The sequence below is a fragment of the Carcharhinus amblyrhynchos genome, chromosome 3, assembly GCF_965287045.1.
Source record: "Carcharhinus amblyrhynchos chromosome 3, sCarAmb.v2.hapA, whole genome shotgun sequence".
Taxonomy (NCBI): Eukaryota; Metazoa; Chordata; class Chondrichthyes; order Carcharhiniformes; family Carcharhinidae; genus Carcharhinus; species Carcharhinus amblyrhynchos.
The window spans coordinates 137,376,138-137,448,226 of record NC_137326.1 but is presented as its reverse complement, the minus strand read 5'-3'; the positions used below and the strand labels follow the sequence as shown (position 1 = coordinate 137,448,226).

General features: G+C 46.3%; 2 protein-coding genes across 2 annotated transcripts; both read right to left on the bottom strand.

Moving 5' to 3' along the window:
* Nucleotides 1-19,317: 19,317 nt before the first annotated feature.
* Nucleotides 19,318-31,133, bottom strand: LOC145341171 (solute carrier family 2, facilitated glucose transporter member 2-like). Its single transcript, XM_080186091.1, has 2 exons — nt 30,851-31,133; nt 19,318-22,763 (listed from the first exon to the last, which is right to left on the bottom strand). The coding sequence occupies exons 1-2, from the start codon at nt 31,037-31,039 to the stop codon at nt 22,563-22,565; spliced, it is 390 nt and encodes a 129-aa protein (XP_080042217.1). The 5' UTR covers nt 31,040-31,133; the 3' UTR covers nt 19,318-22,562.
* Nucleotides 31,134-31,987: 854 nt separating this feature from the next.
* LOC145341170 (solute carrier family 2, facilitated glucose transporter member 2-like) lies at nt 31,988-71,367 on the bottom strand. Its single transcript, XM_080186090.1, has 9 exons — nt 71,266-71,367; nt 64,768-64,863; nt 58,944-59,137; nt 56,526-56,650; nt 55,562-55,677; nt 52,798-52,960; nt 37,727-37,914; nt 35,188-35,292; nt 31,988-32,197 (listed from the first exon to the last, which is right to left on the bottom strand). The coding sequence occupies exons 1-9, from the start codon at nt 71,299-71,301 to the stop codon at nt 32,006-32,008; spliced, it is 1,215 nt and encodes a 404-aa protein (XP_080042216.1). The 5' UTR covers nt 71,302-71,367; the 3' UTR covers nt 31,988-32,005.
* Between the last annotated feature and the right edge of the window lie 722 nt (nt 71,368-72,089).

Below are 72,089 nucleotides of genomic sequence, written 5' to 3'. Positions count from 1 at the left end.
CTTGCAATTTCCTCCTTAATGACGGATTCTAACATTTTACCTACCACAGACGTTAAACTAACCGGCCTATAATTCCCTGCCTTTTGCCTGGCACCCTTCTTAAACAACGGCGTAACATTAGCCGTTTTCCAATCCTCCGGCACTTCCCCAGAATCCAGCGACGTCTGGAAAATAACCACCAAGGCATCCACTATCACCTCCGCCATGTCTTTCAGAACCCTCGGATGCATTCCATCCGGTCCTGGGGACTTGTCCACAATCAGCCCCTCCAGTCTGTCGAGCAGAAGCTTAACTGGCCAACTATATAAATTATATGGCTACAAAAACAGGGCAGAGCTGGGAATATTGTGGTGAGCAACTCATCTTGAATTCCCTGAAGTCTTTCCACCACCTCCAGGAACAAACAAACAAAATACTGACAACGTTGATTAAGACAGGCTTATGGGTCAAGGCACCTAGAGAACTGGGTTCCATCCATATTCTTCTAAATAGTTCCAACCAGTACACCTAGTCAGGAATTCAGTAACAAATTGTCCAGATGAATGATGAACACTGAATAAATCGAAGTTCAGATTTTCAAATAATGTTAAGACCATAAGACATAGGAGCAGAATTAGGTCATTCAGCCCATCGAGTCTGCTCTGTCATTCAATCATGGCTGATATATTTCTCATTCCCATTCTCCTCCTTTTTCCCCATAACCCCTGATCCCCTTATTAGTCAGGAACCTATCTATCTCTGTCTTAAAGACACTCAATGACCCGGCCTCCACAGCCTTCTGTGGCAAAGAGTTCCACAGATTCCCCACTCTCTGACTGAAGAAATTTGTCCTCATCTCTGTTTGAAATGATTGTCCCTTTAGCCTGAGGCTGTGCCCTCTGGTTCTAGTTTTTCCTGCTAATGGAAACATTCTCTCCACATCCACTGTACCCAGGCCTCGCAGTATCCTGTAAGTTTCAATAAATTCTCCCCTCGTCCTTCTAAACTCCAATGAGTACGGACCCAGAGTCCTCAACCATTCCTCATACGACAGCTCTTCATTCCAGGGATCATTCTTGTGAACCTCCTCTGGACCTTTCCCGAGGCCAGGACATCCTTCCTTGAATATGGGGCCCAAAACTGCTCACAATACTCCAAATGGGGTCTTACCAGAGAGTTATAGAGCGTCAGAAGTACATCCCTGCTCTTGTATTCTAACCGTCTCAACTTAAATGCTAACATTGCATTTGCCTTCCTAACTGCTAACTGAACCTGCACATTAACCTTAAGAGAATCTTGAACAAGGACTCCCAAGTCCCCTTGTGCTTTTGATTTCCTAAGCATTTCCCCATTTAGACAATACTCTATACCTCCATTCCTTCTTCCAAATTGCATAAACTCACACTTCTCCACATTATATTCGATCTGCCACTTCTTTGCCTACTCTTCTAGCCTGTCCAAATCCTTCTGCAGGCCCTCGCTTCTTCAATACTACCTCTCCCTCTACGTATCTTTGTATCATCTGCAAACTTAGCAACAGTGCCTTCAGTTCCTTCTTCCAAATCGTTACTGTATATCGTGAAAAGTTGTGATCCCAGCACCGGCCCCTGAGGCACACCGCTGGTCACTGGCTACAATCCTGAAAAAGACCCCTTTATCCTCATTCTTTGCCTTCTGCCAGTCAGCCAATCCTCTATCCGTGCCAGGATCTTATCCTTAACATCATGGGTCTTATTTAACAGTTTCCCATGCAGCAGCTTGTCAATTCCAAGTACTCTGTGATCTCGTCTTTAATAATAGAGTCGAAAATCTTGCCAGTGACCAAAGTCAGCCTATCTGGCGTATAATTTCCCATCTGCTGCCTCCCTCCCTTCTTAAACAGTATCCCAATTGCTGAAACTGCATATAGAATTTATAGAATGATTATGGCACAGAGATGAGTACGCCATTTGATCCATCAGTCCATCTGAGTTCTATGTGTGACTGGCTCAGTTAACCATATTCACTCCATATTTCCCCATTTCCTGTAAATCCTTTCTCTTTTAATAATTATCCGATTCCCTTTTATAAACTATGATTAAATCTGCCTCCGGCATGCACTAATGTGCTGAATTTTGGACCCTATCCATTCGCTTCATAAAAAAGTTTATCCTTAGACTGACTTTAGATCTTTTGCCAATAATCTTAAATCGGTGCCCTCAGATTCTCACCCTCCCAATGAGAACAGGTTCCCCCTATCTACACTGTCCAGAGCCCCTCATGATTTTGAACCTAAACCTCCTCTCAACCTTTTTTTTCTTAGAAGAACAGTTTCAGCTTCACCAAGTCATCCGCATAACTAAGCCATCTCTGGAATTATAGTTGTGATTCTATTCTGCATTCTCTCCAATGCCCTTCACGTCCTTCCTAAGATGTGGTGCCCAGAATTGAACACTTTTTTATGTTTATTTGTTCAGTGGGATGTAGACATGGGATGGTGTGGCATGGTGGCACAGTGATTAGCACTGCTGCCTCTTGGCACCAAGGACCGGGTTCAATTCCCGGCTTGGGTCACTGTCTATGCAGAGTTTGCACGTTCTCCCTGTGTCTCTGCGGAATCTGCTCATTCTCCCCATGTCTGCATGGGTTTCGTCCGGGTGCTTCTGTTTCTTCCCACAGTCTGAAAGACATGCTGGTTAGATGCATTGACCTGAACAGGTGACAGAGTGTTGTGACTAGGGAAATTTCACAATAACTCCATTGTAATGTTAATATAAGCCTTAGTTGCGACTGATAAATATACTAGATGTTGCTGGCTGGGCCAGCATGTGTTGCCTATCTGTAATGGCCCTTGAACTAAGTGGCTTGCTGGGCCGTTTCAGAGGGCAGTTAAGAGTCAATCACATAACTGTGGGTCTACAGTCACGTGTAGGCCAGACCGGGTGAGGACGGCAGATTTCCTTCCCTAAAGGATATCAGTGAACCAGATGGGTTTTTACAACAATCCGTAATGGCTTCATGGTCACCATTAGACTTTGAATTTCAGATTATTATTCAATTCAAATTTCAACAACTGCTACGGTGGGACTCGAGCCAAGGTCCCCAGAGTGTTACCGTGGTCTCTGGATTACCAGTCCAGTGACAATACCACTAAGCCATTGCGACCCTTTGAATATTCCAGTTGAGGCTGAAAAAGTTCATCATAATTTATTTGCTTTTGTACTCTATGCCTCAACGTATAAATGATGGGAAGAGTTCTGGACTTGTTGGACTTTAACCTGGTGTGGTGAGACTTCTTACTGTGTCAACGTATAAATCCCAGGGTTTGATATAATGATCACTCAGCCAGTTCTGTATCCATATTGTCACTTGCCTTATATTCCTTTGGCTTCAACTTTGCTGAACCACAATAAATGGAAATATGGGAAGTTGAACATTTAATTGTTACAAATAAGATTGGAATGGAGAATTTTGGAATGAGCAAACATAAGAACATAAGAAATAGGAGCTGGAGTAGGCCATCTAGCCCTTCGAGCCTGCCCCGCCATTCAATAAGATCATGGCTGATCTGAAGTGGATCAGTTCCACTTTCCCGCTTTCTCCCCATAACCCTTAATTCCCTTGTCTATCAGAAACCTATCTACCCATGACTTAAATATATTTAGCGAGGTAGCCTCCACCACTTCAACGGGCAGAGAATTCCAAAGATTCACCACCCTTTGAGTGAAGAAGTTCCTCCTCAGCTCTGATCTAAACTGACCCCTCCCCCCTCCCTTATCTTGAGGCTGTGTCCTCTAGTCCTGCTACCCCTTCTAAGCGGGAAGAATCTCTCTACCTCTACCCTTTTCCAACCTTTTCCAACCTATGTCTAGAAAATATATCAAATTCAAAGTTATTTCATCTGTCAAAGCACTATCCAGAAGATTGCAATTTGAGAACAGCTCCTTAAAAGACACTATTTTGCTTTTTGTTCTGGATGAGTCATGACTTTGATATTGAAGGTTTTGGAAACAAGTTGACATATTAGGATTGGCTCCTACTCTCTTTGCTGAGTTTTGCCATCAAAGGCCTTGAACTAGTTATTGGCTGCCAATCTCCAATTACTGAGAGCTACGTGACCAGGAGAAGAAATTTTCTGACAAGACTTAACCACCTCATCTTCAATTTCTAACCCATCCAGATTTGCTTGCGAGGTGATGTTGATAATTATGTTGCTTTAAAGGAAAGCTCTAACATCTCCACCTGAAAGGGTTAAAGCACTGAAATCATTGAGTACAACACAGTTCCCTGGGAGGCTGTTGTGAAGATATCTCTGAGCAGGCGGCATGGTGGCACAGTTAGCACTGCTGCCTCACCAGGGACCCACGTTTGATTCCTGTCTTGGGTCACTGTCTGCATGGAGTCTGCACATTCTCCCCATGTTTGCATAGGTTTCCTTCGGGTGCTCCGGTTTCCTCCCACAGTCTGAAAGACATGCTGGTTAGGTGCCTTGGTCATGCTGAATTCTCTGTCAATGTACTGGAACGGGCGCAGGAGTGTGGTGCCTGGGGGAATTTCACAGTAACTCCATTGTAGTGTTAATGTAAGCCTACTTGTGACTAATAAATAAACTTTACAGATGAGCAGCACAAACAAGGGACAAGAGGGTGAGAACTAATATCCACAAGGTGGTCGTGCTAACAGCAGGTTGGTTGTTTGGAAGGTGTAACCATGTAGGCGTATCTCATTAGTAATTAATCATTAGACAAGCAGAGAGAGGCAGTAACTATATTCACCTGACGTAAATGAAGTAATTGTTGTGATTGGATATCAATGACTTCAGAACAAACATGGGTTTTCTCCGGGTGCTCCAGTTTCCTCCCACACCCCAAAAACGTGCTTTTAGGCTGATTGGTGTTAACAAGTTGTCCCTAAATTAGACCTCCCTCAATCTGGCACACATATATAATTCTGTAAATTTGCACACCTTTATTGTGGAATCCTAGAGGTGTAGGCAAAAGTAATGGGTAGAAGAGGGATTGGAATGAGGCGTTCACTGAATGTTAAAATGGCGGCACGGGCTGGTTGGGCCAAAGGGCCTGTTTTCTGTGCTGTGAAGAAAAAAAATCTATACTTGTGATTGGTATATGTGAAATAAAAGTAGAATAAAGCCACCATAGTCTCAGATGACCATCACCTGCTCACCCCTATATGTGAATTACTTGTAAGATAAGCAAAGATATAATTGTCCATACTATGTATCAGAAAGTCTTATGGAAGGCAGGCTTCCTCGCTATAGTGTGAATAAAGGGCAATTTAAAACTCCAAAAGCTTCATCTATCCTGTCGAGGGTGTGAGGTACGAGTTCGCTGGATGGCAGCAATATTCCGTATCACAACTCTTTCCCTTCAAGTTACCCCTTCCCTCTAAAGATATTGATTTCATTACTCCAACCAAGTGTTCAGGCATCGTGTGTCATCCCAAACAATCAGCATCAAACGTTGGGGTAATTTTGACTGAAATGTTTGAAAAATAATCTACTGGATTGGATTGGGCACCAGTTTATTACCCATTCCCTTCAACGGGGAGTAAAATCAGGTGGGCTACAAAGCTAATGTTACACCCAATGCTGTCAATTATTGAATGGAGTGTGATGTTAAAATTGCCCCGATGAGGTGGGTAGTTCCCAAGCTGTTCCAAATGCTGCGCAATAGTTTTCCAGCAGCACACCCTGAAGAAGACCTAGATGATTCTTTTCCTCATTCTGAACCGGGGATACTGAGGATAATTGGAGACAGAGTTCAGCTACCTCATGGCCTTAGACCTTGCTTCTCAGAAGGTGATGATGAGCTTTCTTGTGATTGAATGCAACTGAGCAGCTTGCTGAACGACTGCAAAAAGCAGTTAAAAGTGTAGATTTAGTACTGGAGTCACACACAGGCCCCGACTGGATAAGGATTTCCTTCCCTAAAGGAACATCAATAAACCATTGATCCACTGCAGATCAGCCATGACCTTATTGAATGGCGGGACAGGCTGGAAGGGCTAGATGGCCTACTCCTGCTCCTATTTCTTATGTTCTTATGTTTATAATGCAATATCTTTCAATGAACTTGAATTCTCAAATATCATGGATTTGGTCGATTATTAGTCCAGGCCTCCTTGGATTGTACTCTGGCCGACTGAGTTAAAAGTAGGTACAAAGGGTTCAAGTTTCATTACAAAGACTTGAGCATAAAATCTGAGCCCCCTTCAGAGGATACTGAGAAACTGCTGCATTGTCAGCAGTGCCACCTTTTAAATGAGATGTTGAACCAAGTTTCTATCTCTCCTTTCAGGTGAATGTAAAAGATCCCATAGCCACTAGTTGAGGATCTGTCCCAGCGTCCTGGCCAATCTTTACCTATCAACCTTAATGGGCCGAATGGCCTAATTGTAGGGGTTCTATGATTGGCAGATCCAAAGTACTGATTCAAAATCTCTGATATCTCTCCTGCCTCCACAAAAATTCCATTTTTTATTCCTAATCGGCTCTAAACTTTTTCCACCCTTTCCTTTTTATTTAAATGTTGATGGGAGACCTACAGAAGATCAATTCAATTAATTAATTTTTAAAAATCAGGAATATAAAACCAGTCTCAGTAACAGTGACCATGACAACTGGGTCACTAATCCCCTTTAGGGGATGAAATCTGCCGTCCTTACCTGGTCTGGCCTATCTGGGACTCAGTTGACTCTTAACTGTCCTCTGAAATGTTCAGTTCAAGAACAATTATGGATGTGCAGTAAATGTGTCAGCAATGCCACATCCCATTAAAGAAAATCAAAGGGTGTCTACTGAGTCTTAAAGACCTAATCATGGAGGTGTTTCGGTCATCTTCTACATTACAGGGGGTAGATAATCAAAGTGCAGGATGTGTAGCAAGGTCTAAGGCAATATTAGCTTCTTGACAAGTTTGGCATTGAACGTAAGAACATAAGAAATAGGAGCAGGAGTAGGCCAACTAGCCCTTCGAGCCTGCCCCGCCATTCAATAAGATCATGGCTGATCTGTCGTGGCTCAGTTCCACATTCCCGCCCTCTCCCCATAACCCTTAATCCCCTCTCTCATCAAAAACCCATCAACCCGCGTCTTAAAAATATTTAGCGAGGCAGCCTCCACCACTTCAACGGGCAGAGAATTCCAGAGGTTCACCACCCTTTGAGTGAAGAAGTTCCTCCTCAACTCCGTTCTAAACCGCCCCCCCTTTATCTTGAGGCTGTGCCCCCTAGTCCTACTATCCTTTCTGAGCGGGAAGAGTCTCTCCACCTCTATCCTATCCATCCCATTCATCATCTTATACGTCTCAATGAGATCTCCCCTCATTCTTCTAAACTCTAACGAGTACAAGCCTAGTTTATTCAGCCTCTCCTCATAGCTCAACCCCCTCAACCCCCTCAATTGGCCTCTAACTGTGTCTGGTAAGTTCATTTCAGTAGGTTAACAGTATTTTGGCTGGATCTTTAACCTCAGCTTGGTGTGGATCAGGTGGTGAACTGTCCAGAAGTCAGTTCCTCGCATTGCATGAGTCAAATTGTCACCAACTGTTTTCTTCTGTCTGGCAAGTACATAGTCAAGGAAATGCCACTCTTTCTATTGTTTTTGTTGCCAGGATAATCACTGGCTTTGCCAGTGCTCTAATAATAGAAAATAGAATTGCTTTTTATGACATGTTGCAAGATTATTGCTTTTCATCCAGAGTTTAACTCCAAAACAGCATTGTAAAATTGGAATTTGACTGGGAGCATCGTTCCATCATCAGATCAGAATGGCTCGGGCAGAGATGTACAGCAGAGGGAGCTGTAACTTGGGCATCGAACTGAAGATGAACCAGTAAGTGGAGAGAAATTATAATTAGCATTTTGATTCTAATTCTTCTGCTGAGCTAAAGCGAGGGAGAATGTGATGGATTTCATACTGTATAAGAGAGGGTGGAGAGGCTGATATAGAGTAGAAGCTCAGTGATTGGTGGGAGCTCAGCAGAGATTGTTAGAAAGACGTGCACGGGATGGAGGAAGCATCAATGGTCGGAGAAGGTGCTGGTAATTATATAAAGATTAGAAATCAGAGTGTGTAAGTGGGGCGGCACGGTAGCACAATGGTTAGCACTGCTGCCTCACAGCGCCAGGGACCCGGGTTCAATTCCCAACTTGGGTCACTGTCTGTGTGGAATTTACATGTTCTCCGCGTGGGTGCTGTAGTTTCCTCCCACACTGCGAAAATGTGCAGGTTAGGTGGATTAACCATGCTAAACTGCCCCTTAGTGTCAGGGGACTTAATCAGGGTAAATGCGTGGGGTTATAAGGATAGGACCTAGGTGGGATGTGTTCAGCACAGACTCGATGGGCTGAATGGCCTCCTTCTGCACTGTAGGATTCTATGAATAAAAGGTCAGTGAAATTGAAAACAAAAGAACAAGTGACAAATGGCTCAGTGGGGGAGGGTTGGGGGCTCTTTGCCTCGGGGTAAAAAATATTTTGGATATAAAATGAAAAGTTTAAAGGCGAAACAGGAAGGTCTTAATGTTGTTGAACTCAATGTTGAGTCCTGAGGGCTGTAAGGTGCCTTATTGAAAAATTAGAAGTTGTTCCTCCAGTTTGCATTGAGTTTCATTGGATCATTGCAGCTGCCCCAGGACTGACGTGTGGACAGGACAGCAACGTGCTGAGTTAAAATGGCAGCAGCAGCAGGAAGGTTGGAGACATGCCTGTGGACCAAGCGAAGGTGTTTGGTACAACAATCGTCCAGTCCACATTTAGTCTCCCCAGTGTAGAAGAGACCGCATTGGGAGCAGCAAATACAGCAGACCAAATTGAAGGAGGTGCTGGTGAAATGCTGCTGTGTTTGAGCGGCGAGGAGGGGAAGGGGCAGGTGCTGCACCTTCTGCGATTGCAAGGGAAGGGGTTGTGGGGAGGGCCATGGGGAGGGGATGAGGAGTTGGGTGTGATGGAGGAGTGGATACTGAGGGAGCAGTCCCTGTGGAAAGCTGCAAACCTGCTGAGTTTTTCCGGCATTTTCAGTTTTTATTTCAGATTCTAGCTTCCGCAGTGTTTCAGTTTTATTTCAGTGAGCAGAATCTGTTATTAATAAGATTTAAATAGGTTAACACTCAGCAGGGAGGAATATGTTGCCAACATAGTGCACTACCAGAGGGAATTCAGTCCCCAGAAACCTTTGACTGCAGCGAAACACTCAACTGTCAGGTTTGATTATGCGCTTGTGTGTTGACTGGGACATGGAACACACAGCCTTTTACCTCCTAAATACATAGAAAGTAGACACAGGACTAGGCCATTCGGCCCTTTTGAGCCTGCTCCACCATTTGATCATGGCTGACCACCGAATTCAATATCCCGATCTCCCCTTCCCCCACCGTGCCCCCCCCACAATATCCCTTTAGCCCCAAGAACTATACCTAATTCCTTCTTGAAATCACACAACGTTTTGTCCTCAACTACATTCTGTGGGAGTGAATTCCACACATTCACCACCCTCTGGGTGAAGAAATTTCTCCTCTCCTCAATTCTAAAAGATTTACCCCTTATCCTCAAACTCTGACCCCTAATTCTGGACTCCGCCACCATTGGGAGCGTGCTTTCTGAATCTACCCTGTCTAATCCCATTAGAATTTTATAAGTTTCTATCGTGCACGGGGGCCTTAATAATCCTGGCTGCTTTGCCGAGGCAGGGGGAAGTGTAGGCAGAGTCAGTGGATGGGAGGCTGGATGATGTTATCACAGAGAGTGGTGATGCGCCTCAGTCGCCGCAGAGGGCACCGATCGAGAATGGTCTGAAGTGTGTCAGCAAGCGCAAAGATTTATATCGGGGCCTCAACAATTTGCCACAATTGCCAATGACTTGCTGAACACAAGAGGGAGCCGTGTATCTAAACTTGCCAATGACACAAAGGGCCCGATTTTACCATTTGGATTCTAAAGGCTGAGTCTGGGCACAATTCAGCCCCCAGACACGCTCAGCCTGAACACAAATTGTGAATCTCAATCACGCTGTGGGCAGGGCTTCTCGTGCCCGTAATGCTGCTGCTCCGATCGGAGATTTGAACTCCTCATGGGCGGTGAGCAAAAAAACGTTTCCCCGTCATATCGTTCCCGGGCCCCAAAAAGCAGATAAAGCATCTCGGGAGAGATGGTCTCCACAAATGTCACCCCACCCCCACAACATAACTGTTCCCCTTATCTACCCACCCCCTCCGCCACCCAGACCAACCGCGAGCCTGTGTCCCTTTCCCCCCCACTGATTGCATGCAGAGTGGCAGTGGACCCCCCTTCCCCCCCCCCACCGATCGCCTGCAGAATGGCAGCGGACCCCCCTCCACCCCCCCCCCCCCCCACCGATCGCCCACAGAGTGGCAGCGGACCCCCCTTCCCCCCCACCACCGATCGCCTGCAGAATGGCAGCGGACCCCCCTTCCCCCCCCCCCCCCCCACCGATCGCCTGCAGAGTGGCAGCTGACCCCCCCCCCCCCCCCCCACCCCAGGTTTGGGGAATTTGGAGGTGAGTTACTCACCATAGAATTCCCAACCTTTGACCTTCTCTTGTCACCATGGTATTTATATTGTTAGGAAAACAGTTGTAGGTTTAAGGGATTCATGCTTCTATTGGCAAAATTAGAAATAAAGTGAGTTTAATTGAATATTTCTGTGCCCAGAAGGGTAAAACATATAGTTAAGATTCATGCTGCATAACAGTGTTTGCATGCGTGGGTATTGATTTCAATTCCTACTGTGATTCTATTAGGCTTAGAGAGGACTACAACATGAAGAGTAACTAAACCAGCAGTGGTTGCTTAGCAACTGGGGCCTTGGAAGACAAATAAACTTTTAAGTTTTAGTTAGCTTATTTTATTGCAGTTAAAGATAGTGAAAGAGAAGGCAGCTCTTACAGCTGAAATAGTTGGTTTTTAGAAGGCTAATGGTTAAGAAAACAGATGCCAGAAACCTGAAGTCAATCTAGTTAAGAGAACAAGAGAAATGAAGAGAACTTTTCTAGAAGTCTAGAGTTAATGGAACAGAGGAAACTGGGAACAAGAGCAGATTATTTTTCAATAAAGTCACAAAGAGATGAAAGTACATTGGATTATGAGAGACCACAAAGATATCTGTGGTAATACTAAGATTTGTGAGAAACAATTGCAGTTTGGGAGACATTGTTTGATTTAGAAACCAGTGTCTGGACCTCAGAGTTTGTGTAAAAGCCTTTCAGACAAAAGAAATCTGAAGGGAGAGGTGTAAAACCTGAGAACAAAAACTTGATGGAAGCAGCAAGGGAAAGCATAATTTAAAAGAGGGTTTGGGAGTGTGACTTTTGAAAGCAGAACTTGAAATCACTTGTGTGGAAGTGGAATAACAATCCAAGTTGAATAGATGGAGTTAATATCCAGATCAGCGATGAGGTCATTGAGTGGTTGAACAAAGAGTTGCTGAATGACTTCCTGCTGTTTCATGTTTTTGAATATCTTAAAGTATTGAAGATGGGTCATTGTCTGTATGAAGTTTGCACTTTCTGTACCACCCGCCCCTCCCCCCACACCCCGTGTCTGAGTGGGTTTCCTCCAGGTGCTCCCATTTCCTCGCACAGTCCAAAGATGTGCAGCTTAGGGGGATTAACCATGTGAAATCGCTCCTTAATATCCAAAGATAAAGCTTGTTTTAAAGTTTATTTATTAATGTCACAAGTTGGCTTACATTAACGCTGCAATGAAGTGACTGTGAAAATTCCCTAGTCACCACACTCCGGCGCCTGTTCAGGTACATTCAAGGAGAATTTAGCACAGCCAATGAACCTAACCAGCACGTCTTTCGGAATGTGGGAGGAAACCGGAGCACCCGGAGGAAACCCACGCAGACACGGGGAGAACGTGCAGACTCCAGGCAGACAGTGACCCAAGCTGGAAATCGAACCCAGGTACCTGGCGCTGTGAGGCAGCAGTGCTAACTACTATGTCTCCCTGTGTGTAAATTAAGGAGATTAGCAGGTTGTGTAGATTAGGGGGATTAGCAGGTTGAATACATGAAGTTACGGGGATAGGGTCTGGGTGGGGATGAGTTGGTGCAGATTTGATGGGCTGAAAGACCTCCTTCTGCCCTGTAGGATTCAATGATTCTACGATTATGAAAGACCATCAGGGCAATATGTGGAAACCAGAAAGAAATTCCAAGTTAACCATTGAAAAAAATCTAAAAACAGTGACGTATTGTTTTATTTAATAGTTTATTCACATTTACTTTCCTTCACTGACTGAAACCAGAGACAATGAACACCTTTAGTCCACGTTTAAAGGGGATTGGTTTTGAGCTGAGTGACGTCTTTATGTGCTGGAAACAGCTGGGAAGTCCCACCATTGACCGATCCTCTCCTTCTCAGTGTTGATCTTTATATATACATATATAACTTTCCTTAATATATTCGATATTATCCGTTACAGGAAGTCATGGAGCACGGGGAGAAGGGAAACTAGATGGACACTTACAAACTTCTCCTGTATCCTGTGATGGAGAGAAGATGTTGGACTAGAGGGTGATGTGGGAATCCTTTGTGAAATTGCGCCATCGGTTCCCAAAGTTGATAAAATCAGCGCCAGCTGCCCACTCCAGCTCCTGTAGCTCTTGCCTCTCAGGTTCCAGATGGGAAACAGCCTTTTTGTTTCGAGACTGTGTTCAGTTAATGCAAAGGACTAAGGTTATGTTTGCTGATTAGTGGTGAAAGGAAAAGCAATGTATCATTAGGCCAAAGTAGAATGGGCCATTGGTTCTGGGGCGAGCAGGCAATATAGTGGAAGAGGAACACTCAGTCTATTAATGAGCATCATTAGCCATTTGCAGATGTTGTTGTGGAGCTTTTTTTTTGCTGATGAAATGTTTGCAGCTTCATTTGAGGCAGTTACACATTAACAATGCAGAGTCCTTAACCTTTTGCTTTATCCTCACTGTGGAATCTCACCAGTGGCATGAAGCAATAAGATGATTAGTTTGTTGCACGCCAGTCCAATACTGACACTGAGTTCACAAGTGCCAGAGTTAATAAATCCTCAGAGTGACCAGGGAAATGTTCAGGGAAGACAAATGAATGGAAGCAAATACAGTAGCCCAGTGGTTAGCACTGCTGCCTCAACACAATAGGGATGCAGATTCGATTCCCAGCTTGTTGGGTGACTGCCTGTGTGGAGTTTGTACGTTCTCCCTATGTCTCCAGGTTTCCTCCAGGTGCTCCGATTTCCCCGCTACAGTCTGAAAGACATGCTGGTTAGGTACATTGACCCAAAGAAGCACCGGACTGTGGCGACTAGGGGAATTTCACAGTAACTTCATTGCAGTGTTAATGTAAGCCTTGTGACTAATAAATAAATTTTACTTTTCTCAGCCAGATTTCCACGCAAGTCGGAAACATGCCCATCAGGATTTTCCATCATTTTGAAAAATCTACGTTAAAATCTCCTCCTGCAACTTACTCACGTTTGGAAACCTTCAGAATTGACGAACATTGCAGTGTTTGAGTGGTGGAGTTGCTTTAAACAGTGACCTCAGTTTTGGTCAGTATTTAACCCTCAACCGATCTCATTAAAATCCAGATGATCTATCTCCTTGCTGTTTGTGAGATCTTGCTGTGGAGAAGCTTTCTCACATTGCAGCATTGAGTGTGCTTGTTGCAGGCCAGTCCAATACTCACACTAATCTCCACGAGCATTTCCAGAGAAACAACAGAGAGATGGATAACTGTGCAATCCGGGATACCTGAGATAACTTTCCGTCCCAACAAATATTACCATGGGCTGTTGTTTAATATCCAACTGAACAGCCAATGATACCTCAGCTCGCTCAGTCCTCCACAAGCACAGACAGATATGCATTCAAACACACACAGGCACATATGTACAAACACACAGACATACATGTGTGTGCACACACAAACCATGTGCAGACACAAAGACACACATATGCACACAGACATACATGCACACACACAGAAACACATGTCCATACAGACATACATGTGCAGACACACAGGTGCACACACACAATCATGCATGCACACACATGCAGACACACATGCACACACAGACCCATTTGCACACACATACACGCATATGCACACATAGACATGCATGCAGACACACATACACACATGAGCACACACAGGCATGTGTGCACACATACACAAACACACATGCACACAGAAACAGATACGCATGTGCACACACAGACATACATGCACACACAGACATGCATGCACACATAGATACACATGCACACATATACAGACATGTATGTGCACACACATGCACACGCAGTCATGCATGCACGCACACAGACATGCATGTGTACACACGGACACACATGTGCACACATACAGCCACTCAGCCCTTAGGGCTTGATGAGTTGTGATCATTTTTTGATGCCACTATTTAAAGCTTGCAGCCTTAAGGGTCCCACAGCCCAAGAGCTTCTGCTTTGGGGCCAATCGGTCTTCGGATTGCTAAATGCCATTGCACAAGTTTCTCAAAGCTTTTTTGTTGAGATTTCTGTTCAAACCCATTTGCATTGTGCAGAACATGAAATCTGGCATGAAGCAGCGCAACAGGAGAGTGTACCAGAACATGTCTCATTTCAAAAAAACGGTTCCCATCAAATGTATTCCTTGACAAATTTAAGAGTAGTAACCTGGTGCAGTTTAATTAATATAAATGCAAAATACTGCAGATACTGGAAATTTGAAATAAAAACAGACAATGCTGGAAAATCTCAGCAGGTCTGTCAGCATCTGTGGAGAGAGAATAGAGCCAACGTTCCAGTCTGGATAACTTTTCTTCAGAGCTGAAGAAAGGGTTAGGGTTAGTCTCCTCTCTTCTACATCATGAGACTAAATAATACATATTTCAGCACAGTTGGGGGAAGTCAGTGTGATTACTGGAACGTGATTGGGAGGTGAACCATTTGTTTTTATTTACTTTTTTTTTGCAAGCCAGAAATGACCGATTCTAACATCTCAACCTGAGAAGAGTAGACCCAAAAGAGAAAACGCTGGAAAATCTCAGCAGGTCTGGCAGCATCTGCAAGGAGAGAAAAGGGCTGATGTTTCGAGTGTCGAGCTTTGACAAAGGGTGGTCTGGGCTCGAAACGTCAGCGGTTTTCTCTCCTTACAGATGCTGCCAGACCTGCTGAGATTTTCCAGCACCTCCGTTTTTGGTTTCAGGTTCCAGCATCCGCAGTGATTTGCTTTTATTAAGAGTTGACCTCGCACAGATCAGGCAGCATTCCTTCTCTCTGTGCCAATGGCTTTGAATGAATTCAGCCTAGGTATACATGCTAAGCTATGCCAAGTCACCAAGGTCATGGGGTAAATATCGACTGCACCTGCTTTGCCCTCTCTTTTTCCAACAAGGGGCATACACACAATGGGCCGTACGAGGGCTGCTCTTGGATGTTTCGAGAGTAGTCTAGTGCTTCACGTCGTTAGTGTGCACTTAAACCGGACCAGATGCTGGGCAACACGACAGCTCAGCGACTATCACTGTTTGCTGTGCAGATACATGGATTTGGGCCGGTGTCTGTGGGAGTTTGCGCATTCTCCCCGTGCTTGCGTGGGTTTTCTCCGGGTGCTCCGGTTTCCTCCCACACCCCAAAGATGTGCTCTTAGGCTGATTGGTGTAACAAATTGCCCCTAAATTAATCTCCCCTCAGTCTGGTTTCCAATGTGGAGTGCCGTAAGCATAGCCAAGGGTCATGGGTGGAGAGGGAACTCACAATGTTGAAATGGCGGCGTGGGCTCGTTGGGCCGAAGGGCCTGTTTCCCATGATGTGTTGTTCTTTGTTCTTTACCAGGAACGACCCTCGGCAAGTCCACTTAATCAACATGGAAGAAAAATGAGCCAAATCATCAGATTCTTGGCAGCGATGAGTCAATTATTCACCTGTCTCACTAACCTTTATGGATATAATAATTGATTGTGGTTTATTTGCCCTCAAATGATTGAACACCTTTGGCTCTTAATAGAAGCAATTATTAGGCAGGTTAGTTAAAAAGTGATAGGAGGCTGAAAGTTCAGCTCTATATAGTCTAAAACATTCTCCCCGTTGAAGACAAAGTCCACGACTAATAAAGGGTCAGTTGAACATTTCCACATTTTCGACCTGACCAATGTTTGTGGATGATAGATAACTCCGAGAAATAGTTTCCAAATTAGATAGAGATGTCCCTTTGAGGATAAAATCGAAGCCAATGAGAATCAGCGAGTAAACTCTTCACTAGTTAAAGTCACTGGGTTGGATTCTCCAACCCCATCAGCAGCTGGTCCTGCCGCGGTGAACGGAGGCTTGGCTAAGCGCCCAATTCCCTGTTATTGAATGGCCGGATAATTCCGGCCACTGGGTGGAATTTACTAGGTCTGCTGGAGCGGAGCAGCTGGCTGATGGTTATAGGGAATTACATGGGATTCCACGCGTCTGATTCCCAGTGATGGAAAAACTGTCCCGTGCTGCGTGAACGGGGATTGCCTGATAAGGAGAAGTAACCTGCTGTCGTGCGATGGCAATTAAGCTTGTTAATGAAGCATTTAAATACCATTATCCCACCAGGATCCCATGGTGGCTCAGGGATTAAATAAGACTTGCCCGTGTCACCCGGGCAAACTCTGTCAGACTATGTAGAAAATGTGGGAATGGTTAATTGACTCTGCACCAGTGACGGACTTTGCCTCAATGAGCAGAATTTTTTGAGATTATGTTGATTTGAACTTTGAGATTTCTATCATTTTTTAACTAGTCCGGCTAATAATTGCTTCTTTTAGAGCCAGGGCATTTGAAGACAAATAAAAGACAATCAATTATTATGTCCAAAAGATTAATGAGACCACAAAGAATCTGATGATTTGGCTCATTTTTCTTCCACGTTGATTAAGAGGCAGTATCAGAGAATTGAAGCCCCTTTGGGATTGGTAAACATTGGGCATGGTCGGTGCACAGGCTCAGTGCCTGATCAAGGTAGGGAGGGGGGAGAGGAGTGGTGGGCATTGTAAACAACTCTGTATCCATGCATCCAGCGCCCTTACACCTCTATCAATGGCGGTCTCTACCTTGTATTCCCCAACAACTCACCCATCCAGGGGTCCAGCAGTCACCCTTGGTGAAGGCCTTAGTCTGTTATCAGCAGTGGCCTTCTCCAGCATTGGTGTTGCCGAACACTGATTAGCTGTTAGCTCTCAGGGGATGGGATTTCCTCCCTGCTAGGGAATTAATCCCATGCCATCCAGGTATGTGCCTGGACACCAGGTAATTACGCCAGATATCCTGTTAAAAGATGACGTGGGGTCCCCACTGCTTCACCAACTGGTAGGTGGGACCCCTGTCACCACAACTAAGTTACTCTTGTTTAGATTATATGAAGATGCTTGTGGTGGTTGGAGGTCAAGCATCTCAGCTCCAGGACATCGCTGAAGGTGTCCTTCAGGGTAGTGTCCTAGACCCAACCATTTTCAGCTGCTTCACCAGTGACCTTCCCTCCATCATAAGGGGATGTTCACTGATGATTGCACAATGCTCAGCACCATTCACAATTCCTCGGACGTTGAAGCAGCCCACACCCACTCACAGTAAGATCTGGACAATATTCAAGATTGGGCTGCGAAGTAGCGAGTAACATTCACACCACGTAAGTGCCAGGCAACGACAGGCAAGGCAGAATCTAACCATCTTTCCATGATAGGCAATGTCCTTCCCATTGCCTCTCCCATGTCTCTTTCTTAAATGTCACAATATGAAAAAGGTCTTGAAGGACATCCCAGTGATTGGCTGTTTAACATATTGTGATCCTGAAGCAGACCCCAGATTTGTGATACGATCCACTTAGAGACCAGTAACCTTTTGTTTAAAGAAGATAGAGTTTAAGATCCTACTGAGCTCTTCCCGCTCAGAAAGGACAGTAGGACTAGAGGGCACAGCCTCAAGATAAAGGGGGCGGTTTAGAACGGAGTTGAGGAGGAACTTCTTCACTCAAAGGGTGGTGAATCTCTGGAATTCTCTGCCCATTGAAGTGGTGGAGGCTGCCTCGCTAAATATATTTAAGACGCGGGTTGATAGGTTTTTGATAAGAGAGGGGATTAAGGGTTATGGGGGGAGGGCGGGAATGTGGAACTGAGCCACGACAGATCAGCCATGATCTTATTGAATGGCGGGGCAGGCTCGAAGGGCCAGATGGCCTACTCCTGCTCCTATTTCTTATGTTCTTATGTTCTTATGAGGTCCCAGGTACTTACTAAGCGAATAAAGCCACTAGATTCCACGGGTTTTGAACAAACAAAATAGATTTTACAACACAACGTCCGAAAAGCAAAATACTTCACAATATCTATCCTATACTCAAAGCAATCAGAACTAACATGAGGAAAATATTAATTAACAGACAAACCCCGTGGTCAAACACATCACACTGCATAATGAATAGCAGATGCCACCGAAGCAGATCGCATGTATTTATCAGCTACCCACCCAGACATCATTATCCACTGTGAGATGCACAATCTCATTAAAACGCTGTCTGCCTCAACAGCTGCTTATTTTCAAGGGTTTGACTATGAGCCGAGGTTCCCCTGAATTCCCAAGTCTGCACTCCAGCATTGACTAAAGAGCACAATTCCAGCTTTTCAACTGTGTCAAGCACATCACTGCTTCAAAGTGTTTCCTTTGCTCCCAATGGTCCGTAATTGCTGATTTTTCAATTCATCTACACTGCTCTCACAACCTATAGCCTATCAACACACATCCTCATAGCTAACAGCATTACTTTAGCCGTATGGAGCTTCTTCTCTTATGCCTGACTCACTCTCTTACTAAAACTGACTGATCCTTGAACTGCAATAAAAATGTAAAGTCCTGGAGAAGTTCAGCAGGTCTGGCAGCACCTAATAGAGTCATAGAATCCCTACTGTACAGAAAGGCATCATCTGGCCCATTGAGTCACTGAATTTCTCCTGCCCTCTGATTTATCCCTGACCTTCTATTCTGCTCTATCTGCCCTTCTCTCCTTTCCCAACAGAACAAAACCCATCACATTTCTACCTCTCTCCAGTGCCTAAGAAGAATCAGACTGATCTCGAAACGTTAACTCTGAATGTCTCTCCACGACCTGCTGAGCATTTCCAGCAATTTCTGTTTTTATTTCATACTCTTTGTATTCTGCTTTTAATTTAGACCCTTGAACATTGAACTATCTCACTGGTGAAAAGACTCCAAGAAGGTCCCAGTATCAAATATAACAAGTATTGGAATATCAGGTATGTTACAACCTCTACAGATGCTAGCTTACAAAACACACAGGGACAAAATTGATTTCATGATAATATTAACAATTTAGTTTTTTTTAATTATTCATTGGTCTTTAAAAAATACTTGACAGTTTTACAGGATTTCAACCCTTCCTTGTATAATACATATCTCTGCTTAGCAGATGACATTGATGGAGAGGCAGGCATCAGCAATATGTTCCTCCGTGGATTGGCTTCTATGAATTGTTCACACGCAATAACATTTAATTCCACAATGCTGCCTCCTCATCACAGGGGTCCAGGAACCCAGAGCTAACTCTTCATCTTGCCATGCCCTACCCAACCCAATTCCATGCCACGCTTCCTACAGGGTGGTACAGTGGCACAGTGGTTAGCACTGCTGCTTCAACAGCTCCAGGGTCCTGGGTTCGATTCCCAGTTCGGGTCACTGTCTGTGTAGAGTTTGCACATTCCCCTCGTGTCTGTGTGGGTTTCCTCCAGGTGCTCCGGTTTCCTCCCACAGTCCAAAGATGTGCGGGTTAGGTTGATTGGCCATGTTAAGAAATTGCCCCTTAGTGTCCAGGGATGCTTAGGTTAGAAGGATTAGTGGGTATAATATGTAGGGATATGGGGGTAGGGCCTGGGTGGGATTGTGTTCAGTCCAGACTCGATGGGCCGAAGGGCCTCTTTCTGCACTGTAGGGATTCAATGATCTAGGTGTAGCCTTTGGGACTAATTAACCCTAAACATCCCAAAATGGCAAAAAATTGGATGGGAGCAATGACGAGCAATGGATTCTGGACTGGCGATTGACACAAGTCCAGAGGACAGTATCAGCCTATGCCTCTTTTGATTGCTTCCAAGAACCCCAGGATGTCCTTTGAGTGAAAATTCTGTCAAAATCCCAATCTGCAGTGTTTTCAGCTGTCAGTCAAAAAAAAGTATTCAAATAAATTAACAAATAGCGGCGGTTTATTTAATTCAGAAATATCACAGTAGTGTTCTCCACCTATGATCTCCTCCTGCCACTTGCACCGTTCCATTAACTCCAGTTCAGACCATGAAAGCAGCAGCGGAATGATCTCAGCTGAGAGGCAGGTGGAAGCAGTTCACATTGCTTTAAACGACCTACGCTTGGCAGTCAACAGTGAAGCAAAGATGCTCACACGGATCCAGCAATATCGCTGGCATGGGCTTCCCACTTTCCCAATATTTACTTGAATTTGGCACCAAGCCCAGGGGGTCGCCAGGCAGCCAGCAAAAGTGATGTTATCAACCAATGGCAAGGAACCAATTACATTGAAATATTCTCACAGACAGCAAATCAGGAAGTTAAATTCACCAGTATCCTTCTATGTAAAATATATTAGAATATTATATTAAAATATATTAAAATATTATATTAGAATATCATATTAAAATATATTAAAATATTATATTAAGAGCTATGGAATTCTTACCATAAATGTGACACTAGTGTTCTAGGTTGTTCAGCAGTAGTTGTGACTTTTAGCCTTGCTAAAAAGTTATTAGCAAGGTGAAATTTCTTTGTAGGTTAATAACATCAAGATTACAGATTTTAAAAGTGCAGTTTTCATTAATTCAGTGATTTCTAAAGATAACCATCCACAGGAGTGCATCACACAGAGGCACAGACAATCACTGAGAGCAATTTTTTACATCTTCACCTTTGTGCCTGTGCAAATGGCGGGTGTCAGTTTCACGGGGTAATGATGGCACCATTAAAACATACAAAATCCATGCTAATGTTAACTACAGATACAATTTTACAGCAATACTGTTGGGTAGATAACATTGGCTTTGAAATGATTTGGTAATGATGCACAGACAGGAATGAAATTCAGTTTGGGCCAGGAGGGGGATCCCAATTTGGGTGGCAGTGGGTGCCTGTTATACACCATGCCAGCGTTAGCCATTGTACTGAAATTACTGTAGGACTATCAGGCAGCCTGCTGGTTGCAGTCCCCTTCCCCACGTTCCACACCCAAAGACCTTATTGGTGTAAATGGAATGATTCCTTCTTCCTAACAGTATCATTGACCCAGTCAATGTAAAGGGGTTAATCTTTCCTTTAGTCCAATGGGCTAATTAACGTAATTCACACAAGTATTCATCCGTTAATTCCACACAGAGTAATCTCTCAACTGTGGCTCAAAATCACCATGAATATCATCTCCGCTTTTCATTGGTGATTTGATGACTGATTGGATTAGTCTCAACTTTGCCGTGTCCAGTGCTTTTAAGTGAAAGTGTTCAAGGAAAACGGAGAAAAAGGAATTGACCATGATCCTGCCAGACAATTGGCAGTGGTGTGCTTAATCTTCTTTAATTCTTCCAGACGCCAGAGCAACCATGGATGGGTGGCAAGATCGCCTCAACCTTCTCTCCCTGGGCCAGGTTAGGATGGAATGGAAAGGTAACCCAGACCACATTGGGACCCTGCCCACATTGAGATCCTCTCCACACTGAGATTTAGCCGATACCAGGATCCAGTCCACACTAGGATCCAGTTTACACTGGGATCCAGCCCATACTAGGATCCAGTTTACACTGGGATCCAGTCCACACTAGGATCCAGTTTACATGGGGATCCAGCCCACACTAGGATCCAGTTTACACTGAGATCCAGCCCACACTAGGATCCGGTTTACTCTGGGATCCAGTCCACACTGGGATCCAGTTTACACTGGGATCCAGCCCACACTAGAATCGAGTTTACACTGAGATCCAGCCCACACTAGGATCCGGTTTACACTGGGATCCAGTCCACACTGGGATCTAGTTTACACTGGGATCCAGCCCACACTAGGATCCAGTTTACACTGGGATCCAGCCCACACTAGGATCCAGTTTACACTGGGATCCAGTCCACACTGGGATCTAGTTTACACTGGGATCCAGTCCACACTGGGATCTAGTTTACACTGGGATCCAGTCCACGCTAGGATCCGGTTTACACTGGGATCCAGTCCACACTAGGATCCGGTTTACACTGGGATCCAGTCCACACTGGGATCCAGTTTACAGTGGGATCCAGTCCACACTGGGAAATCTGTTTCGCAGTGTGCTTTCACTTAGCTGTTCTTTGAACAATATCAGCATGCATTGCGGATCATTTCGTATCCCCGTAACAGTGACGAGAGAAAGAAAGCAATTTTCCAACAATGCGCGTCTCTCTATAGGCACCTCGTTACACATAGTTCCTGTTCCAGTCTTAGCTTGAATACTTTCATCTCAACTTGCACAGCAGCAAGGCTCAGCATCCCGTCTTTCCTCTCATCCACCCAGTTAGGCCTCTGAGTTACCCAAATATTCAAGTTCAGTAGCAGACGCTTTCGGGGGCCGTGATGAGGATTTCTTGCGTCGGAATCCTTGCACAATCTGTTCAAACGTCTTGCCTTTTGTCTCGGGCACCTTGAAGTACGTGAACAAGGTGAAACTAAAGAGAAGCCCAGCAAAAATGACAAACACGTAAGGGCCACACAATTCCTGTGGAGAGAATGTTCAAAGAAAGTCTTAAAAAGAGGGGGCAGTCAATCACATCAAGTCAAACACAATTCCAATTTAGTATTTCTGTGACAGACTAACAGAAATTCCCAACACAAAACAGGCCATTCATCTTATGTTTATGCTAGCTCTTTGCTGGAGTAATTACTACTAATCCCATTGTCCCACTCACTCTGCAAAGCGCTATATCAATCCTAAACTAATCCCAGTGCCCCGCATTCTTCCCATAGCCCTGTATCAATCCCAAACTAATCCCAGTGCCCCGCATTCTTCCCATAGCCCTGTATCAATCCCAAACTAATCCCAGTGCCCCGCATTCTTCCCATAGCCCTGTATCAATCCCAAACTAATCCCAGTGCCCCGCATTCTTCCCATAGCCCTGTATCAATCCCAAACTAATCCCAGTGCCCCGCATTCTTCCCATAGCCCTGTATCAATCCCAAACTAATCCCAGTGCCCCGCATTCTTCCCATAGCCCTGTATCAATCCCAAACTAATCCCAGTGCCCCGCTCTCTCCCCATAGCCCTGTATCAATCTCAAACTAATCCCAGTGCCCCGCTCTCTCCCCATAGCCCTGTATCAATCCCCAAACTAATCCCAGTGCCCCGCTCTCTCCCCATAGCCCTGTATCAATCCCAAACTAATCCCAGTGCCCCGCATTCTTCCCATAGCCCTGTATCAATCCCAAACTAATCCCAGTGCCCCGCATTCTTCCCATAGCCCTGTATCAATCCCAAACTAATCCCAGTGCCCCGCATTCTTCCCATAGCCCTGTATCAATCCCAAACTAATCCCAGTGCCCCGCTCTCTCCCCATAGCCCTGTATCAATTCCAACTAATCCCAGTGCCCCGCTCTCTCCCTATAGCCCAGTATCAAAGACAAAGAACAGCACAGGAAACAGGCCCTTCGGCCCTACAAGCCCGCACCGCCCATTTTAACACTCAGTGAGTGCCTTATTCAAGTCCTTCTTCTACCTACGACTTTTGTCCACATCTCGTGGACTCCACAATAAAGGGGTAAAATTTAGGGAATTCTATGTGCGCCAAATTAAGGGAGATCCAATTTAGGGAAAATTTATTGACACCAATCAGCCTAAAAGCACGTTTTTGGGGTGTGGGAGCACCCAGAGAAAACCCACGCAAGCACGGGGAGAATGTGCAAGCTCCCGCAGACACCGACCCAAGTCGGAGATCTGACCCGGGTCCCCGTATCTGCACAGCAAACAGTGATAGTCACTGAGCTGTCATGTTGCCCGTCAGATGGTCCAGTTTAAGCGCACACTAACAGACGTGAAGCACTAGGCAACTCTCGAAGCAACATCCAAGAGCAGCCCTCGCACGACCCACCGTGTGTAGGCCCCTTGTTGGCCAACAAGGCGGACCGAATCACCTGCGGATGTGTAAAGGAGACATCAATAAATATACACAGCTTATACAGACATTAACGGAAGATCCCCAGTAGCTCCAACTTAAGAGACAGGTGAGTCTTAAAGTATGTTGGACGGCCGATAGGAATCTATTAACTCCCAGGAACGTCATGTGGCTCTTGATCTTCAACTAGAACATTCTTTTGTATCCCTCCATCCCCAGTCCGCTCATGTGCCCATCCAGGTAAGTCTTAAACAACCCTAGCATGTCTGCCTCCACCACCCTAGTTGGCAGTGCATTCCAGCACCCACAACCCTCTGTGTGAAAAACATCCCTCTAACATCTGAGTTATACCTCGCCCCTCTCACTTTGAGCCCGTGACCCCTTGTGATTTTCGCATCTGACCTGGGAAAAAGCTTCCCACTGTTCACTCAATCTATACCCTTCATAATTTTATACACCTCTATTAGATCTCCCCTCATTCTCCGTCTTTCCAGGGAGAACAACCCCCATTTGCCCAATCTCTCCTCATAGCTAAGACCCTCCATACCAGGCAGCATTCTGGTAAACCTCCTCTGCACTCTCTCCAGGGTATCCACGTCCTTCCAGTCGTAAGGCAACCAGAACTGGACGCAGTACTCTAAATGTGGTCTAACCAACATTCTATACAACTGCAACATTAGACGCCAGCTTTTATACTCTATATCCCTTCTTATAAAGGCAAGCATAGCATATGCCTTCTTCACCACCTTCTCCACCTGTGCTGCCACCTTCAAGGACTTGTGAACTTGCACACCCAGGTCCCTCTGTATTTCTGTATTCTTAATGGTCCTACCATTTATTGTATAACTCCCCCCTACCAAAATGCATCACCCCGCATTTATCTGGATTAAATTCCATCTGCCATTTCTCTGCCAAATATACCAGCCTATCTATATCCTGCTGTATTCTCCGACACTGTTCATCACTATCAGCAAGTCCAGCCATCTTCGTGTCATCTGCAAACTTGCTGATCGCACCGGTTACTCCCCCTTCCAAATCATTTATGTATATCACAAATAGCAGAGGGCATAGTACGGAGCCCTGCGGAACGCCACTAGTCACAGACCTCCAGCTAGAAAAAGACCCTTCCACTGCTACCCTCTGTCTCCTGTTGCCAAGCCAGTTCTCAACCCATCTAGCCACCTGTCCTTGTATCCCATGAGCCTTAACCTTTTTCACCAACCTGCCGTGAGGGACTTTGTCAAATGCCTTACTGAAATCCATATAGACGACATCCACGACTCTTCCTTCATCAACCGTTTTTGTCACCTCCTCAAAAAATTGTACCAGATTTGTATGGCACGACTTCCCTTTTACAAAATCATGTTGCCTATCACTAATGAGATTGTTATGTTCTAAATGTGCATACATCCTATCTATAAGAATCCTCTCCAACAACTTCCCTACCACTGACGTCAAGCTCACTGGCCTATAATTACCCGGGTTATCCCTGCTACCTTTTTTAAACAACGGTACCACACTCACTGTCCTCCAATCCACGGGGACCTCATCTGTATCCAAAGAAGAGACAAAGGTTTCTGTCAGAGGCCCAGCAATTTCATCGCTTGTCTCCCTGAGCAGTCTAGGATAAATGCCATCAGACCCTGGGGATTTGTCAGTTTTAATGTTCCCTAAAAAACCTAACACTTACTCCCTTGTAATGGAGAGTTTCTCCAATGGGTCAACAACTCCCTCTAAGACACTCCCAGACAACAATTCCCTCTGGTATGGAGGGGAGGTCCTATGAGGAGAGACTGAGGGATTTGGGGTTGTTTTCGTTGGAAAGAAGACGGCTAAGAGGGGACCTTATTGAAACATACAAGATGATTAGAGGTTTAGTTAGGGTGGACAGTGATAGCCTTTTTCCTCAGATGGAGAAAGCTAGCACGAGGGGGCATAGCTTTAAATTAAGGGGTGGTAGTTATAGGACAGATGTCAGAGGTAGGTTCTTTACCCAGAGGGTGGTGGGGGAATGGAATGCCCTGCCTGCTGCAGTTGTAGATGCGCCTAGTTTGGGGGCATTTAAGAGGTCCGTGGATAGATTTATGGATGGAAAGGGATTGGTTTAGGTTAGAGGGTCATTGCTTTTTTCTTAATTGGTTGGCGCAACATCGTGGGCCGAAGGGCCTGTTCTGCGCTGTAATGTTCTATGTTCTATGTTCTCTCCTTTGTGAATACTGACGCAAAGTATTCATTCAGGATCTCCCCCATTCCCTTGGGCTCTAAACATAATTCCCCTCCTTTGTCCCTGAGAGGTCCGATTTTTTCTCTAACACTATTGTTCTCTAACAGTATCAACACTAAAACTAATCCCACTGCCTCGCTCTCTACCCATAACCCAATGTCAATCCCAAACTAATCCCACTGCCCTGGTCTCTCCCCATAGCCCAGTGTCAATCCGAAACTAATCCTACTGCTCCGTTCTCTCCCCATTGCCTTGTATTAATCCCAAACCATTTTCCTTAAACTGTTTTCATCCCATTGACGCTTATGTTTCAAACATTAATTCAACTTTCTTTGCAGACACAATAGTTTTTGCTTCAACCACTGGCTGTGACACCTGAGGAGGAATATTTTCCGGGGAGTTGGGGTGAGCTGGGAGTTGGCTCTGGATCGATGGGATCAATGACCTTCCTCAGTGCTACAATTATTCTAGGATTCCAAAGTATTCCTTGCTCCGACAACCTGTGTAAAGAAATATCTTAACGGGCATCTCACACTGATACAGAGAATGTTGATGAACCCTCACTATGGAAGCTGCAGTTTGAGGGAGGACTTTTTACTCTTTATAACCTGTGACAATCCTTTAATTCTCCTGCCAGCCTTCTCTGCTCCAGACAAAATAAGTCTAATGTCACAAGTCCTTGACGTTGATAGTTTCTGATCTGTGGTGAATGTATGTTGGAGTTTTTAATTGGGTTTGAATGGATTGGTAATGGCGGAGAGACAAGATGTGGAAATGCCGGCATTGGACTGGGGTAAACACAGTAAAAAGTCCGGTTGGATTGAAACCTGGTGTTGTCAGACTTTTTACTGGAGAGACAAGAGACAGAGATTGGGGTGGTTTCATTCCACCCGATCACATGCAGTTTTCCACTCATCAGAATCTCCTGCCCAGTTGAGTTAGGTCAGACACATGTTGCACCTGTCCATCATGGACCAAGGTGGGGTGGCACAGCAGCACGGTGTTTCGCACTGCTGCCTCACAGCTCCAAGGACCTGGGTTCGATTCCTGGCTTGGGTCACTGTCCATGTGGAGTTTGCACATTTTCCCTGTGTCTGCGTGGGTTTCCTCCAGATGCTCCGGTTTCCTCCCACACTCCAAAGACATGCTGGTTAGGGTGCATTGGCCATGCTAAATTCTCCCTCAGTGTTCCTGAACAGGCATCGGAGTGTGGGCGACTAGGGGATTTTCACAGTGATTTCATTGCAGTGTTAATGTAAGCCTACTTGTGACACTAATAAATAAACTTTACTTCACTTTTTATTTTACTTTAGGCTGGAATTCCCACATTCAGGATGAGGGATCTCCGCTGAAGGCATTACGGATTCATTTCCACCTAACATTTCCAGTGAAAACTGATACAATGTGATCTACCAAAGGATTCCACAGATGTGAGTGGAGAGTAAACCTCAATGGATTATAAAACATTTCAGTTTGATTGTGTCAGAATCCAACCAACAAGATAGATTAAAATGGCACTAAAAGTTAAAAATAAAGTTTATTAGTGTCACAAGTAAGTTTACATTAACACTGCAATGCAGTTACTGTGAAAATCCCCTAGACACCACACTCCTGTTCGGGTACACTGAGGGAGAATTTAGCATGGCCAATGCACCTAACCAATGTCTTTCTGAATGTGGGAGAAAACCGGAACATCCGGAGGAAACCCACGCAGACACAGGGAGAACGTGCAGACTCCACACAGACAGTGACCCAAGCCAGGAATCGAACCCGGGTCCCTGGCGCTGTGAGGCAGCAGTGCTAACCCACTGTGCCACCATGTAACCCCCTTATTTGGCAATTATGGTCTCAACTGTTCTTGCTTTTCACCCAGTCCATTTAATAAAAGTCAATCTTTGTTTGCTCCAGTCATATACATCACTACCCCAACTCAGATGAGTGGTGATTCGGACTTGAAACGTTGGGTCTATTCTCTCTCCACAAACACTGTCAGACCTGCTGAGATTTTCCAACATTTTCAGTTTTTGTTTCAGATTCCAGCATCTGCAATATTTTGCTTTTACGCCAGTTGCTGTTCACCTATTATCCCTACACTCATCAACCGACAGAAATAACACCTTGATTTTAAAATCCACACCTGCTTCTCTTAATCCCTTCACAGACTGTCCCCTCCCTATCCCCGTATCCTCCTCCAGTCCCATATCCTCTGAGATTTCTCAGAAATCCAGCCTTTCACACTTCCCTGGTTTTAAAGAGAAGCATCTTCAGCTACAAAGAACAACAAAGAACAACATAGCACAGGAAACAGGCCCTTTGGCCCTACAAGCCCGCGCTGCCCATTTTAACACTCAGTGAGTGCCCCATTCCAATCCTTCTTCTACCTACGACTTTTGTCTACGCCTCTTGGACTCCACAATAAAGGGGGTGCAAATTTAGAGAATTATATGTGCGCCAGATTAAGGGAGGCCTAATTTAGGGACAATTTGTTAACACCAATCAGCCTAAGAGCACGTTTTTGGGGTGTGGGGGCACCCAGAGAAAGCTCACACAATCATGGGGAGAATGTGCAAACTCCCACAGACACCGACCCAAGTCGGAGATCCGACCCGGGTCCCTATATCTGCACAGCAGATAGTGATAGTCACTGAGCTGTCGTGTTGCCCATCGGTTGGTCCAGTTTAAGCGTACACTAACAACGTGAAGCACTAGGCTACTCTCAAAGCAACATCCAAGAGCAGCCCTCACACAACCCACCGCGTGTATGCCCCTTGTCGGCCAACAAGGCAGACTGAAAAGTTTCCAAATGCTACCTGGAGCCTAAACTCAAAATTTCCTCTATAAACATCACTGGTTTTCCACTTCTCTCCTTTAAGATGTACGTCTCTGACTAAGGGAGGGATTCGCTCCATTAAGGGAGGGATTCATTCTAAGGGCAAGATTCGCTCTGACGAAGGATGGGATTTGCTCTGAATAAGATTGGGGTTTGCTGTCTGCAAAGTCTGCAGAGGGATCTAGATAGGCTGAGCGAGTGGGCAAGGACCTGGCACATGGAATACAATGTTGGCAAATGTGAAGTTATCCACTTTGGTAGGAATAATAGTAGGAAGGGCTACTACTTACAGGGCGAAAAGCTGCAGCATGCTACGGTGCAGAGGGACCTGGGGGTCCTTGTGCATGAGTCGCAAAAACCCAGCCTGCAGGTGCAGCAGGTGGTCAGGAAGGCAAATGGGATGCTGGCCTTCATAGCGAGGGGGATTGAATATAAAAGTAGGGAGGTCTTGCTGCAACTGTATAGGGCACTGGTGAGGCCGCAGCTGGAGTACTGTGTGCAGTTTTGGTCGCTGCACTTGCGCAAAGATATTTTGGCCTTGGAGGGAGTGAAGAGGAGGTTCACTAGGCTGATACCGGAGTTGAGGGGGTTGAACTATGAAGAGAGGCTGAATAGACTGGGCTTGTACTCGGAGTTTAGAAGGATGACGGGGGGTCTTATTGAGATGTATAAGATGATGAATGGGATGGATAGGGTAGAGGTAGAGAGATTCTTCCCGCTCAGAAAGGACAGCAGGACTAGAGGTCACAGCCTCAAGATAAGGGGGGGGCAGTTCAGATCAGAGTTGAGGAGGAACTTCTTCACTCAAAGGGTGGTGAATCTCTGGAATTCTCTGCCCGTTGAAGTGGGAGAGGCTATCTCGGTAAATATATTTAAGACGCGGGTGGATAGGTTTTTGGTAGGCAAGGGGATTAAGGGTTATGGGGAGAAAGCGGGAAAGTGGAACTGAGCCACTTCAGATCAGCCATGATCTTATTGAATGGCGGGGCAGGCTCGAAGGGCTAGATGGCCAACTCCTTAATCTTATCTCCTTATTTTTTATGTTCTTATGCTGTCCCCCTCTGCGGTATGTACCTTGCCAGCGGGAGGATGGGATCTGCTGGTCCCTCCACTGCCAATGGGATTTCCCACTGATGGGTAACCCACAGCGGGGGTGTGCCATCGGTGGGACTGGGAGATCCTGGTGGCGGGAACGTTGGCAAAATCCTGCCCTAAGTTTTTGCGCATCTCTCCTAATAGCTGATTAAGTGGCTCATTTCGATGAGTTTGAGTAACCGCCCAATGAAGCACTTCGGGACGTTTTTGCTCTGTTTAAAGCACTAAATGAATGAAAGTTGTTGGCTGGGATCTTACCATCATTCACGCTGGCGGGATTGTTCCATCGCGTTGCAGGGAACAGAGATTTGGCTGGCTGTTTATAGAGGAAACTCTCCGAGTTCGCTGCAGTGGGAGCGTGACATGAATGGCTAGTAAAATCATGGCTAATGTGTTTAGAAGTGCCAGATTTAAGCGTGGCCTTTAGTGTCAGAAATGACACGTGAAACTGCGCACTGGAGACCCCCAGCTTTGTGAAGAAAGGCACAGTCTGAATTATTCCTTACAGGATGACACTTGGAGCAAAAGCAGTTTGTAAATCTCCTTACCGCGATGTAAGGGAAGCACATTCCCACGATGAAGTTACAGGTCCAGTTACAGAATCCTGCGATGGTTATAGCAGCTGGACGTGCCCCCTGACTGAACAATTCAGCTACAATAAACCAGGGGATTGGGCCTGGTCCAATCTCAAAGAAGGCTACAAAGGTAAAAATGGCCGACATGCTCAGGTAGCTCATCCACTTAAATGAATCCTGAGGGAAGGGAGAGAAGACATTTAGAATTCAGGAGACAACAAAATGGCACATCATCAAGATCCACAAGATTCAAGTTACAACTGAGAAATTAGAACTCATCGGACAGTCTGAACAGACCGGGGCTCACCTCTCTGAGAGGAAAAGGCTGAGGGGGGAGGGGCGGGGGTGACCAGATGGAGGATTCTGTGGCAGTGATAAGGTTTGCTGATATAAACACAGTGAAGCTGTGTAACCAGAAGTAAAGGCCATGAGATAATCACTCATAAATACAGCAAGAAGTTCACAAGAAACTTCATTACCCAGAAGTGGTGACAATGTGGAGGGTGGGAGAAGGGGAGAGGAGAGCATGAGGAGGAGGCAGAGGGTGGGAGGAGGCAGGAGGAGGGAGAGGAGGGTAGGAGGAGGAGGAGGAGGGAGGAGGCAGGAGGAGGGGAGGAGGAAAATTCTGGCCAATATTTAGAGCCCCGGGGGTGGGAGGTTTCTACCTCATGGAGCCAGGTGTTTAAAGTTATAGTTTAAAGTTGAAATGTCACGAGTAGGCTTACATTAACACTGCAATGAAGTCCCCTAGTCACCACACTTTGGCGCCTGTTCAGGTACACTGAGGGAGAATTTAACATGGCCAATCACCTAACCAGACTGTGGGAGGAAACCAGAAACCCACACAGACAGCGACTCAAGCGGGGAATTGAACCCAGATCCCTGGTGCTGTGAGGCAGCAGTGCTAACCACTGTGCCACTCTGATGTATTTTGATGTAAATGATAGCTTTAAATTAAGGGGTGGTAATTATAGGACGGATGTCAGAGGTCGGTTCTTTACTCAGAGGGTAGTAAGGGTGTGGAATGTCCTGCCTGCAGCAGCTGTGGACTCGTCAACTTTAAGGGCATTCAAATAGTCAGTGGATAGACATAGGGATAACATTGGAATAGTTTAGGTTAGAGGGTCATTAGATTGGTTCCACTGGTTGGCGCAACATCGAGGGCCGAAGGGCCTGTAATGTTCTATGTTCTCGATTTTGTCTCTCAATCTTACTCACCTGGAAAACCAGTCCAACAGTCATTATAATGGCACAGCAGCACATCCCAGCCATACCTGTTATGTACAGTGAGCGGCGCCCAGCACGTTCTACCAGGAAGACCTAAAGAGACACACTGATCAGAGCAATCCCTCCAGTCGCCAAGCCCCCAGCAACACTGCTGCTGCTCACACACCACACCATTGATTCATCCAGCCACAACCTGGGGACTGAATGTGGATCTCTTTATCCACCGTGTCCATATATCTGGTAGGTCTCCTCTCCTCCTACTCAAGCCGATGGCTCATGCTGAGGGATACTTCCCGATATACCAACACCTGGTGAACCTTAGAACAGAGAAATAGTAGCAGGCCATTCAGCCCCTCTGTTATTCAATGATCATACCTGATCTATCCCTCGACTCTATTTACCTATCTTTGGCCCATGTCTCTGTGCAGCCAACAAAAATCCATCTACCTCAGTCTTAAAATCTCCAATTTACTTTCCACATCCACAGTCATGTTGGGTTAGGGTTCCGGAATCTCATTACTCTCTGATTGAAGAATTATTTCCTGAGTTCACTCCCTCAAAGCCTTCTCGAATTGTAATGTCATATCCACACACTCCCAGTCAGAGGAAACGCTTTCTCTATCTACACTTTTGGATCCGTTAGCACTTGACACTTGAGTCCAGATGATTAATATTAGCAAGCTACTCAACATTATTCTTATTCTTTGGTAGAATGTGAGTGCTGCTAATAATTCCAGCATTTATTACTCCTGAGTAATTATTCTTGAGAAGATTATGGTGAGCTGATCTTATCACACAAACGCACCTTCTATTTTTCCTTTCCTGCTAATGTTTTCAAGTATTGCTGACTCTAAGTCTATTTGTTCAATTCAGCCTTCACAAAATGTTCCGATCTTAAAAACTAAGTGATTAGAATAAACAAGCTATCAGAAATTATTAACTTGCTCCACCCTGAAAGCCAAAAACCACATTGCAAAATACTGCTAATGCTGCAAATCTTCAAATAAAATTAGAAAACGTTGAGAAAAACTCAGTGTGTCGGCAACATCGATAGAGAGAGGCGAAGAGATAGGGGATTAATGGTTCAGCTGCTGTTTTCCCATGATGTCCACTATCTATAGGGAATCATAGAATCATAGAACCCTACAGTGCAGGAAGAGGCCCTTCGGCCCATCGAGTCTGCACCGAACACAATCCCACCCAGGCCCTACCCCCATATCCCTACATATTATACCCACTAATCCCTCTAACCTACGCATCCCTGGACACTAAGGAGCAATTTCCTAGAGTGGCCAATCAACCTAACCCGCACATCTTTGGACTGTGGGAGGAAACCGGGGTACCCGCAGGAAACCCACGCAGACACGAGGAGAATGCGCAAACTCCACACAGACAGTGACCCGAGCCAGGAGTCAACCCAGGACTCTGGAGCTGTGAAGCAGCAGTGCTAACCACTGTGCTACCGTGCTGAGTTTCTCAGGGTCACCGGAATTAACTGTAGGACATTGAACATTGCACACACTGAGAACAGCGACCTCTGCACAGAACGACAATGAGTCCTGGGACATTCCTGATCTGCACTGGCACCCACTGAGCAATTTGATAGTATCTGTAGCATGCCCTGTCCATGGGCTGAATCATCTCAGAGGGGCAGCAACGAAAATTCATGACATTGATTCCGATGATTAAAGACCAATTTTTTTTTATTCATTGATGGGACATGGCCATCGCTGGCTGGGCCAGCATTTATTGCCCATCCATGGTTGCCCTTGAGAAGGTGGGGGTGAGCTACCTTCTTGCATCGCTGCAGTCCATGTTCTGTGGGTTGACCCACAATGCCGTTACGGAGGGAATTCCAGGATTTTGACTCAGCGACTGTGAAGGAGCGGCCAATATATTTCCAAGTCAGGATGGTGGGTGGTTTGGAGGGGAACTTGCAGGTGGGGGGTGTTCCCAGGTATCTGCTGCCCTTGTCCTTCTAGCTGGAAGTGGTCATTTCCTATGAAGGAAGTTTGGGTGGAATATTCCCTTTCCGCCCACCTTGGGAATCATAGTTAGTGGGACACGGACCATGTAAAGATCTCCTGACCTCGGGCGGAATCTTCCAGTCTTGGGGCGAGTGTGGCTGAAAGATTCTGCCCTTTGTGTCCGATGAATGTTTAATAACTGGAACTCAAACAGACGATAGTTGTACTCATGGAAACTTACAACATTTTTGGAGGGTTTGATAGATTAGGTACTCAGAGCTTCTTCTCCAGCCTAGAAAGTCTACAACTTGGGGTTACAGCTTCAGGATAATGGATCAGACACTTTGGACTCAGTTATGGTGAAATTTCTTTACTTAGAGAGCGGTAAATTTGTGAGAACTTTTCACCGCAGACAACAGTGGATGTTCACTCAGTGAGAAATCCAGTCTGAGGTCCCAGCGGAGTATTGAGGGAGTGCTGCACTGTCAGAGGTGCCGTCTTTCAGATGAGATGTTAAACTGAGGCCCATGACACTATTTCAAAGAAGAGCAGGGGAGTTCTCCAAAATGAATCCCCTAAACGAGAGCACTAAACATAGCTTTTCTGGTTATTATCACATTGTTGTCTGTGGGATCTTGCTGGGCACTAATTGCCTGCCATGTTTCCTACATTAGAACAATCATAGAACCTTCAGCCCATCAAGTCTGCACTGAACACAATCCCACCCAGGCCCTACCCCCATATCCCTACATATTATACCCACTAATCCTGCTAGCCTATGCATCCCTAGACACTAAGGGGCAATTTCTTAGCATAGCTAATCAACCTAACCTGCACATCTGTGGACTGTGGGAGGAAACCGGAGCACCCGGAGGAAACCCGTGCAGACATGAGGAGAATGTGCAAACTCCACACAGACAGTGACCCGAGCCAGGAATCAAACTCAAGACCCTGGAGCTGTGAAGCAGCAGTGCTAACCACTGTGCTACTGTGCCCAACAATGTGCTTCAAAAGCATTTCACTAACTGTAGAGCCTTTGGTTGTAACAGGGGCTGACAGAAATCCTTGTCTCTTTTATTCATAAAGAAAGATTCCCAAAAGATTCTGAGTACTTACAGAAATTGCAGTGAAGATGATGTTGACCACTCCAACTCCGATTGTGGCATAGACTGGGTGTAACAGGTTAGCCTGTTTAAAAATAGCTGTCGAATAGTAGAATATCTAAAGGGAATAAGAAGAGAGGGTTGTTACAGTATGCAGAGAGCTAGAACATCCAACTGGCTTCCCATGAGTTGAGATTACAATCCTGTGTCCTTGAACATAGAACAAAGAAAATTACAGCACAGGAACAGACCCTTCGTCCCTCCAAGCCTGCATTGACCATGCTGCCCGATTGAACTAATACTCCCTACCCTTCCAGGGATCATATCCCTCTATTCCCATCCTAATCAAGTATTTATCAAGCTGCCCCTTGAAATTAAGATCTTAATTTCCTTCGCTTGAGCTCACTCACTGGACAGTGAAGTCAGGCAGGAGTCACACAACACAGGAAAAAGCCATACGGCCCATCATGCTTGTGCCAGCTGTCTGAAAGATGGGGTGGCACAGTGGTTAGCACTGCTGCCTCACAGTGCCAGGGACCCTGGTTGATTCCTGTCTTGGGTCATTGTCTGTGTGGAGTTTGCACATTCTCCTTGTGTCCAAAGATGTGCAGATCAGGTTGATTGGCCATACTAAACTACCACTTAGTGTCAGGGGGAGAAGAAGGGTAAATATATGAGGATAGGGTCTGGGTGGGATTGTGGTTAGTGCAGACTCGATGGGCTGAATGGCCTCCTTCTACAGTGTAGGGATCCTATAGTTCTCTTTTATGAGACCTATGCGTTTAGTCCCACCTTTTTTCCCATAGCCCTGCAACTTTTTCCCTTTCACAAATGTATCTAATTCTCCTCTGAAAGTTACCACCGAATCTGTTTCCACCACCGTTTCAGGCAATGCATGACAACAGATAGGGTGAAATGTAATCCTCCTTGCCCCTTGGATCCTCTGACAAGACTATGTGTTAAGGGTTGTCTCGGATTTCACAAGGCTAAGGAAAGATTCTCCGGGTAGTTAAGTCCCGCCGACGCTGCCAGTGAGAACAGAGAGTTTGGCACTCAACCGAATCTCCATTCACTGCAGCGGGAACGGAGAATCCCAGCTGCGGACGAGGCTGGAGAACCTGGCTGTAGATGTTGAAATTAAATTGCTCCTGTGTCGATCGAATCCAACCCAATCAAAAAGCCTGGCCTGTTTTAAAGTTGAGCCGAAAGACAACTGAGAGAAAGCAAAACGGAATTGGGTCAAAAGTTTGACAGGAGAAGTGAATGTGTGGAGAAGTATTCAAATTAAAGTAGAAAACCAGACAGAGTAGCGCAGGCACAGGAATATAATGGAAAGGAGAAGTGAGCAGAAATTAAGTGTTTTTTAATAGAAAATGTTAACTTTTGGCAATATTATTGCACTAAAGAAACCCAACATTTGAATAACTTGATTCAGGTCACATTCCTGCTCCCCTGACTGCCTGTTTGAAGGTGTGGTCCAGCCTTGGCTTATAGAGTAACAGAACACTCCAGACAACTGAGACCAGAATTTCACAAATACACCTGGTGCATTACTGAGGACTGAGCTGCCAGACGCTCAGCAATATCTTTTGAACGAGACCCTCTCTGCCCTGTTAATGTAAACAATCCCATGGCTGAGGAGAAGGATGAGAGTTCTCACCATATTATTGGGTGTGGATCAATACAAGGTGGACAGTTCTCATCAGTGGCTGCTTGCTGGGCTATTTCAGAACAACAACATTGACAGTATGGTGGCACAGTGGTTAGCATTGCTGCCTCACAGCACCAGGGATAGGAGATTGCCTATGGGGGACAGTGTAGAGGGAGCTTTACTCTGTATCTAACCCCGTGCTGTACCTGTTCTGGGACTGATTGATGGGGTGACAGTGTAGAGGGAGCTTTACTCTGTATCTAACCCCATGCTGTACCTGTCCTGGGAGTGTTTGATGGGGGACAGTGTAGAGGGAGCTTTACTCTGTATCTAACCCCGTGCTGTACCTGTCCTGGGAGTGATTGATGGGGTGACAGTGTAGAGGGAGCTTTACTCTGTATCTAACCCCATGCTGTACCTGTCCTGGGAGTGTTTGATGGGGGACAGTGTAGAGAGAGCTTTACTCTGTATCTAACCCCGTGCTGTACCTGTCCTGGGAGTGTTTGATGGGGACAGTGTAAGAGGGAGCTTTACCCTGTATCTAACCCCGTGCTGTACCTGTCCTGGGAGTGTTTGATGGGGGGACAGTGTAGAGGGAGTTTTACTCTGTATCTAACCCCATGCTGTACCTGTCCTGGGAGTGTTTGATGGGGGGGACAGTGTAGAGGGAGTTTTACTCTGTATCTAACCCCATGCTGTACCTGTCCTGGGAGTGTTTGATGGGGACAGTGTAGAGGGAGCTTTACCCTGTATCTAACCCCGTGCTGTACCTGTCCTGGGAATGTTTGATGGGGGACAGTGTAGAGGGAGCTTTACTCTGTATCTAACCCCATGCTGTACCTGTCCTGGGAATGTGTGACAGTGGTGAGCAGTCAGCAGTAGTGATGTTATTGTTACTCACCGCATTAATTCCAGAGAATTGCTGGGAAATGTGCAGCATTAGGGCAACGATGATGGGTTGTCGATAGGTGGAAGAGCAGAACAACTGCATCACCGTCATCTTTTTCTCTTTCTGGATTTCCTCTTTCTCCTTCTTCATCTCTTCAATGTGTTGGTCAGTGTCAGATGTCCCTAGTAATCGTTTCAAACCTGGTGAGAGACAAATGAATTCATCATCCAGGTCAGCACAGAGAACAAGGCAGCTCTACAGATCTGTAAATATTGGCCTCAAGGATGGGGCGAGAACTCCTCTGCTCTCACTCAAATATTGCCTTGAGGGCTTTTATATCATGTGTAGGTGGGGCCTCCATTTAACACCTCACCTGAAAGATGGTACCTTTAACGGTGCAGCACTCTCTCGGGGACCTGGAGAGTGTCGGTGTAGTCTCTGGAGGGGGACTGGACCCCACAAGTGGGACGGGTGGCACAGTGATTAGCACTGCTGCCTCACAGTGCCAGGGACTCGGGTTCGATTCCTGGCTTGGGTCACTGTCTGCGTGGAGTCTGCACATTCTCCCCGTGTCTGCGTGGGTTTCCTTCGAGTGCTCTGGCTTCCTCCCACAGTCCGTAAAATGTGCTGGTTATCTGCATTGGTCATGCTATTTCTCCCTCAGTGTACCTGAACAAGCGCCGGAGTTCAGGGATTTTCACAGTAACTTCATTGCAGTGTTAATATAAGCCTACTTGTGACACTAATAAATATAAACACAATCTTCTGACTCTGAGGCAAGAGATAATATTATTTGCAGAAGAGAAGGGAAGCTCTCTCCTTTTCCCTGGGCCAACACATTAAATAAACAGGGACTAACTATCCTGTCACATTGTTGTTTGTGGGAGCTTGCTGTGCACAAACTGGTTACTGCATTTTCCTTCGTTACAACAAGTACTGGGCTTCAAAAGTGTGACAGATGTTGTAATGTGCATTAAGGATGTGCAAGACGCTATAGAAATGCAAATCTTTCTATATTTTATGATCAGGAACTCTGGAATTTCCTCAGTCAGAACTGAGATTCATTTTTAAACCGTTTTCCATAATTTAATGATTGGAGATGTTTCTGAGATGTTATTCACAGAATTTGAAAAGGGGGTTTGTGCAGAGCTGAGGTGAGGCACCCTGTTACTTTGGCCTGTCATCCAAACTGTGCCTGCGTCTTGTCTCCTTTAAGTGACTCCCTTTACTTAGTGAAAAAGATACAAACTGCCTCACACAAAGCTGGGGTTACGCTGGCATTACAACAGGGTGACTACCTGACTTGTTTAAATACAGGTTAGAGTAGGTAGCCCAGCATCTGGGAAGACCAAAACCAGGTAAACCTGTGTGACAATCGCAAAATGTCATCCAACCAAAAATTAAGAGACTGGCTTTCGCTCCGCGATTGTCATTTTCTGCTTCTGAGTTAGAATGCTCGGAGCTCAAGATTGACATCAAGAGGAATACTTGTGTCTGATACCCAATGGACGTGGGTCAATTTCACCGTTCTCCCTGCCCCTCTTCCACTCATGTTTTCTTTTGGCGAAGGAGTTCATAATATTCCCCCCACCCCACTCCCTGCTGCTGCAGATGCCAACCCTCCTCGCGAGAAAGATGGCACAGTCCTGGACGGAGTGATGATCTTTGGCGATCTGTCAGACTGTTACCCATCCTCTGGATCCTCCAATCTCTAAGGGAAGATTGCCAAGATATGAGGGTGCTGCACTGTCAGAGGTACTGCCTCTGGGACAAGAGGTTAAAGCAAGACCATATCCTGTGGCACCATTTGACAGAGAGCAGGGTAGTTCTCCACAATGCCTTGGCTAATATTAATCCCTCACTCAGCATCACAGGGAACAGGTTATCTGCTCTTTAAGAACATAAGAACATAAGAACATAAGAAATAGGAGCAGGAGTAGGCCATCTGGCCCTTCGAGCCTGCCCCGCCATTCAATAAGATCATGGCTGATCTGTCGTGGCTCAGTTCCACTTTCCCGCCCTCTCCCCATAACCCTTAATCCCCTCTCTTATCAAAAACCCATCAACCCGCTTCTTAAAAATATTTAGCGAGGCAGCCTCCACCACTTCAACGGGCAGAGAATTCCAGAGATTCACCACCCTTTGAGTGAAGAAGTTCCTCCTCAACTCCGTTCTGAACCGCCCCCCCTTTATCTTGAGGCTGTGCCCCCTAGTCCTACTGTCTTTTTTGAGCGGGAAGAGTCTTTCCACCTCTATCCTATCCATCCCATTCATCATCTTATACGTCTCAATGAGATCTCCCCTCATTCTTCTAAACTCTAACGAGTACAAGCCTAGTTTATTCAGCCTCTCCTCATAGCTCAACCCCCTCAACTCCGATATCAGCCTAGTAAACCTCCTCTGCACTCCCTCCAAGGCCAAAATATCCTTGCGCAGGTGCGGCGCCCAAAACTGCACACAGTACTCCAGCTGCGGCCTCACCAATGCCCTATACAGCTGCAGCAAGACCTCCCTACTTTACCCTGTTGCTGTTCTTGTGAGCTCGATGTACGCAAACTGGCTGCTGCATTTCCGACATTCCACTCACGGCTACACTTCAAAACGTACGTCATCGATTGCAAAATGCTTTTGGGACATCCTGGAGTCACAAAAAGGTGTTGTAAGATTACAAGTCTTTCCGGTTCTTGCACTCACTCGATGTCACAAAGGCGGAGACATAAAGGCACACACAAATACGGGGAATACAGCCACGCACACACAATAAAGTGAAACCAGATATCACACTCAACACTCACTCAGCCCAACCCCTGCCCTGCCTTCGACAAGCCTCCCAGATCAGCCAATCTGAGCTGAGAACACAGTCTTCAGAGGTACCAGTGACCAATCACAAACAAAGACAGATTATCCTAAATGGACCCACTCAACCCAGAATCTCGGCATCGCCATGGCAACCAAATTTAAAGTTATAAAACAAAACTCTGCCAGGCTGTCTTGTGTTTATGGATTGTTGGGGCTGATTTGTAAGTATTCAGACACTGCACCGAGCTGTTTCTCGATGTGTTCAAGGGCTGCTCCTCACTCCAGTGCCAACTAGTTTGTCCTTCCTCATTCTCCCCTCTCTTTCAGTGGTAACGTGGTCCCTTTAAGACGACAATCCATTGAGGGCCACAAGATCAGGCCGGACCCTATGGAGAGACCGTGCGCAGAGTTGAGCTGATCAGGAGCGAGGACGTGGGTCAGGAAGGCAAATGGGATGCTGGCCTTCATAGCGAGGGGGATTGAATATAAAAGTAGGGAGGTCTTGCTGCAGCTGTATAGGGCATTGGTGAGGCCGCAGCTGGAGTACTGTGTGCAGTTTTGGGCGCTGCACCTGCGCAAAGATATTTTGGCCTTGGAGGGAGTGCAGAGGAGGTTTACTAGGCTGATACCGGAGTTGAGGGGGTTGAGCTATGAGGAGAGGCTGAATAAACTAGGCTTGTACTCGTTAGAGTTTAGAAGAATGAGGGGAGATCTCATTGAGACGTATAAGATGATGAATGGGATGGATAGGATAGAGGTGGAGAGACTCTTCCCGCTCAAAAAAGACAGTAGGACTAGGGGGCACAGCCTCAAGATAAAGGGGGGGCGGTTTAGAACGGAGTTGAGGAGGAACTTCTTCACTCAAAGGGTGGTGAATCTCTGGAATTCTCTGCCCGTTGAAGTGGTGGAGGCTGCCTCGCTAAATATTTTTAAGACGCGGGTTGATGGGTTTTTGATAAGAGAGGGGATTAAGGGTTATGGGGAGAGGGCGGGAAAGTGGAACTGAGCCACGACAGATCAGCCATGATCTTATTGAATGGCGGGGCAGGCTCGAAGGGCTAGATGGCCTACTCCTGCTCCTATTTCTTATGTTCTTATGTTCTTCGAATCTCAGCTGGAGCCACCAAGGAGAAAGCAAAGGTGTGACTACTCACAGTCTGTAACCCACCAACTTCCAGCCTGGTGAGGAGTCTGACATCGCCTGATGGTCCAGGCGTGGGGGCCAGAATCTTGCTGACATTTACGGGGGCAGGTTCTACGGTCGCTCCAATGGCGCACCCCTGCCGTGGGTTTCTTGACGGTGAGAGATGAACAGGACACCCCGATGACAGCAGTTGGACCAAATGATCTGTCACCAATGGGCAGTGTACTTCCTCCTGCCACTGACAAACACATCACAGAGGGGAAGGAAAATCCCATCCAAGGTTTTGACCAGATAGTGGAGATGGTCAAAGACCATCTTAATCCCAACCTTCAATCATCATGTAGAGATATAAATTTCATCCTACTTTCAGGGAGGCTCTGGATTGGGAGGGTATTCAGGGCACTGTAAATTTGATCCATCTTTACAGGAGATGTTAAGAGACCATTTGGTCTGTGGGATCAACGGGCCCACAAAACTGCTGGCCGAGACTAAAACCTCTTTAGAAAAGATATCCACATAATCTCTTTAGAAAAAGCCTTCTAAGCCTGAGAAAAAGCCCTTAGGAAAAGCTCTGGAGGTTGTCCAGGTGACTGACTGCACTGAGCAGAACATAAGTGAATTACAAGATGTTCCCAACAAGGTGACTCCTTTGTGGTGGGAAATGGCGACTGTGAGAAACAGCCTGATTAAGAGGTGGCTTCTTCCCACCTCCTGATACTGGGGCTGAACGTCTTGTACCTTTCCAACGCCAGCTATATGAATACAATTCTGGGTTGGTAACTGGGTGCGTGTTGCTCTACGCAACTTAGAGAAATTCCATGCAGTGAACTTAAACCACGGATCAGTGGGCAAATGCCAATCCTCTGTCTCCTGCCCTTTACCCCCCTCCCCAGCCTCCCAATAAATCACACCACGAAATCCAGAGATTGTGGACAATCAGTATAGATGCAAACTCTAAGCAACAGCAAATCTTGCATTTACACAGTGCCTCTAATGTAGCCAAACATCCGGCATTTCACTCTTGACACCGAGCCACAAAAGGAGATAAGGTGCAAGATTCTAGAAGGTGGCTGGAGCAGACGGACCTGGGTGTGTATGTGCACAAATCATTGAAAGTGGCAGGGCAAATGGAGAGAGAGTTGATAAAACATATAGCACTCTGGGTTTTATTAATAGGGGCATAGAGTACAAGAACGAGGAGGTTATGCTGAACTTACACAAAACAATTGTTAGACCTTCGCTGAAATATTGTGCACAGTTCTGGGCACCTCCCTATCGGAAGGATGTGAATGCATTGGAGAAAGTGCAGAAGAGGTTAACAAGAATGGTTCCAGAGATGAGAATGCTGGTTATAGAACACAGAACACTACAGCACAAACAGGCCCTTCGGCCCACAAGTTGTGCCGATCATATCGCTACCTACTAGGCTTACCTATAACCCTCAATCCTATTAATTCCCATGTTCTCATCCAGAAGTCTCTTAAAAGACCCTATCGAATTTGCCTCCAACACCACCGACGGCAGTCGATTCCACTCACTCGCCACCCTCTGAGTGAAAAACTTACCCCTGACATCTCCTCTGTACTTGCTCCCCAGCACCTTAAACCTGTGTCCTCTCGTAGTGACCATTTCAGCCCCGGGAAATAGCCTCTGAGAATCCACCCGATCAATACCGCTCAACATCTTACACACCTCTGTCAGGTCACCTCTCATCCTTCGTCACTCTCTTATGATGACAGATTGGAGAGATTAGACCTGTTGTCCTTGGACAGAAGAAGGCTAAGAGGAGATTTGATAGAGATGTTCAAAATCATGAAGGGACTGGACAGAATGGACAGGCAGAAACCGTTCCTGCTCGTAAAATGGAACAAGAGTGAGAGGGAAAAGATTTAAAGTGTTTTAGAAAATAAGCAAATGAGATGTGAGAATAAACATTTGGAGCTCCAGTACAGACATAATGGGCTGAGTGGCCTCCGTCAGCACCATAAGAACTCTCTGATTCTGTGATATTAGGGCAGCTAAATTAAGTTTTGAACAAGAGGAGGGTAGAGGGAGAGAGGCTCAGGAAAGGAAATCTGGAGCTTATAGGGCCCAGGCAGCTGAAGGGACGGTCACTAATGTTAAGATAATTAAACCTAGAGATGCTCGAGAGACCAGACTTGGAGGAGTGCAGGGATCTTGGAGGGTTTGGGGGCTGCAGGAGAAATTGAGAGGAGTGAGTCCTTTGAGGGGTTTGAACAGAAGGATGAGAATGTTAAATGGAGCTGCTGCTTAATCAGTATAGGTCAATACAGGTCAAACAACCAGAGGGCTGATAGGTCAACAGAACTTAGTGTAAACTCGGAAACAGGCAGTGAACATTGGGTGAGCTGATGTTTACCGAGGATGTTAGTGAGAGGCTGGCCAGCACTGCACTGGAACCTGTTATCGAATCCTCAAGGTAAAGGGATATTCTGATAGGTATAAGTAACTTTCCTTTAATGTGAATTCAATCCATTTGGGCAGCTTCAGGCTTCACTCATGAAGACTCTGCTGATGGAGTGAGTTCAGAGAAGGGATCAATCCAGTCCCTGGGTTACAGATCAGCAGCTATACCCTGAGATCTCACAGAGTGAAGATTCTGAACTAGACTCTCTGGTACAACGTTTTCACCCCGAGGGAACAATCTTCACAAATTCTTTCACTTAGCAGTTGCTAAATTCACTTCCTGTCCTGCATCATTTAATGTTCCACATTAGGAAAGGCTTATACATTGACTTCATATCGATTGACTGATATGAGTGGGTATATACACACACACACACACACGCACACACACACACAGCTTGTCTCACATACACACACACACACACACACACACACACACAGATTGTCTCTCACACACACACACACACAGATTGTCTCACATACACACACACACACACACACACACAGCTTGTCTCACATACACACACACACACACACACAGCTTGTCTCACATACACACACACACACACACACACAGATTGTCTCACACACACACACACACACAGATTGTCTCACACACACACACACACACACAGCTTGTCTCACATACACACACACACACACAGATTGTCACACACACACACACACACACACACACACTCACACACACACACAGATTGTCACACACACACACACACACACATTGTCTCACATACACACACACAGATTGTCTCACATACATACATACACACACACACACACACAGATTGTCTCACACACACACATACACACACACAGATTGTCTCACATACATACATACACACACACACACAGATTGTCTCACACACACACACACACATACACACACACAGATTGTCTCACATACATACATACACACACACACACAGATTGTCTCACACACACACACACACACACACACAGATTGTCTCACATACACACACATGCACACACACAGATTGTCTCACACACACACACAGATTGTCTCACATACACACACACACATTGTCTCTCTCACACACACACATTGTCACACACACAGACACAAACACACACACACACACACACAATCGTCACACACACTCACACACAGTCTCTCACACACACACGCACACATTGTCTCACACACACACACGCATAGTCTCTCACACACACACACACACAGTCTCTCACACACACACACACACACATTGTCTCACATACACACACACACACACAGATTGTCTCACACACACACACACACACAGATTGTCTCACATACACACACACACACAGATTGTCTCACACACACACACACACACATACAGATTGTCTCACATACATACATACACACACACACAGATTGTCTCACACACACACACACACACACACAGATTGTCTCACATACACACACATACACACACACAGATTGTCTCACACACACACACACAGATTGTCTCACATACACACACACACCACACACACACAGATTGTCTCACATACACACACATGCACACACACAGATTGTCTCACACACACACACACACACACACAGATTGTCTCACATACACACACACACACACACACCACACACACACAGATTGTCTCACATACACACACACACACCACACACACACACACACACACACATAGATTGTCTCACATACACACACATTGTCTCTCTCACACACACACATTGTCACACACACACACACACACACACACACACAATCGTCACACATACACTCACACACAGTCTCTCACACACACACGCACACATTGTCTCACACACACACGCATAGTCTCTCTCACACACACACACACACACACACACACAGTCTCTCTCACACACACACATTGTCTCACACACACACAGTCTCACACACACACATACACGCACACAGACACAGACACACACACATACACGCACACAGACTCAGACACACACACACACATTGTCTCTCTCTCACACACACACACGTTGTCACACACACACACGCACAGATTGTCTCACATACACACACACACACACACATACACACACACAGATTGTCTCACATACATACACACACACACACACAGATTGTCTCACACACACACACACACACACACACACACATTGTCTCACATACACACACACACACACACACACACACACAGATTGTCTCACATACACACACACAACACACACACACACACACACACAGATTGTCTCACATACACACACACACATTGTCTCTCTCACACACACACACATTGTCACACATACACACACACACAATCGTCACACATACACTCACACACAGTCTCTCACACACACGCACACACATTGTCTCACACATACACACGCATAGTCTCTCACACACACACACACACATAGTCTCTCACACACACACACACACACACACACACACATAGTCTCTCACACACACACACACACACACACACACACATAGTCTCTCACACACACACACATATTGTCAGATCGTCACACACACACACACAGTCTCTCACACACACACATTGTCTCACACACCACAGTCTCACACACACACATACACGCTCACAGACACAGACACACACACACATACACGCACACAGACTCAGACACACACACCTACAAAGCTGGTTGAAGTGATTGTTACAGGGAACTGTTCAGGAATGTGGGTGTGAGTAACTTGAACAGACAAAAAAAAAGGTGTGGTAATAAATACAACTGCTGTTTCAAAAAGCCAGCATCGACACAATAGGCCAAACTGATTCCTTCTGTGTTGTACATGTTTACTTTACAGTTAACAGGATGTCTTATCCACTGGGAAGGTACAAACTGAGAAACTAAGCTTATCCTTGTCTTTAATCTACACACAATTACTGATACAATTATAGAATCCCTACAGTGCATTATAAGGCCATTCAGCCCATCAAGCCTGCACTGACAACAAACCCACCTAGCCTCTATCCCCATAACTCCACGTATTTCCCCTGCTAATCCCCCTCACAGTAAGAAGTCTCACAACATCAGGTTAAAATCCAACAGGTTTATTTGGTAGTAAACGCCACTAGCTTTCGGAATGCTGTTTCTTTGTCAGGTGAGTAGAGAGTTCGTACTATATTTACCCCAGTCCAACGCCGGCATCTCCACACCATGGTCCCCCTCACGCACATTCAAACATTGATCAAACATTCTAGCTTTCAGACTAAGAGTGTGGATTCATAACTGAAAGATCGAGGGTGAGCTTTGATAACACACTAACGCCCCACTCTCAATGGGCTGCACTTTGAGGTGGAGACCAGGTGGGAGATAGGAAACAGAGAGCTGCTCAGACCCTCCTCCTCCCCAGCGTCATCCAGGCAATCCCTCCCACGGCCTAACCTCAACGTTCAATTCAAAGCATTGCTTTGTATTGTCAGTAAAACACATACAGACGCAAATACTCCCAGCTAACAATTGGAATGAAATGCCAGATTAAACAGATGTTGCCACACCTCTGCTGTGCCTCTGACAAGGCCCCTGTGCTGAGCCAATCAGAGCTAAGAACATGGCTTGTCAAACATGTTGGTGACGAATTACAAACATAATCCTTCTCCGGTGACACATCCTGAAAGCACTCATTCAACCCGGATCCACGTCAGCACCAAACACTTCAAAATAAAACTCTTTTGTGGAGGAATGTTTTGAGTTTATGGACCGTTTGGGCCCTGATAATCGTTAATAAAGGTTCAGACGCTGCTCCGGCCTGTTCCCCTGCGTACTGACTGCCTTCTAATCATTCTCACCGTTCACACGAGTTCCTCCACGTTCTCTCCCTCCACCCCTCCCCGTACAATTCCTGCAAGTCACTACAGCCTCACCCAACTAACCAACTGTCAGATATCTCGACAGGAACTTCCTCTTTTTGATTTGATTTGATTTATTACTGTCACATCGCAGAATCACAGAACGCTACAGTGCAGAAGAGGCTGTTCGGCCCAGCAAGTCTGCAATGATGCATGACCTGCCCACCTACTTGCCACTTGCCAGCGTTTGGCCCGTAGCTTTGAATGTTGTGCCGTGCCCAGTGCTCACTTTTTAAAAGATGTGAGGCCTCCAGCACCCTCCCAGGCAGCTCATTCCAGACCGTCACCACTCTCTGGGTAAAAAAAAATCCTCAAATCCCCCCTAAACCTCCCACCCCTCACTTTTAACTGGTGTCCCCTGAGGGGAAAAGCTGATCCCGATCCGCCCTGTCCGTGCCCCTCATAATCCTGAGCACCTCAATCAGGTCGCCCTGTAGTTTTCTCTACTCCAATCCAAACCTACCCAATCTCTCTCCATAGTTTAAATGTTCCATCCCAGGCAGCATCCTGGTGAACCTCCTCTGCACCCCCTCCAGTGCAATCACATCCTTCCTATAATGCGGCGACCAGAACTGCACACGGTCCTCCAGCTGTGGCCTCACCAAAGTTCTACACAACTCCATCATGACCTCTCTGCTTTTGTAATCTATATCCCAATGAACAAAGGCGAATGTGCCATATTCCTTTCTCACCACCCCATTAACCTGCCTTTCCACTTTCAAGATCTATGGGCAAACACACCCTTTGTTCTTCAGAACTTCCCAACTAGACTTTAACCTGGTGTTGTGAGACTACTTAGGGAACTTCCCAATGTAAGACCTGTCATAGTAAACTTCCTTGTCAAAGTAATCCTTCCAAGGTGCATCACCTCACACTTTTCAGCGTTAAATTCCATCTGCCACTTATCTGCCCATCTCATCTATATCTTCCTGTAATACAAGACACTCAGCCTATTACACACTCAGCCTCAGTGTTAACCACCCACCCAATCTTTGTGTCGTCGGCAAACCTACTGATCCTGTCCCCACATTGTCATCCATGTCATTTATATAAACGATGAGCGATAGGGGGCCCAGCACGGATCCCCGTGGTACATCACTGGACACTGGCCTCCAGTCACTAACGCAGCCGTCTGTCACCACCCTCTGTCTCCAAACGCTAAGCCAATTATGAATCCACCTAGTCAGATCATCCTGTATCCCACGTCATTCCTTCTTAATCAGTCTCCATGTGGGACTTTGTCAAAGGCTCACTGAAATCCATATAAACTACATCAGCCACACTACCCTCATCCACACACTTGGTTACATGCTCAAAAACCAAATAACTTCCCTCTGACAAAACCATGCTGACTATCCCTGATCAAACCTTGCTTCTCCAAATGGAGATAGATTCTCTCCTTCAGAATCTTCATTTCCCAACCGCAGCTGTGAGACTCACTGGTCTGTAGTTCCCTGGCTTACCTCTACAACCTTTCTTAAATAGTGGGACCACATTAGCTGTTCCCCAAACCTCTGGCACCTCCCCGATGGCCAGAGAGGAATTAGAAATTTGGGTCACAGCCCCTGCAATTTCCTCCCTTGCCTCCTGCAACAACCTGAGACACAATTCATCCGGACCTGGAGATTTGTCCACTTTTAAAGCTCGTCAATATCTCCAATATCTTGTCACTCTGTTCACAGTGAAAAGTATCATTTCTTGTGCACCATACAAAGCATATCATTCATAGAGAAGGAAATGAGAGAGTGCAGAATGTAGTGTTACAGTCGTAGATGGGGTGTAGAGAAAGATCAACTTAATGCGAGGTAGGTCCATTCAAAAGTCTGACAGCAGCAGGGAAGAAGCTGTTCTTGAGTCGGTTGGTACATGACCTCAGACTTTTGCGTCTTTTTCCCAACGGAAGAAGGTGGAAGAGAGAATATCCGGGGCGTGGGGTGCTTAATTATACATCTATATGGGGCATCACATCAGAAACTGATTTGAAATCCACCTCTCCTTACCCCATCCCACACCTTGCATCATTTGCTAGCAGGATTGTGGACAATGGTCATTATTGAATGTATTTGGATTGGGCTATTTCCCCATCTGTTCACTGGATTAGCAATAGACATAGACATAGATTCCTACAGTGCAGAAACAGGACCTTCAGCCCATCGAGTCTGCACCGACCACAATCCCACCCAGGCCCTATCCCCATATCCCTACATATTATACCCACTAATCCCTCTAACCTATGCATCCTGGGACACTCAGGGGCAATTTTAGCGTGGTCAATCAACCTAACCTGCACATCTTTGGACTGTGGGAGGAAACCGGAGCACCCGGAGGAAACCCACGCAGACACGAAGAGAACGTGCAAACTCCACACAGACAGTGACCCAAGCCTGGAATTGCAGCAGCCCAGGCTCTGGAGACATGGGTTCAAATCCCACGACAGCAGCTAGTGAAATCTAAATTCAATCAATAAATCAGGAATTAAAAAATACTGGTCTCAGTAACGGTGACCATGAAATGGTGGCACTTGCTTAGCAGTAATCTATTTCCTGAAACTCAGCTAGGATTCCCCAGGAGAATTCAGTTCCTAATCTCATTACAGCTTCAGTGCAAGCACGGCCAATACAGCTGAACTCAAATGTAAGGTAAGACTTGCTGCGCTTGATGTCGAGGCAGTGCTTGGCATCAGGGGGAACCCCATCACCACCACCACCAACACCTCAGCTCCCCCACCCAACTAATTGGAGTCATTCCAGGCAGAAAGGAAGATGGTTGTGGTGATTGGAGGTTAATCATCTCAGCCCCAGGATATCACTGCAGGAGATCCTGAGGGCAGTGTCCTAGACCCTGCCATCTTCAGCTGCCCCATCAATAACCTTCCGTCTTAAGGTCAGAGGTGGGATGTTCACTGATGATCGCACAATGTTCAGCGCCATTTGCGACATCTCAGATACTGAAGCAGTTCACGTCCAAATGCAGCAAGACCTGGACAATACCCAGGCTTGGGCTGATAAATGGCAAGTAACATTTGTGCCACCCAAATGCCAGGCAACGACCATCACCAAAAAGTGAGAAACTAAGCATCGTTTTATTGCTCAACTCCCGCCCCCCATCAACATCACGGAAGGTACCACTGACCAAAATTTGACCTGGATTATTCATATAAATACTGAGCAACAAGAGTGGGTCAGAGACGAGAAATTCTGTAGTGAGTGACTCAACTCCTGACTCCCAAAGCCTGTCCACCATTTATGAGTGAGATGGAATATTGTCCACTTGCCAGGATGAGTACAACTCCAACACTCAAGAAGCTCGACACCATCCAGGATAAAGCACCCCGCCCTGATCGCTACTCCTTCCACAAACATTCAATCTCTGCACTGCCTTCACCCCCGCAGGGTCCAACTCCCTCCCTAACAGCACTGTGTGTACGCCTACACAAAATGGACCACAGCAGCTCAGGAAGGTAGCTCATCACCACCTTTTTAAGGGCAATTAGGGATGAGTAATAAATGTGGCAAGACACATCCTGTGACAGAATTTAAAAACAAAGCTCTTCCTGCGCCTACCAAGGCAATCCCACGATTCAAAAACATTGCAGACGTCAGATCATAAAGGCCAATTCAACTGATGGGAGGCCAGTGACCAGCATGGGGGCAATGGGCTGAATGGCTTTCTTCAGTTATTGGAGGCTCCGTGTTAGGATGGCAGATTTGTGAGAAATGCAGTCTCACTGACTGGGTCTCAGTGTGGAGACCATCGTACCATGGGTTAACCAAGCACAACCACCCACACCCAAATCCTTCTTCATTTCTTCCTCTGCTCCCCACATCCAGTCACTGCCTTTGGGGAATCGGCTCTGGGAAAATATCCCAAATCTCACCACTTATATTCAGTTCCAAGAGGGATACACACACTTCAAAAGCATAAGAATTTCCAATTGAATACAGGGGGAGCACTCCCTCAGTACTGACCCTCTGACAGTGCGGCACTCCCTCTGTACTGACCCTCTGACAGTGCGGCACTCCCTCTGTACTGACCCTCTGACAGTGCGGCACTCCCTCAGTACTGACCCTCTGACAGTGCGGCACTCCCTCTGTACTGACCCTCTGACAGTGCGGCACTCCCTCAGTACTGACCCTCTGACAGTGCGGCACTCCCTCAGCACTGACCCTCTGACAGTGCGGCACTCCCTCAGCACTGACCCTCTGACAGTGTGACACTCCCCCAGTACTGACCCTCTGACAGTGCGGCACTCCCTCAGCACTGACCCTCTGACAGTGCGGCACTCCCTCAGTACTGACCCTCTGACAGTGCGGCACTCCCTCAGCACTGACCCTCTGACAGTGCGGCACTCCCTCAGCACTGACCCTCTGACAGTGCGGCACTCCCTCAGCATTGACCCTCTGACAGTGCGGCACTCCCTCAGCATTGACCCTCTGACAGTGCGGCACTCCCTCAGCACTGACCCTCTGTCAGTGCGGCACTCCCTCAGCACTGACCCTCTGACAGTGCGGCACTCCCTCAGCACTGACCCTCTGACACTGCGGCACTCCCTCAGCACTGACCCTCTGACACTGCGGCACTCCCTCAGCACTGACCCTCTGACAGTGCGGCACTCCCTCAGCACTGACCCTCTGACACTGCGGCACTCCCTCAGCACTGACCCTCTGACACTGCGGCACTCCCTCAGCACTGACCCTCTGACACTGCGGCACTCCCTCAGCACTGACCCTCTGACACTGCGGCACTCCCTCAGCACTGACCCTCTGACAGTGCGGCACTCCCTCAGTACTGACCCTCTGATGCACTCCCCTGTTCTGCTCTGTGCATACTGTTCACTCACTCTTTCTCGCAGCTTCTTCTTTTCCAAGTTTGATGTACAGATAGCGAGGGCTCTCAGGGCAGAAGGGCAGCAGGATGATTTGGAGAATGGCTGGCAAGCCAGATAGGCCCAGAATGCAAGGCCACAATCGGTCATTACCCAGCAAGAAGTCCAAACCAAGCACCTATAGGAGAGAGAGAGTGAGACAGAGAAGAAAATAACTTGCATTTCTACAGCACCTTTCCGGGGTGTTTGTAAATCTTTCACAATCAGTCAATAAAGAACATAAACTGGCACAGTGGCACAGTGGTTAGCACTGCTGCCTCATAGTGCCAGAGACACGGGTTCGATTTTCGGCTTGGGTCACTGTCTGCGTGGAGTTTGCACGTTCTCCCTGTGTCTGCGTGGGTTTTCTCCGGGCGCTCTGGTTTCTGTCCAGACTCCAAGGTTAGAGTGCAATGGCCGCGTTAAATTCTCGCTCAGTGTACTCGAACTGCCACTCTGTATAGACTGACCTGCTCTAAAACCTGTCACTGTGTGTCTCGCCTGACCTTCCTGACTCAGGCCAGCTGAGATTCAGGCGGCAGGGTCCACGGCTCCAGCATGAAGAATAAAAGCAGTGGAGTGAGGGAGGACACACCCCATTTTTACAGCCGTGAAGGAGATAAGCTTAAACTTCCCATTAAAAAAAGTACAGGCCAGGGAGGAATCCAAAGCCAGAATCTCACCATCCTACCCACCATGGGAATCGGAGCGGGTGAGGAGCTTCCCATGGGAAGGTCCGTTGATCTTGGGCAGGATTTTTATGGTTTTGGGATGAGTGAGGCTGTAAAATCCTGCCCACAGTGTCTAAAATTAGTAGATGGAATCGGTGGGGGGGGTTGGAGGTTCACTCATGGACAGGAGTCTGGGGTGGGTGGTGAAGTTTGGGCTTGTTGGGGTTCAGTGGAGGTTAGACGTGCTGGTTAAATGGATTAGGCATGTTAGGTGTGTGGAGTTGCAAGGATAGGGTGGGGGAGAGGGCCTGGGTAAGATATCGGAGAGGAGCAGACTCGATGGGCTGAATGGCCCTTTCTGCACTGTGGGGATTCTATGATTCTCTGAAGCTGTCACTGATTGTCTCACCTCCCTATCTAACAACAGCTGACTGAACAAATTCCCACAAGGATAACTGGGACCCTCCCACGCTAACTGAGTTAGTGATACATCGTTCAGTGTACATCGGTTGGGTAAATTCACTGTGTCCTCACTCTTACCACTGTCCACACCCTACCCTTCACCAAAACCACCCAGAAGAAACCCCCAGTTCAAACACATCACAGGAAGTTAGCTCACAAAGATCAATTTAACTCAGGGGGCAAAGGGCACAGGTGTGTGAGGCTAAATATCTTCCTTCCGTGCTGTCAGATTCCATCATAGTTTAACAATTCCCAATCACCAAATGCTGCAGGAACCTCTAAATTAATCAATGGTTTAAGTGGGTCCACTATCACTTTCTCAAGGGTAACTCGGGGATGAATGCCAGCCTTAACAGTAATGTTCACATCATGAGAATAACTAAGGCAAAATAAATTGTAATGCCTCCTTTCTCACTGTGAGAAACTTCCCATCTGTGTGGACTGTGTGTTAGAATTGAGAGGGATGCTCTAACAGTCTTGATAAAAACAGAAAGAATTGGATAAACTCAGCAGGTTGGGCAGATGTGTGGAGAGAGAAACGGTTTGGATCTAAATGACCCTTCCACACAACACTTCCGTTTTTAGTTCAGATTTACAGAACCCACATCATTTTCCTTTCATTTTAAACAATCTTGATGATGATGTGGAGATGCTGGCTTTGAACTGGGTTAAACATGGTAAGGAGTCTCATTACACCAGGTTAAAATCCAACAGGTTTATTTGGAATCACGAATTTTCGGGTCGCTGCCCCTTCATCGGGCGAGTGGAGAGGTAGGTTTGCCAAACATGGCATTTATAAGTACAATGGCAAGATAATGATTGGAATAGAAGTCTTTTCAGCCAAGTTTTACATGCATGAGGATGGCCTCAACTGGGATCTTGGGTTCATGTCACACTGTGTGCAACCCTCACCGTTTGGCCTGGGTTTGCAGAATCTCACTAACTGTCCTGGTTTGAGACAATTTACACCTCTTTAATCTGTGATTCTCTCTCTCTACTCTCACATTGTCTGCACCTGTAAAGACTGAAAATATTGGCATCCCAGCCATTATCTTGCAATTGTGTCTTTGTCTAAATATGCCCGGTTTGTAAATCTACCTCTCCACTCACCTGATGAAGGGGCAGCGCTCCAAGAGTTTGTGATTCCAAATAGACCTGTTGGACTTTAACCTGGTGTTGTGAATCTTGATGGCAGTTGCTGCTCTTGTTCAAATCCCGTAGCGGGCACAAGGTTTATTACAATTTAGACGCACTCCTCCCCAAACCGTAAAATCAGGCCTGAGGTCAACAGCCTTTCCATGGTCCACCCCTCACCCACTCCAATTCTCATGGCGGATGGGCAGTAAAATTCCGGCCATAGAACCATAGAGATATACAGCACAGAAACAAACCCTTCAGCCCAACTTATCCATGCCAACCTAATCACTAGGGATGGGCAACAAATGCAGGCCAGCCAGCGATGCCCAAGTCCCATAATTGAATGGGACATGGGCATCGCCCATGTAACAAAGGTTTCCTTAACTGAACTATTCCAACTTGCCTGCAATTAGCCCATATCCCTCTAAACTTCCCTGTCTATGTACTTGTTCAAATCTATTGCAATTTACCTGGCTCAGGAGGATACCAACCACGATGGCTAATTGGTGCATGGTGCCCATTGCTCCCCGCAAACTGGTGGGTGAGACTTCCCCTATGTACATGGGCACCAGTCCTGTAGATATCCCTAGAAAGGGGTTGAAAGAAAGGTTGGTTGGTTTTACGTGAACGTTCAAACAACAATTCAAGTTTAAAGATCCTTTTAATGAAACTCATGCCAAGATCAGCACCAACGTGCTGACAGGATCCACGTGTCAACTCATTGCTATAACAGCAATGTTCGAACTGATTACATCTATAGATAGATAAGGAATGTTTAAGAGAAACATACACTTTCTCATAAAGCTTTCTCTCCCCTTTCTCCAGACCGCACAATGAGGTAAGTTTTCAATCTAATTGCCAAGGTGTAAACAGTTATTGTATCAGCCACCTTTATACAAACCCCCCCATTCCCTGGATTTATCTCGATTCAGATGGAAAGAAGTAAAAATTTGAGGTTTTTCTCTGGATGCTTTAGTTCCCTCCCATACTCCAAAGATGCACAGCTTAGGTGGGCTGGCTAAGTTACCCCCTAGTGTCCCAGGATGTGTGGGTTATGGGGTAAATATGTGGTGTTACAGGGGATAGGACTGAGGTAGGACACTCTGTCAAAGGGTTGGTGTAGACTTGATGGGCCAGATGGCCTTCTTCTGCACTGTAGGAATTCTATAATAGGAAGCAGAAGGTGAGAACATTTCCGCTTTTCCTTCCATCTCACCCTACACAGTCTTAGTTCATGCCTAATCTTTTCATCTTTATAAGTTAAAAACAAAATGTAACACCTCTGGAGTAAAGTGACACGTCCATTGGACACGCAGCAAGCTCTCCTCACACCCAACTGACATTGTGTGGAGATTTTGAGGAAACCTTCAAAGGTGATACGGAAATTGCCAGAGTTATTACTTGTCATGGAAGAAAAATGTGTTAATACTTTACCACAATAAATGCCGGTGATAGCTCGCCCTGCGATGATGAGGATGTGCGATGGGCCCATCTTGGCAATTCCCATCAAGAGGGCACCAACTATTGCAAAGATATTCACAACTAACATCGCCTTCAGTCTGCAAAGAGAATCAGGTTTTAAAGTTACTTCTTTCAATGTAATCCCATTCATATAACCTTCCACAAAGAGAATATTACTTGATAAGTGATGAAACTGGGTGTCCTCATTTGATTTTTGTTATTAGGGGAATGTGGGCCAAAGACCACATCTCCCTCCTTAACTGTGTTGTGGGTCAGTCCAGAGCATGTGGACTGCAACATTTCAAGAAGGCAACTCAAGGGCAGCTAGAGATAGGCAATAAATGGTGGCCAGCTCACAATCCATGTCCCCACGATTGAATTAAAAAATAGAAATGCAAGTTACCACGGAGGTTTGCCTGAAGCAAGGGTTTCTCATGGAACCATGCAGTATAGGAGGAGGCCATTTGGCCCATTCTGCCTTTGCTTAAAAAAGCTTTGAAAGAGCTATCCAATTAGTTCCCATCTCCCACTCTCCTCCCAAAAGCCTGCAAAGCTTTCCCATTGAATCTGCTCGTTGTCCTTTCGGACAGTGCATTCCAGATCATAACAAGTCAACGTGCAAACAAAAACATTCAAATTCTCCCCTGGTTTCCTTTAACTTTTATCTCAAATCTGTGTCTCCCATTGACCCTCTCACCAACAGAAACAGCATCTTCTTCCTCACACCATTAAAAAACCCTCATAATTTTGAACACCTTAAATCTTTCCTCAGAGAACAACCAAAGGTTAGTTAAGGCAAAACAATAAGACAAGTTGAACTAGAATTAGCAGCAAGTTGGTGCCAAGATTTGTATTTAAGGATCTACAGATTGTGGGAAGTAAGGGAGAGGCCACAGGAGAAAGTGCCAGAAAATCTCAGCAGGTCTGGCAACATTTATAAAGGGAGAAAAGAGCTGATGTTTTGAGTCCAGATGACCCTTTGTCAAAGCTCATCTGGACTCAAAACATCAGCTCTTTCCTCTTCTTCGACCTGCTGAAATTTTCCAGCATTTTCTCTTCTGGTTTCAGATTCCAGCATCCGCAGTAATTCCAGCATCCACAGGGGTGGCACGGTGGTTAGCACTGCTGCCTCACAGTGCCAGGGACCCGGGTTCGAATCGCGGCTTGGGTCACTGTCTGTGTGGAGTTTGCACATTCTCCCTGTGTCTGCGTGGGTTTCCTCCGGGTACTCCGGTTTCCTCCCACATTCTGAAAGATGTTCTGGTTAGGGTGCATTGACCCAAACAGGTGCCAAAACATGGCGACCAGGAGATTTTCACAGTAATTTAACTGCAGTGTTAATGTAAGCCTTACTTGTGACTGATAAATAAACTTTTAACTTCTAATTTGCTTTTATAAGGGAGGGACCATAATGCGCTCCTGGGAAGGAACGCCTCAACCTCAATGTCATGAGGATATTGAGAACAGGGAGAGGTGAGGAGAATTTATTTGGATCTTAGGAGGAATCGGAGGGAGGTTTTCAGATCAGTATTGCCAATCCTAATGTGAATACAACAGAGAAAGAAAGATTGACAGAGAAATGCTGGGAGTGTCCTCGGGTGCCTCCTGATCCTTGCTGGACCCCCAGAACTCCCTGAATGGGTTTTCCGCCAAGCTCATGTTGAGGTTACAATGGCAAATCAGTAGAATCCCTGAGGAAGTTCCCAGGAGGGGAGTTTGGTGAGGAGGGAGCAATCATCGGTTCTGTAACAAGCTCCTCTCCTTAAGCAGTGGGAGACGATATCAGATGTTACACCAGCTATCTAATATTAGTGCTGCCCAATTCTGTTGGGGCATTAATTGATCTCCACAATATCCCATTTTACACGTACTGTGCCCCGGTTCTCAGGTGGGCAGCAGCAATCGAAGGCTGTATCACTGCTGTTTTTAGTGATCACTGGCCTGGTGAAAAAGGTGGGAAACAAATGTTTCTAACATTCCACCTTTCCATCACCTGCTTCAAATTCCTCCTTCTTCTCCGCCAGCCTCAGATTCTTCACAGGGTAACGAAGGCAACGAGTGTTGGTTATTTAACCACAGAAGCATCTGACCTTTGACATGCTCACTATCCAGCAAGGAACCCTGGGAAAATACTTCACTCCTCCTTTGCCGGGATGGGCTGAGGCCAATTTGAAATATGTTACACGGATTTGAGCATTTCTGTGGAGTATTAGAACATAAGAACATAAGAAATAGGAGCAGGAGTAGGCCATCTAGCCCTTCATGGGTAATTTTGGAAAGGGGGTCAAAATTATAATTAGTTCAATCTGAGTGCTGTTCAGTTCAAAGTTGTCCCGATTTTCTTTTCTGCCTTCCTAGCTGAGCCCAGTGGCGATTGATCTAGTTCCGTACCTGCCCAACGTGTCGGCAAGATAACCAACAAAGAAGGAGGAAATCATCCCCCCAATGCAGAAGACCGAGACAGATAAAGTCCAGTAAATGGTGACGCTGTGATGTTTGACTCTTTTGGTTCCTTGCGTGAGATTCGCAGCCGTTGTCTCGTTCTGGGCGACATTGAGGACACGACTATAATGTTTCTCAATAATCTGGAGAGGATGAGAAAGCCACAATGACATCATTTTTCCCATTACACCTCCTCTAGAACACATTCTGCTTCTTTATTTGTCTTGTTACTATCTCTCTTTCCCTTGAACCATCATTCACCTCTCCTACTGCTCACCCTGTCACAGATCTTTCCTTTTGTCACTTCCCCCTCCTTCATTGGAAATATCAAGAGCTCTGACAAAGGACCGTCGGTACTCGAAACGTCAGCTTTTTTCTCTCACAGATGCTGCCAGACCTGCCGAGATTTTCCAGCATTTTCTCTCTTTTGGTTTCCCCTCCTTCATTCTTTGACTCTGCACCTGTTTAAAGCCCATTTCTCTCTACCCTTATCCACTTCTGATGGAAGATCATGAACTTGAAGCACTAAATCTGGGTGGGATTTTCTGTGTTCCCCTCTCCCTCCACCCTGCAGGATCTTCCAGTCCCATTGATGTCTGCAGCACTTTGCAAGGTTTGCCCAGCCCACCATTGAGGAACCCACTACAGGATGTCACCTTCACCGGGGCCAGACGATTCTGTCTGCAGGAAGGGTGAGAAAATCTCACTTATTAACTCTGCCCTGGGATATTGTCTGACCCACTGGTAACTGCCTGAATGATCTATTTATAATGTATCTGATTGAGCCACAGTACAGCACAGAATCTCCCTAATCATTGATCGGATCTTCGTATTTTCCGATCTACGTGGGATATTTTTACTATTCCCTGTCACAAAGTCATTCCTTACAGTTGATGCATCTTGTTTGGATTTGCGCCTTGCTCAATGCAACAACTTTCTCTGGCTTCTTTAGTAACAATTCCCAAATCCCCCAACTTCCAAAAACCGAGATAGGAAGTGGCGTTGGAAATACCATCACTTCTAAGTCGTCCTCCAAATCAAACGCACCATTCTAACCTGGGCATTTATTGCCAATTCCTTCAGTGTTGCTCAGTGAATACCCTGGAACTCCCTCACTAACAGAACAGTGAAATAATGCCAACCCCTCCCAACTGACCACTCCCCCACCCCTATCTCCTCACTCCTCCATCACCCCTCCACCCACCACACAAAAACTGCAATGACTCAGGAGGAAGATCCATCACCTTCTTAAGATAAGCACGGAATGGGAAATAATTGGTCATTTTACAAGCAAAGCCCACATATTGCACAATCTTGCTGAATTTGTATTTATATAGCACCTTTCTCCACCTCACCATCTGCAGGCAGTGAAATGTGTTTTGAATGCTGTAATGTAGGAAATGTAGCAGTTAATTTGTGTACAGCAAGCTCCCATAAACAGGAATGACTATCATAGAATCCCTACAATACAGAAGGGGGCCATTTGGCCCATCGACTCTGTACTAACCACAATCCCATCCAGGCCCTATTCTCATAACCCCATACATTTACCCTGCTAATCCACTGACACTTGGGTCAATTTAGTGTGGCCAATCCACCTAATCTGCACATCCTTGGACTGTGGGAGGGAACTGGAGCACCAGGAAGAAACCCACACAGACATGGGGAGAATGCGCAAACTCCTCACAGCCAGTGACTGAGGCCAGAATTGAACTCAGGTCCCTAGTGCTGTGAGGCAGCAGTGCTAGCCCCTGTGTTACCGTGCCGCAAGAGACAATCTATTTCCTTGGGTTCTGTTTTTGGTTGAGCGACAAGTATTGATCCAGGACATTGTGGAGAACTCCCCTGCTCCTCTTCCAAATGGTGCCGCTCTGTATTGGGTGGATACGTTTCAGTAATTCTCCTGAGTGTCTCACAGTTTCACCCTCAGGTCTTTCAGCCTCAGTAAGAAGGTATTCTTTCTTCCTGTGCGGTGTAATTTACACATTATGAATAGCCTCAATAATAAGGTTATTCATGGCTGCTCTGTTTTCTTAACCTTGCCTCTTGCCTGAGGTGTGGTGATCCTCAGGTTAAAATCAGCACCACTCAGCCCTCCCCCTCAAAGGGTGGAGTGGAGTATGATCTTCTGGGATTACGGTGACGTTACACTTTACCTTTTCAATTTACACAATCTAACGAGGTGCATTCTCCTTTGGATGAATGGGCGTGCCAGATGTCAATGTAAACTATGTGATTGCTCAATCTAATTCAAGCTAGTTTGGCCCAAGCAATTAAATGCAACTCATTAGTACCGACAGCCCTTGTATGAATCAGCGGGTGATTAAAGGAATTGTTGAGAGAATGAAATGTCTTTCAGTAATTCTCTGTCCACAGAACGGCAATAACCAGTGGAACATGCAATACTACAGAAGGCTGAGTGACATCTTAAAAATTATACTTTCCAGTCAGAAAAATCCCTGAAAGAAAGCCATCAGCCACTTACATCAGCCATCTTCCCAAACTCGAAAGCTGAGGGAGGGAATCATAGAATCCTACAGTGTAAAAGGAGGTCATTTGGCCCATTGAGTCTGCACCAACTGCATTCCCATCCAGTCCCTATTCCCATAGCCCCATGTATCTACCCTGCTAACCTCCCAATACTAAGAGACAATTCAACATGGCCAACATATCATTGGACCGAGGGAGGAAACCGGAGCACCCGGAGGAAACCCACACAGACACGGAGAGAATGTGCAAACTCCGCACAGACAGTGACCTGAGGCTGGAATTGGCCCCAGGACCCTGGCGCTGCGAGGCAGCAGTGCTAACCACTGTGTCACTGGAGTGGGGGAATGGGGGTTTTAGAGAGTGGATTCAGGAAGCGGAGACTGAGGGATCAGGAGGTTGACGGGAGGAATGTGGAGAAAGAGATGCCTGAGAAGGTTAATGAGAAATTAGGGGGGTGTGGGGGTGGTTGTTGGTGGTGGTGCTGGGGTTGGGGGAGCGGGGGGTGCTCAGAGGCAGAAGCGGGAGACTGGGAGCTTAAAGACCGAGTGTGTATTTGGGTATTTGGGAGCATGAGGCCCAATGATCAAGAATCATGAGGAGCTGGGTGGCCTTGACGAGATTGGGAAGTGTGCCTAGGTCAGAGGTGTGTGAACATGCCATCTGAGTGAGATACAGCACCATAATTGTTCACACACTGGCGGCTGCATTGGCTAAATCCTTCACTACAAAACCAACAAATGCCTCATTTAATAGCCAGCTGAACCTATCACTGTTTTTTTAAAACCCACGGATGTCAGTGTTTATCTTAAACTCTCTCAGCAGCTGGTACGCCCATATCATAGAATCAGAGAACCATAGAATCCTATAATGCAGAACAAGGCCATTGGCCCATCTAGTCTGTGCTGCCAACTGTCCCACCCAGGTCCTATCACCATAAACCCATGTATTTACCCTGCTAATTAATTGCCTGACACGAAGGGGCAATTAAGCATGGCCAATCTACTTAACCCTCACATCATTGGCATGTGCATCCACAGTTTGGAATCCACACTTTCAAAGAGATATAGGGCAGGATTTTACAGCCTCGCTTGTCCCGAAACTGTAAACACCCACCTGAGATCAACAGACCTTCCCATGGCCCAGCCCTCATCCACTTCGATTCCCGTAGCGGACAGGATGGTCAAATTCTGACCATACAGTTTATGGAGAGAGAGCTCAGAGGAAAAAATGGAAGGCTTTTGAGGAATGTTTAAGAATTCTTGGATTACATTTTTAAAGAAGAGAAGGCTGATTTTTGATTAAGTTTATAAACTGATATGTTGCATTACTACCTCTAAGCCAGAAAAGTTCTTTATTCACAGTTACAGTATTTTGTGTGATCATCAGTACAAATCTTTCCCTAGACTTGATCTTTCTCTACACCCTAGCTGTGACTGTAACACTACATTCTGCACTCTCTCCTTTCCTTCTCTATGAACAGTATGCTTTGTCTGTACAGCACACAAGAAACAGTACTTTTCACTGTATACTAATACATGTGACAATAATAAATCAAATCAAATCAAACTTCAGAAATTTGGTTCATGAATTGACAGTCACAATTTTTGTTTCACATTGGACTTTTGATAATTGCTTTGTCTGATGTTGATGTGAATGTTGAAAAGTTAATGACTTTGACTTGTCAGTGTGATTTCCATTGTCTGATGCTGTTGTTGCTGTTGATGTTTTTAATGCTGTACCTCTGTGTTTTACACTGTGTGGCCACAAAGACAAACAAATGTTCCAGTCAGAGATTTGTGGATGTTTCAAGAATTAAGGGATACGGGGATAAAGTGGGATGTGGAATCAGGTTAAAGATGAACTTGTTAAATGGTGGAGCAGACTCATAGAACATAGAACATTACAGCGCAGAACAGGCCCTTCGGCCCACGATGTTGCGCCGACCAGTTAAAAAACAATGACCCTCTAACCTAAACCAATCCCTTTTCGTCCATAAACCTACCCACGGATCTCTTAAACGCCCCCAAACTAGGCGCATTTACAACCGCAGCAGGCAGGGCATTCCAATCCCTCACCACCCTCTGGGTAAAGAACCTACCCCTGACATCCGTCCTATAACTACCCCCCCTTAATTTAAAGCCATGCCCCCTCGTGCTAGCTTTCTCCTCGGAGGGATATTGCCATTTAAACTGCTTCTGCTTTTCTTTTCTCCTTTTTCCCCATGGCCTCTTCATGGATCTGGTTAATTTGATGAATCACTGGGTGATACAGCTCAGCAGAAACCATTGGACCCATCAGGATGGCTCAAGCCAACACCTGCTGTTGTACTGAGGGAGTGATGCAGTGTCAGAGGTGCAGATTTTCAGGTGAAATATTAAACAGAAAGCTCCCCTCTGACCTCACAGTGACCCTGTCGGATCCTACGACACTGCCCGAAGAAGAACAGGGAATGTCCCCAAACTGGCAACAACCCAATTTTAACATTCTCAACCTTTTTTGCAAATCCCTCTTTGGTCTCACTTCTCCCCAACTCTGTAATCCTCAACAAACCTCCCAGATCTAATAAAAGCAAAATACTGCGGAAATCTGGAATAATAACAGAAGATGCTGAATAAATGCAGCAAGTCTGGCAACGTCTGTGGAGAAGGAAGCATACTTAACATTTCAAGTCTATATGACCCTTCCACAGAACAGAGTCACTGTACTCTTCCAATTCTGGCATCTACATTCCTGATTTTAGCCTCTAAACAACTGGTTACCGTGTCTTCAGTTGCCTGGACTCTAAGCTCTGGAATTACTTTCCAAAATCTCTTAACCTCTCTGCCTTTTCAGCTTTAACACTCCTAAACACATACCAGAGTGGTCAAACATTTGGTCATCTGTCCTAATATCTTTGTAGGTGGCTCATTCTCAGATGTTGCTTGATAATGCTCCTCTGAAGCAACTCGGATCGTTTTACTGTGTTAAGGATGCTATGTGAATGAAAGTTGTTGTTGTTCATGCCCTGGCCAATGTTTAATCCCTCAACAAAAGTCTGTAAAAAGACCAGGTTTCCTGGTCATTATCTCACTGTTGCTTGTGGGATCTTGCTGTGTGTAAATTGGCTGCTACAATTTCTCCGTTACAACAGGCATGGCATCACATTGGCTGTAAAGTGTTTTGGGAGATTTTGAGGTTATTGAAGTGCTACAGAAATGCAAGACTTTGTTTTTGTAAACCAACTGGTCCGTGGAGACAGGGTGAGACAGTCACTAACTACAGTGGGTTTAGGGGACAGTCTCACCTCCTGGGGCGCATTAATCACTCCAAGTCCATAGCCAAACTGTAGTGAGCCGAGCACTGCGGTGAAGACAACAAAGAGGAGCAGTCCCGTTAGTTCCTGAAAGAAGATAACAGAAGACCACAAATTAGACCAGTCTGTTCTTGAGAATCTGCGACCAACGCAATGATCACTGAAAAGCCTTGGACAGGAGGCTGGTGAGGAGGGAAGGTGTGAGGAGTCAAATTGGGAAAGGAGGTAAGGAATGAATGAGGAGAGGGATTGGGAGGTGAGGAATGAGGGGAGGGCTTGGGAGATGAGGGAATGAATGAGAGTAGGGATTGGGAGATGAGCGGAGGAGTTGGGAGGTGAGGAATGAAAAGGGGGATAGGGAAGTGAGGGGAGGATTTGAGACATGTGGAATGAGGGGAAGGATTGGGAGGTGAGGGAAGGGATTGGGAGAGGGAGTGAGGAATAAGGGGACGGAATGGTGGGGGGAGAGACAATGAATGAGATGCAGAACAGGGAGAAAATGGGAAGAGGACAGGAGAGAGGGAAACTGGGGCGAGGGACTGGAGGACAGTGGAATGGGGAGGAGCTTGTGAGGGAAAGGGAAGGGGTGAGGGTTAAGAGTGGGTGGGCAAAGTCATTTAGGGAATAGGATGTAGATGGAGAAACTCTCTTCAATTGAAATCCGCCTGATGTTCTGACATCACCATGAATAGATATGCAATCTCACCAGCAAATCTCTCAAACTCCAACATGTGGTACAGTATCAGCTCAAAAACTCAGTCATGTAATTCAAGCTCACCCCTTGGCACTCCACTGAGGGGGGCTGAACTACTTTGAGCTAGGCATTACCGTTCCAATGTCCCAATAAACATTCCCCCATCAACCAATACAGAGTTAACTGGTTCTGCCCTTCAAGACCATGTATGGGATCTTGCCATGTGCTTTATTTCACAATGTCACAACAAACCTAAGCGCTACTGATAAACATTATTGTGTGAACAGTGCTATATAAATGCAAGTTGTTGTTGTAGAGAGACAATAGCAATGTATCAGTTAAGGTTTCTCCCAATTACCAGGTGAGGAAGGTTGGTGGGGGGGGGGGGGGGGGGGGGGTGGTGGGTGGGGGATGTGAGGAAAATCTTTACCCAGAGGATGGTGACAGTCTGGAATGCGCTGGCTGGGAGTGTGGGGGAAGTGGGATGCCCCACATCCTTTAAGAAGTATCTAGATGAGCACTTGGCACATCAGAACATTCAGGGCAATGGGCCAAGTGTTGGCAGCTGTGCTTAGGTGGGAATTCAGGTGGTTCTGACATGTTGGTGTGGATTCAATGGGCTGAAGGGCCTTTTCTGAAGTACGTGATTCTGAGATTCTGTTAATTCTTCACCCTGAACAATCTGCTAAAGTGGCCTCTACTGATAACACAGTGGGTTAAGCAGTAAGTTAAATAATTTGCCAATGAATTAAATATTTGATTACAGGAGGAGGGATGGCCATCTATGTTGACAAAATCCACCCAAATATTCATTTAAATATTTAAGAAGCATGTGTCATCAGCCAGGCAACAGTGTTCAACACTGAGAAAGGTTCACCTCTAGAGTCTCACTCTAACTAACAGTGTCTAAACTGTGCCATTCCATAGAAGTTTCAAGATTTTAAATTTGACAGAATCTCAGGCAACACTTCATTACCTCTGAGCCAGGGGAGATATGATGTGGGGATGCCAGCGTTGGACTGGGGTAAACACAGTAAGAAGTCTCACAACACCAGGTTAAAGTACAACAGCTTTGGACAAGCTTTCGGAGTCTCAGGCTCCTTCATCAGGTAAGTGAGGACTTGTGTTCACAAACAGGGCATATAAAGACACAAACTCAGTTCACAAGATACTAGTTGGAATGTGAGTTTGACAGGTAATCAAGTCTTAAAGGTACAGACAGTGTGAGTGGAGAGAGGGTTACGCACAGGTTAAAGAGATGTGTATTGTCTCCAGCCAGGACAGTTAGTGAGATGTTGCAAACCCAGGCAAGTCGTGGGGGTTACAGATAGTGTGACATGAACCCAAAATCCCGGTTGAGGCCATCCTCATGTGTGCGGAACTTGGCTATCTGTTTCTGCTCAGCGGCTCTGCATTGTCGTGTGTTGTGAAGGCCGCCTTGGAGAACGCTTACCCAAAGATCAGAGGCCGAATGCCCGTGACCGCTGAAGTGTTTGCCGACAGGAAGAGAACGCTCCTGCCTGGTGATTGTCGAGCAGAGTTCATTCATCCTTTGTTGTAGCATCTGCATGGTCTGCCCAATGTACCATGCCTCGGGAAATAGTCAAATCTCCCACCAGCACTGCCCCTGGCCAACCACTGCTCACAGACCCATGCTGGGTCTGTAGTGACAATGTAACTCAGTCAAATTAACCCTCTCTACTCCATTGCCCACCAATACCATCCATCTGGATAAAGGATCAGAGGGCAGGCAACACCAATCAAGGAACATGGTCATCTATAAATACTCTCGCACTCCGGGGACCCTTGAGAAATTTGATTTGATTTATTTTTGTCACATATATTAACTTACAGTGAAAAGTGTTGTTTCTTGCAAGCTATACAGACAAAGCATACCATTCATAGAAAAGGAAACGAATGTAGTGTTACAGTCATAGCCAAGGTGTCGAGAAAGATCAACTTAATACGAGGTAGATCCATTCAAAAGTCTGACAGCAACAGGGAAGAAGTTGTTTCTGAGTTGGTTGGGATGTGATCTCAGACTTTTGTTTCTTTTTTCCCAATAGAAGAACATAGAACATTCCAGCGCAGTACAGGCCCTTCGGCCCTCGATGTTGCGCCGACAAGTGGAACCAATCTAATGACCCTCTAACCTAAACTATTCCAATGTTATCCATATGCCTATCCACTGACCATTTGAACGCCCTTAAAGTTGGCGAGTCCACAACTGCTGCAGGCAGGGCATTCCACGCCCTTACTACCCTCTGAGTAAAGAATCTACCTCTGACATCCATCCTATAATTACCACCCCTTAATTTAAAGCTATGTCCCCTCGTGTTAGCCCTCACCATCCGAGGAAAAAGGGTCTCACTGTCCACCCTATCTAACCCTCTGATCATCTTGTATGCCTCAATTAGGTCACCTTGTAACCTTCTTCTCTGTAACGAAAATAACCTCAAGTCCCTCAGCCTTTCCTCATAAGACCTTCCCATCATACCAGGCAACATCCTGGTAAACCTCCTCTGCACCCTTTCCAATGCCTCCACATTTTTCTTATAATGCAGCGACTAGAACTGTATGCAATACTCCAAGTGCGGCCGCACCAGAGTTTTGTACAGTTGTAACATGACCTCACGGCTCTGAAATTCAATCCCTCTACCAATAAAAGCTAACACACTGTACGCTTTCTTAATAACCTTAAGGTTGTTAAGGTAAGGAGGTGGAAGAGAGAATGTCTGGGGTGCATAGGGTCCTTAATTATGCTGGCTGCTTTTCCAAGGCAGTGGGGAATGTAGACAGAATCAATGGGTGGGAGGCTGGTTTGATGGCCTGGGCTTTGTTCATGACCCTTTGTAGTTTATTGCAAGAGCAGGAGCCATACCAAGCTATGATACAACCAGAAAGAATGTTTTCTATGGTGCATCGGTAGAAGTTGGTGAGAGTCATAGTTGACATGCCAAATTTCCCTAGCCTTCTGAGGAAGTCGAGGTGTTGGTGGGCTTTCTTATCTATAATGTCAGCAGGGAGGGACCAGGATAGGTTGTTGGTGATCTGGTCACCTAAAAGCTTGAAGTTCGCGACCATTTCTACATCATCCCCATAGCTGCCGATAAGGCATGCCCTCCACTATGTTTCCTGAAGTTGGTGATTACCTCCTTCATTTTGTTGACATTGAGGAAGTTCACCAGATTCTCTCTTTCCTGTACTCCGTCTCTTCATTGTTTGAGATCCGATTCAAAAGGATGGTGTAGTCAGCAAATTTGAAAATTGAGTTGGAGAGGAATTAGGCCGTACAGATACAAAAATAAAGACACGCTCCCCAAGGACCCCCTGTAAACACTGAGATACTCCAAGGACCCCCTGTCAACACCGAGACTCCCCGAGGACCCCCTGTAAACACCGAGACTCCCCAAGGACCCCCTGTAAACACCGAGACTCCCCGAGGACCCCCTGTAAACACCGAGACTCCCCAAGGACCCCCTGTAAACACTGAGATACCCCGAGGACCCCCTGTCAACACCGAGACTCCCCGAGGACCCCCTGTAAACACTGAGACTCCCCGAGGACCCCCTGTAAACACCGAGACTCCCCGAGGACCCCCTGTAAACACTGAGACTCCCCGAGGACCCCCTGTAAACACCGAGTCTCCCCAAGGACCCCCTGTAAACACTGAGACTCCCCGAGGACCCCCTGTAAACACTGAGTCTCCCCAAGGACCCCCTGTAAACACCGAGACTCCCCGAGGACCCCCTGTAAACACCGAGACTCCCTGAGGACCCCCTGTAAACACTGAGATACCCCGAGGACCCCCTGTAAACACTGAGACTCCCCGAGGACCCCCTGTAAACACTGAGATACCCCGAGGACCCCCTGTAAACACTGAGATATCCCGAGGACCCCCTGTAAACACTGAGATATCCCGAGGACCCCCTGTAAACACTGAGATACCCCGAGGACCCCCTGTAAACACTGAGATACCCCGAGGACCCCCTGTAAACACTGAGATACCCCGAGGACCCCCTGTAAACACTGAGACTACCCGAGGACCCCCTGTAAACACTGAGATACCCCGAGGACCCCCTGTAAACACTGAGATACCCCGAGGACCCCCTGTAAACACTGAGACTCCCCGAGGACCCCCTGTAAACACTGAGACTCCCCGAGGACCCCCTGTAAACACTGAGACTCCCCGAGGACCCCCTGTAAACACTGAGACTCCCCGAGGACCCCCTGTAAACACTGAGACTCCCCGAGGACCCCCTGTAAACACTGAGACTCCCCGAGGACCCCCTGTAAACACTGAGACTACCCGAGGACCCCCTGTAAACACTGAGATACCCCGAGGACCCCCTGTAAACACTGAGATATCCCGAGGACCCCCTGTAAACACTGAGATATCCCGAGGACCCCCTGTAAACACTGAGATATCCCGAGGACCCCCTGTAAACACTGAGATACCCCGAGGACCCCGTGTAAACACTGAGATACCCCGAGGACCCCCTGTAAACACTGAGACTACCCGAGGACCCCCTGTAAACACTGAGATACCCCGAGGACCCCCTGTAAACACTGAGATACCCCGAGGACCCCCTGTAAACACTGAGATACCCCGAGGACCCCCTGTAAACACTGAGACTACCCGAGGACCCCCTGTAAACACTGAGATACCCCGAGGACCCCCTGTAAACACTGAGATATCCCGAGGACCCCCTGTAAACACTGAGATACCCCGAGGACCCCCTGTAAACACTGAGATACCCCGAGGACCCCCTGTAAACACTGAGATACCCCGAGGACCCCCTGTAAACACTGAGACTCCCCAAGGACCCCCTCTAAACACTGACACCCTCCCTGAGGACCCCCTGAAATCACTGACACACTCCTGGAGATATTCTGTAAGTGCTGACACACTCCCTGGGGATAATCTATCAATACTAACACACTGAGGGGGATTCTGTATAATGTCCAGCGAGATGTTAATATTTACTGGTCATTTCAGTAAATTGGTCAATATTTATATTCCTGATGCAAGGGTGTCTAAAACATGCGTCATCACAGAAACCATTCCGAGTCTCCACTGATAAATGTCAAAATGTAGGAAGGATTTCGTTGGGATGGGAGTCAGTGAGAGTCTGGGCTGAGAGTCTCCACATGAAACAGCGAGAAACTCACATGGATTCACCGATGCCTTCCCTCTGTATAAACCTCCCCGTTGCAGTTTGTGTTTAACCGGTCTTTCCTGTGTTTTTTCTCGGGAAGATCACACCTTTATCACTCACAATCACTCTGCCCTGAATCAGAACGACGCGGATGGTAACCCCATAGTGGAGCTTTGAGCCAGGCTGTCTGGAGTGCAGTGCTGAGGGAGTGCCGCACTGGTGGAGGTGCCCACTTTGGGCATCAGATACTAGACTGAGGAGCAGTCGGACCTTCTGGATGGATTTATAAAACCTCCGCTAATATTTCTCCATTTATCGGAAGCTTGCTGTCTTTGGCTGCTGCGCTTCCTACAATACAACACCTCAAAGAAGCACTGCTACCTGTCAGGCGCTACAGAAATTCCGGGCTTTATTCCACTTTTGGGGGGGTCTCTGAGGTGGTCCAGCAGCCAGGGCTGGGTTATTAGGGAGGCTGGAGGTGAGGCAGAGCTTGGAATGTAACTGACACCTGCTCAGTTCCAAAGATTCGTGTGAAATTGAGTAAGTTCCCCACATGTTACCAGGAGCCTGGTTACAGCAGAGGAGCAGCAGTGCCCTGAGACCCCCCCACTGACAGACTCTCACACTCACTCTTACCTTCCCCGGTCTCCTGTCCTCTCTGAGCTTCCCCATCTCCGGTGCTGAGGAATCCCGAATGGTGAAAGTGCCCAGAGGCTATACTGACACTGTCACCTGGATCCTCCCTTTTCACTGACGTGGGTTGTACAGAAGTTCCGCCCCAATATCTAACAAATTCTTATCGAGCCAAAGATGTAATTACCTCGATTTAATCGGATTGGGAGAGAATCGATTCCTGTCTTGCCTGGACATGAATACTATTGTCCGAATTCTATGAATGTGGGAGAGTATTAATTGTCTGTTTTGTCAGAATGTGAGTGTGGGCCAATTATTTGTGTGTTAAGTATATGTGTGTTAGTGAATCAGTTCATGTATGTTAAAGTTTGTTTTATTAGTGTCGCAATTCATCTTACATTAACACTGCAATGAAGTTACTGTGAAAATCCCCCGGTCGCCACACACTGGCGCCTGTGCAGATACACTAAGGGAAAATGTAGCATGGCCAATACACCCTAACCAGCATGTCTTTCAGACTGTGGGAGGAAACCTGAGCACCCAGAGGAAACCCATGAAGATATGGGGAGAATGTGCAGACTCGACACAGATAGTGACCCCAAGCTGGGAATTGAACCCGGGTCCCTGGCGATGAGGCAGCAGTGCAGTGTATCAGTGCTTGTGTGTGTCCGTGTGTGTGTGTGTGTCTGAGTGAGAGCTGTAGGAGAAAAATTGTGTTACAGCCGGGTGTGAGCCCTGTGTCGATGTGTGAAAAAGGTAAACGAGTCTGCATGTGTATGTGTCTGCGAATGTCTGTGAGCTGGGGGAGATTGAGAAAGTGCATATCT

Coding starts and splice junctions, on each gene's coding strand:
- LOC145341171 (XM_080186091.1), bottom strand. CDS start 31,039: ATGAGCTACCTGAGCATGTCGGCCATTTTTACCTTTGTAGCCTTCTTT. Junction 22,764..30,850: donor TGTGCTTCCCTTACATCGCG/GTAAGGAGATTT, acceptor TTCTCTCCACAG/GAATTGTGTGGCCCTTACGT.
- LOC145341170 (XM_080186090.1), bottom strand. CDS start 71,301: ATGGGGAAGCTCAGAGAGGACAGGAGACCGGGGAAG. Junction 59,138..64,767: donor TGATTAATGCGCCCCAGGAG/GTGAGACTGTCC, acceptor CATCCTCTCCAG/ATTATTGAGAAACATTATAG. Junction 37,915..52,797: donor AGAAGAAGCTGCGAGAAAGA/GTGAGTGAACAG, acceptor GTCTCTCACCAG/GTTTGAAACGATTACTAGGG.